Raw genomic sequence first — 72,089 nt, forward strand, 5'->3', positions numbered from 1 at the left:
AACCTGCACCACTTATTACCAACACTTTTTGAGTTTTCATTTTTTACTTTTTGTAATTTTTCATTACGATTGGATGATCGATCTGATGAACTTTTATTATCTTTTTGAACATTTTTCAAATTTTTATCTTTTTGTTTTTGTTCCACTTTCTTCTTCAAAGGTTTTTGCTTAGAGCATTCTCCCTTTTCAGTCGATTGTAGAACAGTTTTCTGAAATTTTTCTTTCAAATTTAAAAACAATTTTTGTTTTTCTATTTTTTCATTTACATCATCAGATTTCACATCGCAATCTTCAACTTTGATTTTATCAAAGTTTGTGACATTGTCACTTATTGGAACAAAATTGATCGGTTTTGGACAGGGGATATTCAAAAACTCGGATGATGTCACAAAACCTTTCAATTTCTTTTCAAGTTCCTCAATTTTGTTCCTTGAATTCTCAGCTTCACTTTCAAGCCGAGATATTCTCCCAAAATGAGTCTTGATTGTTTCTTCATTCTCATTCTTCAAATTTTCAAGAACAGACTTTTCATTTTCCAAAATTTTTATCTGTTCTTGGAATTTTGATTCATTTGCTTTCAAATTCTTGTTTTCTAGCTTAATCCAGAAATCCTCATCTTCTGAAGATTTCTTTTTGCTTTCAAGCTCTTTTTCCAACTCTTCAATTTTCTTTCTAGCACATTCACATTCTTTTTCAAGTTTAATAATTTTCTAAAGATGGGAATTAATCAATTTTTGCTTTTCAATGTTGTTTTGACTAAAAATATTTCTCCCATCTTCAAGAATTTTCATTTGATTTGAAATTCTTTTTCACTTCTTGTTTTTTCAATTTCAAAACCTTTAACTTTTTCTTCAAAAACTTTTTCTTTTTCTTTCAACTTTTTGTTTTCAAATGTCAAACTGTTCAAATTATCTAACAGTTTGTTATTTTCAGCTTTCAACTTCTCACAATTTCCTTTCAGAATAAGAATCTGCTTATCATCAGCCTGTTTCTCATCTTTCAACTTCTTGAACTCCAATGCCAAACTTTCCGCATCTTTCACGAGTTTGTCATTTTCAGTCTTAAAGTTGTTACATTTGAAACACACTGTTTCAGAACTTGAAGATTCATTCTTCACAGATTCCACATTCTTTGACATTTCCTTTATCTCTGCCTTGTATGTTCTTGCACAAACAATTTTAACAAAATCAAGAGGTTTTAAATTCTCATCAATATAACATCCTCTCTTATAATCATACTTCATGTTTTGTTTTGCACCAAAACATATACAAATTCTTTTATTAATCTCAGTAATTACATCCAAATTGATTTTATCCAGATTTCCCAGATTCAGTTCATCTAGATGCTCTTTGATTTTATTCATCAAAATCTTCTTCTTATCAAGATTTTTATAATGACGTTTTTGAAGTTTACTGATGAAATCAGATGGATGTAATTTCGAGAATTTAGGCTTTTGTTTTAACTCCTTTAAAACATCGTCCCATTCGGCAGGTAAAGCGGCTTCCAACTCTGATATCTTTTCAGTATCTGTCAAATTTATTCCAAATGATTTTAACTTGTCCATCAAGTAATCAAATCTTTTTTCCATCTCTTTCAAGCTCTCATTCTGTTGACAAGCAAAGTTTTCAAGTCGAAGAGTCCAAATATTCTTATCATCTTGATCAAACATACTCGTATGATACCTCCCAAATCTATTTAACCTTTCAACCAACTCATTCTCATTTTCATCAAACCTCGTTTCCATTTTTCAAACACACACTGTTCAAACACTTTGATTGGGCCTTTCAATTGGCTGTAGGAATGCTATAGGGCCGCAAAAAGTTAGTGGGTCGGTCACCTTTTTAAAGTCTTCAACTAACTTTTAACCGGGCCTTAATCTCTACAAATCATGGGCAGCCATTTTCTCAAGTAACCGACAACACTTGTTTCACAAATTCATTAATTGGGCCTCAAGATGTTAATGGCAGACAACCCACATGCAACTAAAAATCGTGTTCGACAACTTTGATATTGTCATTATTTGGTCAACTAACATCTTTATGAGTTCGAATTTATAATTGGGCCGTTGCTTTTAATGGGGCGGTGACTTGTTAACAATGTATTCATGTGGAACAAAATGTCAACCACCCGACAACTATAAATGATCTGAACCACGTGAAGACGATGACTCAAAAGCGAACCACCACTAATCTGACTTAAGAGCGGACCACTAAATAATTCACAATGAGCGAACCTGATTGTTGACCTATGAGCGAACCTCAATTATTACTATGAGCGGATCTAAAAAGCACTTGGAGCGGACTAGACTAACTTGCAATTTTGAGCGGACCTCACAAATGCACAATAAGCGAACCTGTTTTTTTAACCGAATGAGCGAACCTATCCACTTTCCGAATAAGCGGACCTAAGTTTGAAGCAGTTTTGACCCATTTTTAGTCCGTAATTTGGTCCGAAACTTTCAAGGGTTTGTCTATGTCCAGTAACACACAACCTGTGAGATTTTGATCCAATTTTAACCGGTAAAACTCCCTGAACTAATGAAAGAAGGTGTAGAAATCAGAATTTTGAGCGAAAATCGAGCTAAACGGTAAGAACTCTTCCTCCTGAGCTCTGATACCACTTGTAGGATCGTTTGACGACCTGACGAGTCGATCAGAAGAGTGCTTAGACAGAATCAGAGGCGGAATACATTGATTCTGTCTTCGTGTAGCTTGATTTCACTATTTAACGTCTCGTTTATTGATCTATTGACAAATTACAAGCTCTGGAGACAAAATGGCAGGGCTTCGCCGTACCTTACAAGACCATCACCTTCACTACTAGATCCGTTCATGTGTCCCCTATATATAGTCATGGTGGGTTCGCTTATATGGACATACATGTCCGTATAAGCGGACCTGACGAATAAGCGGACCTACCATGTCCGTATAAGCTGACCTGACAAAAAGCGGACCTCCTATGTCCGTATAAGCGGACCTCCTATCATATGACCATATAAGCGAACCTAGCACACTAAACACATACAATTTCCTGATTTCTCGTACAATGAACCCTAAAATAACATTCTAAGACAAAGACTTGATCCAAGATGAAATCAACAGATGAAATGCACCAACAAAGCAGAAGGATGGCGACAATGCTGCTTTAACTGCTCGCTTCAAGCAGCTGAGCATAATCTGTCCTGATCAAGTTAAGACTCCCGATGTGACGATCAAGAAGTATATCCGAGCTCTGCCGGATTGTGTCGCAGATTTTGTGCAAGCTTCAAAACCAGCAACAATCGAGGAAACTTATCTGCTTGCCGCTGAGATCAATGACAAGCGGGTCAAGTCTGGCTACTGGGATAATGCCACCAAAAATCTGCATCAAGCTACCACCGCACCAACCGCTGAAACTGCCGCCACTCCTCAGTCTTCAAAGGCCTCTCGTCGCAAGAGGAAGAACAACAACAACTCCAACAACAAGAACTGTGCTGTCACCATTGCTGTCCCGCTCCAAGCTATACCAGCTCAGCAGCAGACTCAACACCGCCAAGTCGCGGCACCGGTTACCCAAGCACCGCCTGCAAAGCGTGCTTATACTGGTCCTCACCCGGCTTGCCCGACTTGTACCTATCACCACCCAATGGGAATCGCCTGCAGATTTTGTGTGCACTGAAATATGTACGGCCACTTCACCGCCAACTGCCGTACAGGTCCACGTCCAGCAGGATGGAATCTAGAAACAAAGACAATTTATTTTTATTGTATGTATTGACCTCTATTTTTAACGTATGTGACAGGTGTTTAGGATGCTATCTGCTAGGATGCTGTGTTATACTTGCTTTTGTGGAATCAAGTAGGATGGAGTCTAGAAACAAAGACAATTTATTTTTATTTGAATCTGCGTTGTCGGAACATGTTTTGTTTTGAGAATATCTCTGTCTGTAATAATTAGATTACTTAATGGGTTATGGTATGGGACATAATGTTAACTATTTGGTAATTTAGTCGTTACGGAATTTCTCTTGACAATCTGTTTCGCTCAGTGCCGCGCCCCGATGTTTCCGCCATCGGTTGGGGTGTAACAAATACCGTTTTGTAACACTCTAATTAAAATGCCCAATATTTAAACCGACTAGATAAGAAAGGTCATAGTCATTTAAAACATTTAGTACATGAGTGTTTGAAAACTACCACTAAACTTAAAGAACACATAGGTAATTCTTTCGTTACAAAATTATCACAAATGAACTTCTAAGACAAAAGTGATGATCATCTTCTTAAGTGTGTTCGGTTCATAAGTCTTGTGTTGATCACCATCCGCTTGATTGACTTACTTGAAAGCTGAAATTTTAACAAAAGAATAATGTTAGGATCCTTCAAATTTCACATAAATAAGTGTGTGCTTAAAACGAATTCGATATACACAGTTTTGCAAAACCAAACAATTTTGGCAGGGCTCCACCGTAAATTACGGTGGTCACCATAATTTACGGTGAGCGCTGGGCGTTTGTGGTTTCACCGTAAGTCAGTAGAGAATTGCCGTAATGACTTACCCTCCACCGTAAATTACGGTGGTACCGTAATTTACGGTGGCTTCTGCATATTCTTCCTAATTGCTGTTTTGACCCGTTTGTACCAATTCCTGCACTTTTCGGCCATCAAAGCGCAGCACGGGGTATTCCTTTGCAACAAGCACGACCCATTTTGGATCCCTTGTTTCAACACACACGCTCCCATTACCGGTTTGCATGATACTAATATTCTTCCCATTATCCCACACACGGGTTTATGGTCTACGGATGAGGTACTTTCGTTACCCGGTTTGTACCCATCATTTTTAACTCGTTTGGGGTTGCCATTATGAAGTCCCTCATTTTAGACAACCAAACCAACACGATTCTAATTTGTTCAAACTAGCAACCCATTAATAAGAAAACTAATTTATCAATATTATAGTAGCGTTAACTACGTACCTTAGAGCTTTCCCTTTTGGCGAGCGTCCGCACCGGCTTGACTTCCCGACGCCTCACTCGTGTTGCCTAAAACATACAAGCCAATTATCATTAGAACCATTCGGCTCATGATTAAGCTTGTTACTTTACCAACACCACATTTGTGTTGATCAATGTCTTTTAGGCATTTTATCAAGCATCTTGTGTGCATAATTTCTTACAATTGTAACTAAATTTAACATTCGTGATTTAGCCATGGCAAACATCAATTTAAGCAATTTCGCTAAATTTTTACATCAATAATTTCTGAATCTTGTTCATAAAGCTTGAATTACTCTAGGACACATCAAAATCCTAATGTTTCATACTTTTCTACAAAAACCCACATATCACCTCTAACGGTGATCATGAACTTTACAAGAATTAAACCAAATTTCAACAAGAAATCTGCTAGGGTTCATCCTTATACACTATTTCAATTAAAATAAACATCATGCATGATCAGATTTGAACCTCATGATTTTATCTAAAATCTAAGGTAGAACCGAATCATGAAATTTTGCATACCTTACGATCCCTTAGTCAAGGTGATCACAAATCTATATTCAGATTTCAATTCGGACTCGATTTGCACCTTCAATTGATGGATTTTGTGAACTTTAGGGTTTGAGGGGAAATCCCCTTTGTTGCCTGCGTTCTGATCGATCAAACACACACTTAGGTGTGTGTTTGATGTGTTATTTTCACTAATAATAATTTAAGTTCCAGAATTGGCAAGTTTAGTCCCTCAATTATACATGGGTTATAGAACAAGGGTTTTTTAATTATATTTTGTCATATTATGTTAAGATTTCTACTAACTAGGTTATCTCTCCTAGTCTTTCATCTTAACTTACTACTAGTATTTAGTTTAAAATGCAACATTAATATTTTCGGGGTGTTACAAGTCCACCCCCCTTAAAGAGGGTTTGGTCCCCGAAACCTGTTTATGTATATGACAGAAGTTTCTTATACGTACCGAAAAGTGTAGGGTATAGTCGTTTCATTTCCTCTTCAGACTCCCAAGTGGTGTCTGATCCTTTTCGGTGTTCCCATTTGACCTTTACTTGATAGACCATCTTGTTCCTTAAGCTTTTCACCTTACGGTCTAGAATAGCAATTGGTCTCACCGCGTAGTTGAGACTATTATCTACCTCGATGTCGTCATAGTGGATATACGCGGTTTCGTCAGCTAGACATTTCCGGAGATGTGATACATGGAACGTGCTATGTATCCCACTCAACTCTGGGGGCAATTCGAGACGGTAAGCCACCCTACCGACTCGCTCGATGATTCTGAAGGGCCCGATAAACCTTGGGCTTAACTTTCCCCTTTTTCTAAACCGGATTATTCCTTTCCACGGTGATACCTTCAACATAACCTTATCACCAACTTGGAACTCAATCGGTTTTCTCCGTTTGTCCGCATACGCCTTCTGTCGATTTTGAGCCGCCCTTAGGTGAGCTCGGACTATGTCGATCTTTTGATTCGTGAGTCCGATTATATCTTTATGTTCAAGTTCACGCGGGCCAACCTCACCCCAACATACCGGAGTTCGACACTTCCTTCCGTATAGCATTTCATACGGAGCCATACCGATGCTTGCGTGGTAACTGTTATTATATGAGAATTCAACCAACGGTAGGTGAATATCCCAACTACCCCCGAAGTCAATTATGAACGCCCGTAACATATCCCCCAATGTTTGTATTGTTCTTTCACTTTGACCATCTGTTTGAGGATGGTACGCGGTGCTAATAAACAATTTAGTTCCCATTTGTTTTTGGAAATCGCACCAAAAATTTGAGGTGAACCGGGTATCCCTGTCGGACACGATGGATACCGGCACTCCGTGGCGTGCTATTATCTCATTAGTGTACACTTCTGACATCTTTTCTGACGTATAAGTTTCTCGGATAGGGATGAAATGGGCACTTTTGGTTAGTCTATCCACAATTACCCAAATGGCATCGAAACCACGACTAGTTCTGGGCAGCTTGGTTAGCAGGTCCATTGTAATTTGTTCCCACTTCCAAACCGGAATATCTAATGGTTGCAACTTGCCATAGGGTTTTTGATGCTCCGCTTTGACTTGTAAACAAGTCAAACACTTCTCCACGTATTTAGCCACATCCCTTTTCATCCCCGGCCACCAATAGTTTTGCTTCAAGTCCCTATACATCTTAGTTGCCCCGGGATGGATCGAATAACGAGACTTATGAGCCTCGTCAAGCAGAAGACTCTTAACACCACATGTGTTTGGGACCCAAATCCGATCATTCCGGCATTTCATCCCATTACTTCCTTCCGTAAGGTCTTTTACCATCCCTTTTATACGTTCTTTCTTCCAATTTTCTTTCTTTAACGCTTCCGTTTGGGCTTCTCGGATACGCTCGAGCAAACCTGAAGTTACTACCAACTGCATAGATCGTACTCGTATTGGAGCGCATTCGTCCTTTCGGCTAAGGGCATCCGCCACCACATTAGCCTTTCCGGGGTGGTAATGGATCTCGCAATCGTAGTCTTTCACCACTTCTAACCAGCGTCTCTGCCTCATGTTTAGCTCCTTTTGGTCGAAAAAGTACTTCAAACTCTTATGGTCAGTGAAAATAGTACTTTTCACACCATACAAGTAATGCCTCCAGATTTTCAAGGCAAAGACCACGGCTGCCAACTCAAGATCATGAGTTGGGTACATTGTTTCATGCGGCTTAAGTTGTCTAGAGGCATAGGCGATCACCCTTCCCCTTTGCATTAGTACGCACCCAAGGCCTAGGTGCGATGCATCCGAGTACACTACCATATCCTCCGTACCATCCGGTAAGGTCAACACCAGTGCACAGGTTAATTTTTCCTTCAATGTCTGAAATGCCTTTTCTTGATCGCTTCCCCAGACGAACTTCTCATTCTTGCGGGTCAATTTGGTCAATGGCGTTGCGATTTTGGAGAAATCCTGAATGAATCTCCGATAGTAACCTGCCAACCCCAAGAAACTTCTAATTTCGGATGGATTCTTTGGAGGGCTCCATTTTGACACCGCTTCCACCTTCGACGGATCCACCAATATTCCCTCGGCACTGATGACGTGCCCTAGGAATTGCACCTCTCGTAACCAGAAGGCGCATTTTGAGAATTTAGCATATAATCTTTCCCGCCTTAATACCTCCAATACTTCTCGTAAATGGTTAGCGTGCTCCGCCTTGTTTCTTGAATAAACGAGGATGTCGTCTATAAAAACAATCACCGATCTATCGAGCATCGGTTTGCAAACCCGGTTCATGAGGTCCATGAAAGCCGCGGGCGCATTCGTTAATCCGAAAGACATCACGAGAAATTCGAAATGTCCGTATCGTGTCCGGAATGCCGTTTTTGGTACATCATTTTCCTTTACCCTCAATTGGTGGTAACCCGATCTCAAATCGATTTTTGAAAACCAGCTAGCGCCTTGTAATTGATCGAATAAATCGTCAATTCTCGGAAGTGGGTATCGATTCTTTACCGTGAGTTTGTTTAACTCCCGGTAATCAATACACATCCGCATGCTCCCGTCCTTCTTCTTTACAAATAGCACGGGAGCTCCCCAAGGAGACACGCTAGGCCGGATGAATCCCTTCTCTAGTAAATCTTGCAACTGAGACATTAACTCTTGCAGTTCTGAAGGTGCCAATCTATACGGTGCCTTAGCAACCAGTTTAGCACCCGGGGTCAGTTCAATCCCGAACTCTATTTCGCGCTCTGGTGGCATTCCCGGAAGATCTTCGGGAAAGACATCTTTAAATTCACGCACCACAGGTACGTCTTCAATTCTTGGCGTTTCTTTTTCGACGTCACGTATATAGGTTAGATATGCCTTACACCCGTGTAGTATAAACTTGCGGGCTTCTATCATCGAGCATATCATGGGATTACAAGCCTTCTCCCCATAGATGATGACACGCCTTCCGCTCGGAGACGTTAGGTGTATCTCCCTACGTAAGCATATCACCTTAGCATGGTAGCGGGATAGCCAATCCATTCCAACGACCACTTGAAATTCACCCATGGACATGGGTATTAAATCAATGGAGTATTCCTTGCCATCGATATTCAATTTGCATTCCCGACATACATCACAAACAAGAAAACTTTTGTTATTACCTACTTCTACTTCCATTGGCATAGGTAATTTTGTTAATGTAAACATGGGGTTTTGAATAAATCTATGTGAAACAAAAGACTTATTCGCACCTGTATCAAATAAAACACGTGCAAGGATCGAATTTATAGTAAATATACCTGTAACCACGTCAGGTTCCATTTTTGCTTCAGCAGCAGTGATTTGGAACGACCTTGCCTTAGCTTTTGGGGTCTCATCCCTAGAGTCGGCACTCTCTTTCTTTCCCACCAATTCCGGACATTCTGACTTTTTATGACCCGGTTGGTAACATTTATAGCACACCGTTACCTTGTCTGGGCAATTTGCGACCCCATGCCCTATCTTGCCACATGCCACGCAAGGTTTGTTCTTGAAGTAGCATTCACCTTTATGAGTGCGTCCACATGTTTTGCAACTCGGAGATCCTCCTTTTTCACTTCCTTTCTTCGAAGATTCAGCTACCTTCGGCTTCTTTGTGGGACTCGGGTTTTCATCCAAGGCCCTCCTTTCACCTCTTTCAACTTGCCTTTTTAGTTCAATCTCGCGTTCCCGTGCCACATTGATTATATCGGTGAGGCTTTCATAATGTGAGGGAGTCATGAACTCCCTATATTCAGCCCTAAGCATGGTGTGATAATAATAAATTTTCTGTTCTTCAGTTTTGACCAAGTCATCACAAAACTTGAGCTTATCCATGAACATCCCCGTAATCTTATCAACGGTTTCACCCTTTTGCCTCAATTGCATGAATTCTTCCTTTATCTTATTTATCACTGCCTTGGGGCTATGATGTTTGAGGAATGGTACTTTGAAAGCTTCCCAAGTCATCGCCCTTATTGTTTCAGCACCCCTTTCGTTTCTGAGGTTGTCCCACCAATCCTTGGCCTGGCCTCTAAGTTGGCCAGTTCCATATGCCACAAAGTCACTTTCATCACAATGCGTTCGTTCAAAAACACCCTCAATATCGCTTATCCACCTTTGACAAGCAACTGGATCTACCTCTCCATTGAAAATCGGGGGCTTACACGCCATAAATTTGTTGTAGGAACAACCTTTCTTTTCCTTAGTCTTGCCTCTATCACTGGTAAGATCTTCTCTTAATTCACCAATTCTTTCCTCCATAGTCGAAAGTAAGGTGTTTTGCATTCTTTCCACAAATCTTGGTAGACTAACTTCGATGGCCCTACCAACTTCCTCGGCAATCTTCTCTTTCAACTCGTCGGTAGTGAGGGATAGAACATTGTTACTAGCACCTCCCGACATCTTCTTACTGAAATGTTAAAATGATCCGATAAATAATCTTGTTCAATCGCTCTCATGCTCTTACATGAGACTTCGTACTTATTATCCGGCCAAGTATATAACTTTGCCTTATCATCTATACTAAGTGTACTTCCCGGGTTCGAGTATATCACTATACTCCTCCCATACACAATAAATCGTTACCCTTTTTAATCTTTTTAAATTTAATTTGCTTTAAGTAAATTCTTACCGGATGTTGATCAAGCCTTGAACCGAACACAATTCTCTTTAACCTTAGCTCTGAATACCAACTTGTAACACTCTAATTAAAATGCCCAATATTTAAACCGACTAGATAAGAAAGGTCATAGTCATTTAAAACATTTAGTACATGAGTGTTTGAAAACTACCACTAAACTTAAAGAACACATAGGTAATTCTTTCGTTACAAAATTATCACAAATGAACTTCTAAGACAAAAGTGATGATCATCTTCTTAAGTGTGTTCGGTTCATAAGTCTTGTGTTGATCACCATCCGCTTGATTGACTTACTTGAAAGCTGAAATTTTAACAAAACAATAATGTTAGGATCCTTCAAATTTCACATAAATAAGTGTGTGCTTAAAACGAATTCGATATACACAGTTTTGCAAAACCAAACAATTTTGGCAGGGCTCCACCGTAAATTACGGTGGTCACCGTAATTTACGGTGAGCGCTGGGCGTTTGTGGTTTCACCGTAAGTCAGTAGAGAATTGCCGTAATGACTTACCCTCCACCGTAAATTACGGTGGTACCGTAATTTACGGTGGCTTCTCCATATTCTTCCTAATTGCTGTTTTGACCCGTTTGTACCAATTCCTGTACTTTTCGGCCATCAAAGCGCAGCACGGGGTATTCCTTTGCAACAAGCACGACCCATTTTGGATCCCTTGTTTCAACACACACGCTCCCATTACCGGTTTGCGTGATACTAATATTCTTCCCATTATCCCACACACGGGTTTATGGTCTACGGATGAGGTACTTCCGTTACCCGGTTTGTACCCATCATTTTTAACTCGTTTGGGGTTGCCATTATGAAGTCCCTCATTTTAGACAACCAAACCAACATGATTCTAATTTGTTCAAACTAGCAACCCATTAATAAGAAAACTAATTTATCAATATTATAGTAGCGTTAACTACGTACCTTAGAGCTTTCCCTTTTGGCGAGCGTCCGCACCGGCTTGACTTCCCGACGCCTCACTCGTGTTGCCTAAAACATACAAGCCAATTATCATTAGAACCATTCGGCTCATGATTAAGCTTGTTACTTTACCAAGTCGATCAATGTCTTTTAGGCATTTTATCAAGCATCTTGTGTGCATAATTTCTTACAATTGTAACTAAATTTAACATTCATGATTTAGCCATGGCAAACATCAATTTAAGCAATTTCGCTAAATTTTTACATCAATAATTTCTGAATCTTGTTCATAAAGCTTGAATTACTCTAGGACACATCAAAATCCTAATGTTTCATACTTTTCTACAAAAACCCACATATCACCTCTAATGGTGATCATGAACTTTACAAGAATTAAACCAAATTTCAACAAGAAATCTGCTAGGGTTCATCCTTATACACTATTTCAATTAAAACAAACATCATGCATGATCAGATTTGAACCTCATGATTTTATCTAAAATCTAAGGTAGAACTGAATCATGAAATTTTGCATACCTTACGATCCCTTAGTCAAGGTGATCACAAATCTATATTCAGATTTCAATTCGGACTCGATTTGCACCTTCAATTGATGGATTTTGTGAACTTTAGGGTTTGAGGGGAAATCCCCTTTGTTGCCTGCGTTCTGATCGATCAAACACACACTTAGGTGTGTGTTTGATGTGTTATTTTCACTAATAATAATTTAAGTTCCAGAATTGGCAAGTTTAGTCCCTCAATTATACATGGGTTATAGAACAAGGGTTTTTTAATTATATTTTGTCATATTATGTTAAGATTTCTACTAACTAGGTTATCTCTCCTAGTCTTTCATCTTAACTTACTACTAGTATTTAGTTTAAAATGCAACATTAATATTTTCGGGGTGTTACACGTTTGCCATTTCGTAGTTTAATGCCTTGTGCTGAAGTTTTCTGGCTTCCGCCTTCCCTCTGGAAGGATCCCATGTTGCAAGTATGTAATGATTGGGGACATCCAAGATGGATTCCTGACTTCTATGATGTTCACTTGTCTTAAGGGAACATATGGGTTAGATAATACCTCGATGCGGACTTCTTTCGCGAGGTGTCTGAAACTTGTAGCAGCCAGTTTGCTTAGCGCGTCTGCATGTTTGTTCTCACTTCTGTTGATGTGAACTATCTTGAAGGTTTGAAACTGGTTGATAAGGATTCTTGCTTGTTCCAAATATAGAGCCATGGCTTCCCCTTTAGCGTCTTAATGACCATTGACTTGTTCTGCTACTAATTTGGAATCGACATGCGCTTCGAGGTTCTTTGCTCCCATTTTGAGTGCCAGGCGAAGGCCCGCAAGAAATGCTTCGTACTCCGCCTCATTGTTAGTACTTTTGAAATCCAGACGAATTGCATACGTGAGCTCATGATTGTCAGGGCTAACTAGGCGAAGACCTGCGCCTGCACCATCGTCGTTTGAGGCGCCATCTGTATGTAATGTCCAAACCCTGTCATCGAAGACTGGGGTAGGATTTTGGATTGCCTCGCATTCTTGGATTTTTTCGATGGGAACTTCGGTAACAAAGTCTGCTAAGACTTGCCCCTTAATGGCTGGTCGAGGTTTGCACAAGATGTTGTATCCTCCTAACTTGATAGCCCATTTGGCCAACCGCCCCACGACATCTGGCTTAGACAAATTTGCCCTAGATGATAATTTGTAAGGACAATGATAACGTGGCCAGAAAAATATCATCGCAACCTTCATGATGCGTGAACCAGTGCAAGGACGAGTTTTCCATCATGGAATAGCGTGTCTCTGGACCAGTTAACATTTTGCTGATGTAGTATATCGGAGTTTGAACGCCATCCCTTTCTACCATCAGTACCGCGCCTACTCCCACTTCTGCTGCGAATAGATATAGGATTAATGGTTCTTCTTTCTGTGGTGCTGTTAAGGTTGGTAACTGGATTAGACATTCCTTCATTTGTTGGAAAGCTTTCTCTGCTTCTGGTGTCCATTGGAAATGACTCTTTTTGACGCAGTTGCGCAACGTGCTGATGAATGGATAAGATTTGGCAGCGTGATTTGCCAGAAATCTGTTGAGTGCTGCTAATCGACCAGCGAGACATTGCATCTCTTTGACTGATGCTGGTGATGGCATTAGTTGAATGGCTTCTACTTTCTCTGGGTTGACCTTGAAGCTGTCTCTGGTTACTATGAACCCTAGGAATTTTCCCCCTTCCATTCCGAACGACCATTTTATTGGATTCAGGTTTAGGTTAACTCTGCGCAGGGAGTCAAAGGTGTGCTGAATGTTTGCAAGCATAGATTCTTCCTCTTGGCTCATGATAACAAGATCGTCCATGTAAATTTCTGCTGTTACGCTAATATCGTCTCTGAAGACTCTATCCATCAGACGCTGATAAGTGGCTCCCTCATTGCGTAGGCCAAAAGGCATTTTTGTGTAGCAAAAAATACCTTTATCTGTGCGGAAGGCCGTTTTGTCTTTGTCTTCCTCCTTCATTTGCACTTGATGGTATCCTTTATAGTAGTCTAAGAAACACTTCCAGCGGAAGGATGCTAAGGAATCTACTTTCTTGTCTATTTCTGGGAGGGCGTAACAGTCCTTTGGGCAGGCTTTGTTGAGATCTTTGAAATCGACACACATGCGCCACCCACCGTTGTGCTTCTGCACCATTACTGGGTTGGCTACCCGAGTTTGATATTGTACTTCGCGCAGGATCCCCGCTTGAAGTAATTTGGCTAGTTGTTCGTTCATTGTGTTTGCTTTTTCTACGCTGAGACTGCGCTTCCCTTGCGCGACTGGTTCCACGGAAGGTCGGATATTTAAGTAGTGCTGTGTTATTTCTCTTGGTACTCCAAGCGAAGATATCCATGTTGTTAGATAGGAGTTCTTTTAACTTTGTACGAATTACCGGTGAGATGGTGTGTCCTAACAAAATGGCTTGTTCAGGATATTCCTCGTCGAGGACCCACTTTTCTGGCTCGTTTGACGTTGAAGGTTTGGAAACTTTTGCTGCTGGCTCGTCGTCCACATACATCACTTCTTTGCCGGAATATAAAATTTCTACCCCGGTTTTCGTCGGAAAACCACAAGCGGCGTGTGGTATGGAGGTAATCATGCTGAACTCTCTCTGTGATCGTCTCCCCAGTAATACATCATGGCGCGATGTTGCTGGCATAACCATAAAATTGACTGTGACAGTGCGCGAATGCTCACCGTCTGAGAGGGTTACAGGGAAGGCGATTTGACCCAACGGAAAGACGGCTTCATTGCAAAAACCAGTGAGAGGAAAATCGACTGGTTTTAAGCGGGCCTTATCCTCTGGGTCTAGTTTCTTAAAGCATTGCTCATAAATTATATCCATGGAACTTCCTGGATCTATAAGCATATAATTAGTGCGATAGTGGCCAAATATACCAGTGATAATTACCGGGCGTTCTTCTTGAGAACCTCCTGGAACGGCGGGGAAGACTACTTGCTGCTCTCGCAAGTGCTGATTGTGGTTCCGTTTATGTGGTCTTCGTGAAGGTCCTCCTTGTACCATACTTATCTGTTGCACCTTGATTTCCCGGTGGTCGTTATCTTCCAGATTTTTTTATATATCTGAGTGACTTCATATGTCCTTGGTTACTAGGTTGGATGTCCCACTGATGTGCTGATTGTGGGTCCAACGTTGTAGTGCCGGATCTTCTCTCGAACACGTATTCTTCTTGATCGTTAGATCTGTTATGAAACGACTCAGATCTGGAATTTGGTGCAAAAATTTTGTTCATGGTGTTCTGGAATCTGGTGAACTAGTACTCTAGAGTTTCCTCCGGAAGCAGATCTGGGCGATTTTGAGCTCCTGATTGCATTTATGAGACAACAGAGCTTTTTTCCTCAAAATAATTTCTGCTGCTATCTGTTTTTCCCATGATTCCTTCGATCTGAATAACCTAGGTTGGATTACCCTTGTTCTCAGACCGAGGACTTGATGGGTGAATTGACGAATTCTCTATCATGGAAAACAGATATTGAAGGGAAATGAATCAAAACGAGAAGATGTGAATAAAAACTGAGAAATCGGTGGGTGCCTGTAACACCCCGAAAACGGGTTTGGTAATTAAGCTACGTTAGTACTAAAAGACGGGTAAATTACCGTTAGGGGTAAAAGTAACCCGGTGAATATTAGGATTTTTAAATAAATAAGCCTAATATTAAATAAAAGATGAACGAAAGCTTTTGAGAAAATAAAGTTTATAGAAGCTCGAGTTAACGGGACTTCAAATAAACTTAGTTATGAATTCCCCGAACCCACTAATTTAACTAGGCATGTTTAACCTATATAATGAGTGGAATATCGTTAGAAATTAAGTGGGTTGTGGCTTACTTAATAAACTAACCAAACATGAGGGGCCAAATCTGGATAAAAGGAAAGTTATGTTATAAAAACAAGAGTTTAATTAAAACACACACTTAGTGTGTTTTGAGGGTGTTCTGTTCGAACACAGAGAGCTACACAGGAGCCAAACCCTAACTCTCAACATAATCATCAAATTTAAGGCTCAAACGAGGTCTAAATTCACAATTGAACGTGAATTAATGATCACCCAAGCTAGGGGATCATAAGGTATGTCAATTTTTGATGATTTGTGAAGTTGTGAAATTTGGATAATCATCATAATCGCGAATTATGAATGAATTATTGAAGCTATGATTGAATTAATGATGTATACATGCTTAGGAACCAAACCCTAAGTGAAAATTATACATATGATGTTATAATTTGAATGATTTGATGAATTACCACACTAGGATAAATGGGTATTAATCATATGATGAAAATGATGATATAATTATGATTAGAATCATCATACATGCTAGTAATCAGGAAATACTTGAACAAATTGTGTGTTTGAGTATATAATCATACTTACTATGAAATAAGTTTAGTATGATATGATAAAATTTGATGATAGGTTCATGTTAAATGATGTCTATTATCATCAAGTAATAATTCGGTAACTTATGGTTATAAGAATTTGATAAATAAGTGACTAAACGGTAGCATAATAAGGATGCTTACCGTATAGTGGCAAAGTAATAAAACGAGTAGTTAAGCTATATCGTGTAATTACTTTTGTCAATAGGCAGTTTGACTTTAAAAGTCAAACTGACCAATGATATGATCGAATGATAATTTCAACATAAAGATGGTAGGATAGAGTAGTCGTGAATGATTATGACTAATCTAACCATCTTACCACTTACAATGATAGTTTGAAGCTTGACAAGCTAGGTGAAAGCTTGGGAAGGAAGCGGGTCAAACGAATTAAGAATGACGGAAAAGCATAATCTGGATGCTAGGTAAGTACAACTTACACTCTTTGTATTAAATACCTATTGGTATTATAGGTTACTAATAATATAAAGTCTTGTTTGAGTTATGATGTTCCGACACGATATGTGCGGTTCGGAACAAGAGACAATGAAAATAAACCATGTTTAATGGTTAAAATGAGCTAATACGATTATTTAGTCATGAAATGACTAAAAGATAACGAGTTTTGAATGACTACCTTATAAGGTAAACCAATGCAAATGATAAGGGTAAAACGGTAATTCGGTCACTCGTTGACGATAACCGTTAGTTTTGAAAGACACTTTATGGCATAAGACATAAAGGGGTCAAAATAATCAAGAAATGGGTTATGGGTAAAATGAACGTACGGTGTAAACCGGAGCGAGTCATGTAGACGAGATGATACTAAATAACATCTCGCAAAGATAAACGGTCATTTAGACCAAACGGGTCGAATGGTGAAAATATCACCATTTGAAAATATCGACTAATGAATATTGTCGAGTTGTGTGTTCACAGGAGTAAATAAAGAAAGGATAATTGCATCGTTATTAATCAGCGATTATTAAAGCAAGGTATTAAAACGAGTCAATACATTGATCCGAGTCAGGTATGTATAATGGTTCAACTCATCATTTAGAACTTGAGGTTCTATCAGAGTTAGACAATGTCAAAAATGGATATTCGGTTATCTTTTAGGTAAACCGAATAATTTAATTTATAATCATGGTGTTTTAGAAACATAAGGGTTTCTAAACAAGATTATAGTTAAAAGGTTGGATTTTTGGGTCAAACAAGTATTTAAAAGTCATTCGTCGTAAAAGAAGGACTAAAATTGACCAAAATGCCCTTATAAGCTAAATTGAGCAAACGACCCTTAAAGGTTGTTTGCAAACGAGTTTTATAAGCAAATAGATACTTAGAATAAGTATAAAAATCAAAAGGTGTGAATCCTTGGGTAAATTGACCTTATATGAGTCCTTACCGTAAAAAGCATATCCGAGGGGTAAAACTCAGAATATTTAGATCACCACATTAAAAACCACCGCAAGTGTAGTTGTGGAGGAAGATCATTTGATAAATAATGTGGAAATACGATGCTAGAAATAAATGAGCATGAATTATGCGGAAAAATGCATAGATACCCTTAACGGGTCAAAATTTGGTAAAAAGATAATAAGCCGAAGGCTTAAAAGTCTCAAATTTATTTAATCTGGATGTCGGATTTTAACTCCATGTGATGGAGGATTAATTTATGATCACGTAGGAAGAAACGTGACGTAAATCGGATAAAAAACGAGCAAGTTATGCTCGTTAACGTAAAACTTGGTTTGGCAGAAAATATGCAGCAGCTATTAACAAGCAGTCTGTCGAAATCATGGCCTCGCGTCGCGCGACGGCCTAAGCATATCGTCGTCGCGACACGCGACAGTGAGTTCTAATCCTGTCGGGGCACGCGACGGGTGTAAGTTGTTGCATTTTGTTGCTGTTTCATTATTTGACATAACGAACTTATCTAAACTAGTTTCAATTGTCAATATAACTAAAACATTTCGTGTTTTATGAAATGTAGGTTTAATGTATGGTACCGAAAGACGATCAAGCTAAGCGAAGAACCGAATACGATCAAGAATCAAGCTTCCGCGGATAGTTTCGTCGTCATGTTTTAAACGGCGAATTTACATACAAAACGTTAGAATATTTTACTTATTAAAATGTTTTTACAAATTCATATTTAAAAGTGTATGTTTAACTGTAACTACACTATTATAGTTGGAATTTATATGATAATCGTATAAAATGGACTAAGGATCCTACAAGTTGGTAATCAGAGCTCCAGGTTAAGGAATAAAGTGTTCGGTTCGAGACTTGATCGCAAAATCCGGTAAGTTATTCTGTATATTAACGGTCTAGCATGTAAAGTGTTGAAAACAACACATAGGGTTATCGTGTAAAACACGTTACCCCAAAGAAAGCGATAAAAGACCGATATAGTTAAACGAATTACGTGTGTTAACACGTGTCGTAGAAAGCCTTGTATTATAATATGGGCGATTGTTAATGTCAACGTTACTAACATTTGTATACGTTTTAGTTGAAGGACCCTCGTATCTGAAGATGGCGAGAGTCTAAAGAGTTATCAATACGATAAAGAAATGGTCTGAAGTATGACAAGTAAGTCATACACGCTAAAGACTGGAATGGAGAAACGATCTTGAATCAGAGATTGAACAATAAGGAAAGTTTATCAGGGCAAGTATCTACAAGGTACACGCTTAAACGTATAGCATAAACAGAAATATGCAACAAATACATAGTGAATAACAGTTGCATATAGAATACAAAACTTGGAAAACATGTATAGGTCACCTATCCAGGATGACGTTTCCAAGAGAAATTCAGTAGAGATACGTATTATTCACAGTTGTGAATAATAAGACAATAACTGAATTTAGTTTGAATATAAACTTGGAAACGAAAGTAATCATCCAAGTACGTATTCTCAATAAAGATTCAGTTGAGAAAAGTAATGATCACATCGACGAATGTGATTGTATAAATGGTTATAAAAAAGAACATTTTAAATGTTTAAGGTTAAAATGGGTAAAATTGGTAATTGTTAATTGGCAATTAAATAAAGTTTTACCAATTGAAATAAATTGAGAGATTACTTACATGGGACGTGATGTGGTAATTATAACAAGGTTATGCGTACCATGTGTTGATTGCTTACTCTGGCCAAGTAAGTAGTGAACACATGATACCATGAGCTTATTATAATGAGCACAGTTATGTCCAATGTGGTAAGGTCGAGACGAATGAAAAAGTTAAAAGAACCTTGGGATCAAGAAATCTTATGGGCATACTCGTATAAATGGTTTTCGAGGGAATCATAAAAACGAAGTATGGCGCGCATAGAAATAACCGACCCAAGGGAATTTGTGAAATAGGTCGTTTTGGACAAAAGAGCCATGGTTGACAAAAAGGGCATGTAAAACCAAATTGTAAATGACCCGCGAGGTTATACAAATGAAGGTATTGCCCATACGCAAAAATGATCGAAGTCATTGACTTTGGTCGTTGTAAAGAAAGGATGATGATGTTAATCATCATTCAGAATTCATAAGACCATCAAGCATGGTCACATAAAGAATAAAGTTTGGTTAAATAAAGCGATGAATTTCGCTAAGACAACCAAACAAATCAAAACGAAGTCTTACTGCATACCTAAAGGGGTGCATTAATAATGACTTCAGTAAATCACCCGGTTAATGGGTAGGAAATTAAACACATGCGTAAACTAAAAGACGGGAACGCGGATTGAAAGACAAAGGACTCGGATTATGAGTTATGACTAAAAGACTATAAAATTTCGTAAATAGAAATTTTGACTAAATATGTTCAACTATTTTGAGGTTGAACGGGTTGAATAAAGAATAAAGTTTGATTGTTTATAAGTGATGGATTTCACATTAACAAGTCAAACGGGTTAAATACAATATAATGCCGGATGGCATAAGTAAGCGCAAGCCGGATAATGGTAGCATTAAACGCAAAAGAATAATGAGCCCGGTAGTGGGACATAATCAAATACGAATATATGCAAACCAGATAACGGTAAGCATAAGATAAACTGACGCATAAATGAGATGAGTAAGAAATGATCTACGGGATCAACATAACCTTCGGGTTATAAATAATGAAAAGGTCTACAGGACCAAAATGACCCTTGGGGTCATAAATAAATAGAAATGAACTATAAGGCCCTGCCTTAACAAGGTGAAAGCCTAAAGAAATAGCCCATGAGGCAAAGTGAAAGAACCTACAGGTTACTTAGACAAAGCGAGGGGACCAGTTGAGAATCCCGCATAAAATAAAGACTGTAAAAAGAATAAATTCTTAACTGTCAATATCCTGGTATGGTTAATTGACAAAAGTTAAAGAAAAGATGCTAAATTAAAACTCGTTTTAGTAAGAAATAATGCTTTTACCAATATGAATTCCGATAGGAATTGAAATTGTAAATATTAAAGATACAGGTCTTGACACTGATAAGTGCAAGACAATACATTCGAAAATGAAAGGTTGACATAAACTTAAATATAACGTGACACGATCACGGTCAAGAAAAGTAATGTGAAGTATAATCACATTAGAGCCCGAACAATGGGTATAAAATAACTGGACTAATAAGTCTAGTTAGTGAGACCGGTTAAGATCGAAATTCAAATTAATAATTTGGATAATACGCTATTTATTATGAGAATAGCGTGGAATAAATAAAATCAATAGATTTACATGATCAAGTTGCCAAACTGGCGACTCGATCAAGTAAACAACGAAGGTCCATGAAACCTCAATAACAGAAAATATTGATCACCTATTTTGAGGGATCATAAGGCTATTAGTTCACATATAAAGGAGTTTGTTGGTTAAAAGTGAAAGATTTCACTAAAGACCTGTAAACGGGTCAAAATAACGGATTCATAAAGAATTCGCTAGTATGAAAGCGATGGATTTCGCTAAATTAACCAAACTAGTGGAAATAACGAGATTATGTTATTTCGAGTTGTATTATGTCGTATGAGATACGTATATGCTTTGTAACTAAAAAGATATTACCATACTTTTCTAGTAATACTAACAATTGGTTAAAATATGAGCAATGCTCAATTGATTATCGAGATCAAATGCATTGAGTTTAAACTCATTGAATTATGTAAGAAAAGGTTTCGAGGACGAAACCTCTTTACGGGGGGTAGACTCGTAACACCCCGAAAACGGGTTTGGTAATTAAACTACGTTAGTACTAAAAGACGGGTAAATTACCATTAGGGGTAAAAGTGACCCGGTGAATATTAGGATTTTTAAATAAATAAGCCTAATATTAAATAAAAGCTGAACGGAAGCTTTTGAGAAAATAAAGTTTATAGAAGCCCGAGTTAACGGGAATTAAAATAAACTTAGTTATGAATTCCCCGAACCCACTAGATTAACTAGAAATGTTTAATCTAGATAATGAGTGGAATATCGTTAGAAATTAAGTGGGTTGTGGCTTACTTAATAAACTAACCAAACAAGAGGGGCCAAATCTGGATAAAAGGAAAGTTATGTTATAAAAACAAGAGTTTAATTAAAACACGCACTTAGTACGTTTTGAGGGTGTTATGTTCGAACACAGAGAGCTCCCCAGGAGCTAAACCCCAACTCTCAACATAATCATCAAATTGAAGGCTCAAACGAGGTCTAAATTCACAATTGAACGTGAATTAATGATCACCCAAGCTAGGGGATCATAAGGTATGTCAATTTTTGATGATTTGTGAAGTTGAGAAATTTGGATAATCATCATAATCACGAATTATGAATGAATTATTGAAGCTATGATTGAATTAATGATATATACATGCATAGGAACCAAACCCTAAGTGAAAATTATACATATGATGTTATAATTTGAGTGATTTGATGAATTACCACACTAGGATAAGTGGGTATTAATCATATGATGAAAATGATGATATAATTATGATTAGAATCATCATACATGCTAGTAATCCGGAAATACTTGAACAAATTGTATGTTTGAGTATATAATCATACTTACTATGAAATAAGTTTAGTATGATATGATAAAATTTGATGATAGGTTCATGTTAAATGATGTCTAATATTATCAAGTAATATTTCAGTAACTTATGGTTATAAGAAATTGATAAATAAGTGATTAAACGGTAGCATAATAAGGATGCTTACCGTATAGTGGCAAAGTAATAAAACGAGTAGTTAAGCTATATCGTGTAATTACTTTTGTCAATAGGCAGTTTGACTTTAAAAAGTCAAATTGACCAATGATATGATCGAATGATAATTTCGACATAAAGATCGTAGGATGGAGTAGTCGTGAATGATTATGACTAATCTAACCATCTTACCACTTACAATGATAGTTTGAAGCTTGACAAGCTAGGTGAAAGCTTCGGAAGGAAGCAGGTCAAACGAATCAAGAATGACGGAAAAGCATAATCTGGATGCTAGGTAAGTACAACTTACACTCTTTGTATTAAATACCTATTGGTTTTATAGGTTACTAATAATATAAAGTCTTGTTTGAGTTATGATGTTCCGACACGACATGTGCGGTACGGAACAATAGACAATGAAAATAAAGGTCGGATAAACGATTATTTAGTCATGAAATGACTAAAAGATAACGAGTTATGAATGATTACCTTATAAGGTAAACCAATGAAAATGATAAGGGTAAAACGGTAATTCGGTCACTCGTTGACGACAACCGTTAGTTTTGAAAGACACTTTATGGTATAAGACATAAAGGGGTCAAAATAATCAAGAAATGGGTTTTGGGTAAAATGACCGTATGGTGTAAACCGGAGCGAGTCATGTAGACGAGATGATACTAAATAACATCTCGCAAAGATAAACGGTCACTTAGACCAAACGGGTCGAATGGTGAAAATATCACCATTTGAAAATATCGACTAATGAATATTGTCGAGTTGTGTGTTCACAGGAGTGAATACAGAAAGGATAATTGCATCGCTATTAATCAGCGATTATTAAAGCAAGGTATTAAAACGGGTCAATACATTGATCCAAGTCAGGTATGTATAATGGTTCAACTCATCATTTAGAACTTGAGGTTCTATAAGAGTTAGACAATGTCAAAAATGGATATTCGGTTATCTTTTAGGTAAACCGAATAATTTAATTTATAATCATGGTGTTTTACAAACATAAGGGTTTCTAAACAAGATTATAGTTAAAAGGTCGGATTTTTGGGTCAAACAAGTATTTAAAAGTCCTTCGTCGTAAAAGAAGGGCTAAAATTGACCAAAATGCCCTTATAAGCTAAATTGAGCAAACGACCCTTAAAGGTTGTTTGCAAACGAGTTTTATAAGCAAATAGATACTTAGAATAAGTATAAAAATCAAAAGGTGTGAATCCTTGGGTAAATTGACCTTATATGAGTCCTTACCGTAAAAAGCATATCCGAGGGGTAAAACTCAGAATATTTAGATCACCACATTAAAAACAACCGCAAGTGTAGTTGTGGAGGAAGATCATTTGATAAATAAAGTGGAAATAAGATGCTAGAAATAAATGAGCATGAATTATGCTGCAAAATGCATAGATACCCTTAACGTGTCAAAATTTGGTAAAAAGATAATAAGCAGAAGGCTTAAAAGTCTCAAATTTATTTAATCCGGATGTCAGATTTTAACTCCATGTGATGGAGGAATAATTTATGATCACTTAGGAAGAAACGTGACATAAATCGGATAAAAAACGAGCAAGTTATGCTCGTTAACGTAAAACTTGGTTTGGCAGAAAATATGCAGCAGCTATTAACAAGCAGTCTGTCGAAATCATGGCCTCGCGTCACGCGACGGCCTAAGCATATCGTCGTCACGGAATGCGACGGGTGTCGCGGCACGCGACAGTGAGTTCTAATCCGGCGCGGCACGCGACGGGTGTAAGTTGCTACATTTTGTTGCTGTTTCATTATTTGACATAACGAACTTGTCTAAACTAGTTTCAATTGTCAATATAACTAAAACATTTCGTGTTTTATGAAATGCAGGTTTAATGTATGGTACCGAAAGACGATCAAGCTCAGCGAAGAACCGAACACGATCAAGAATCAAGCTTCCGCGAATAGTTTCGTCGTCATGTTTTAAACGGCGAATTTACATACAAAACGTTAGAATGTTTTATTTATTAAAATGTTTTAATAAATTCATATTTAAAAGTGTATGTTTAACTGTAACTACACTATTATAGTTGGAATTTATATGATAATCGTATAAAATGGACTAAGGATCTTACAGCGCCAATGAAGAAACACTGGTTCAATAGATCGGAATCAGTTGAACCAGGGGGTTTGGATCTGCATAAAAGGGTGAGTCATCCCGTTTGATTCGGGGTTTTGGCTTATCTTCTTCTTTGGACGATAAGTGCAAAACAAACAGTCGTTAGACTCGCCAAGGGGAGAATGGAGGTTCTCTCCGTGACTACCCTCCGGCGTGAGAATAAGTACAGGTTTCAATTAAGAAGAAGAAGTAATAGTGAAAGTGAAGTGAATGTAACTTGAGAAATTGTACCTGAATTATCCTTATTTATAACCGAATTTTGGGCGGGAAAGTTAGTTGACGGAGGATGTAACGGAAAGTAATTTCTGTGAGCGGTTATTTTCTCCTCCGTTAATCACTAACGTGATGTGTATGCACACGGATTGTGGGCATGATCAATGGCTGGGGAGATGCCACGTGGAAAGTGGGCAAGTGTGGATCTTTTCACAATTCAGTGCCATCATCATGACTTTGAGGGGAGCTCAGGATGATGCCACGTGGCCATTCGGTTATAACCGAATGGTGGTGCATGATAAAGCCTTCTAGAAGATTTACAGTTGTAATCATATGTGGCTGTGCCTTGTGCAAATTCTGTTGTAACAGAAAAGTTCTTTTATGTTCAAGTCTGGGAGATATCCGCGCGGAGATATTATTTAACTTATCTTGGCATATGGACTTGCGCAAGGATGTGTTAGTTCCATCTCTGTGCGCAGATGTTGAAAACTGCTTTCTTTTAAGTTCTCTTCTTTAGAACCAGTGCACTGTCGTCCAAGGTTCTTTGAAAGAGGTTTTATCGGTGGTGGAGTTGTGGTATGGTCCCGAGCACCTGCGCAAGGTTTTTGGGACCTTACCCCTTCACACATACATCACCAACTTAGTAAATCCATAGGATCAAACAACCTCGGAATACGATGATAACTTCAAATTAATGCTTCAGTTGAAGATCAAGTCCTACGAACATCCGAACACGAACCAAGATATATGCTTCCGTTTTGTTAATCTTGTTTAACTTATGAGGAACTCAGTCTTTTGTTTTAAGACTCTAATGTATTTTAATCAAGTTTTAAATATTTCTATTTTGGGTTATTGCAACTTTTATAAATTATGAAACTTTGAACGTTTTATTGGTACGAGTCTTACAACACACCTTTACTCTTTCTACATATCTTCTGATTAAATGTAAATTGCAAAACGAATCATCAATTTCCAGAATTCTTCGTGTTCCCTGGAGAATCAAAACTCGCTGGTACACACCATCACAACCCTTAGTAATCTTCATTTCACCCAATTTAAACACCAAACGCTTGATTAAGGGTTCGTAATCAGAAAATCGGATTGAGTGTGAGAAGTATCTTACCGGTGTCATTGGGAAGTTGATCGGAACACCATCTTCTTCATAACCCAATAAAACTTGCCGAAACACCATCTTCGTCATAACCCACTAAAACATCAACATAAACCATCCAAACTCACTGAATGTGCCAAAAAAACATTAAACATTACAGATCTAAGCAAAACAAAAACATCTGAATCGAATCACTCATCGGAGTTTGGTCGGAGCTCCTCTGCCGCTGGATCTGAACATGTGTTGTTTATCATTGGGAAAAAAGACCACTTTGGTCAGAGATGTTGTTTATCGTCGAAAAAACATGAGAAAGATAAAGGGAGATCAGACACCATCACCATCGTCGCTATCTCCACCCGTCGTACCCATCTTCGTCGGTCACCACCACACCACCGTTGAAGGTCCGATCACGTTTAGAGTTCCTGTGAAGTTTTTGATGACAACCGGTATGTTATACATATACTGTCACACCCCAACCGATGGCGAAATCATCGGGGCGCGACACTAGGCGAATCAGATTGCTCAAGAGAATCCATAACAACTAAATTGCGACAATATTTAATGTACAATCACATGAGCTGTCACGAATTTCATGTTCTCTCAAACAATACAAATCCGACAACCTAGATTTTAGGTGTGTTTCTAGACTTCCTAGCTTGATTTGATGTAGACTGCGACTAAACCTGCAACATACGTTAAAACAACGTCAATACAAAAGTATTGGCGAGTATACATGTTTTGGATAGAAAAGCATAGTAGATAAAAGTGCTGCGAATTACCACATACATAAACGAGATACAATCAACATATATACATGAAAGATACTACCAGCTAAGTCACTCGAGCTGCGATTCCGATTGCTATTCATCCTAACTAGACCCCGTTGGGTTCAATAGTACTATACTAGTTAAGGCGGGACGTCGCGAGTAAAAGTCCTAGCACATATGTAACTAGCATCATGTATTAATATGTAATTCAGTCATTCGCAAGTGATAAATAGTTTAAGTATTCGATTAGTTTGATTTGATAGAAACGTATGTTACACCCAAAAATGCGATAAAAAGGGTTCGAGTATACTCACAGTTCGTGATCACCAAGTAAACACAAATCTTGGATTGAAGGGAGCACGTATGAGACTAGCCTGATCACATAATTGTAGCATAAGCGATGTATGGTGCGTTTAAACGGTGTGAAAAGAACCAAGTGACGAATGGTAATCCGATCGGATGGTCATCCGATCAGATGTCAATCCGTTCGGATGGTCATCCGATCGGATGGCCATTCGGTCGGATTGACATTCGTTTGGGATGGTTGTGTTTGTGCATGATGGCTTCGAAGTTTTCGTTGTAGCATTTTAAAAACAGAGAAGTATCTCTACCCTTCATGTCGTTCGATCGAACGGTCGTTCGATCGGATAACGATCCGATTGGCAAGATATTTCAGTTGAGAACAAGTTCGCAGCAGGATGGTCATTCGATCGGATGGAAATTCGATTGGATGGCCATTCTATGGAACTGATATGTATTTTTGAGAAGTTGAAAAATGTTAAGTGTTGAAGACTCAAGTACAATCCGGTCGGATGGCTGTTCGATCGGATGGCAATCCGATCGGACGACAATCCATCCGAGCGGTCTGATCGTCTTGGCACTTGATTATTTTGAAAGTTTTTGCGGTTTGCTCGAGTCGATATGACAACGTACTAAACAACGGAAACTCGTCGAGTCCCAAGTCGTCCGATCGAACAGGAATCACCCAAATTCGACCAGTTAACTGTTCTTGATGGTTGTTCATGTTTAATCTGAAATTGGTTTCTCTTTGATAGAAATCAGATCTTGAACTGACACATCAATAAGAATGAGTAGAAGATCAGAACGAGCTCCGATTCTATCGGTTTTGAGTGCATTGAGTGTAAAAGAGTTGAAAGAAAGCTAGAAAACCATCTTTTAATCCTTCTAACTTTGAAAATGTTTAGATCTATGCGGGATCGTTGTGAAATCATGTGGAAATCCTTCAGATCTGAGTTATTCTTGGTGGAATGAGGTCAAAACTTGAAGTTCATAAGAACTCCATGATGACATCACCCTAGAACACCTCAAATCCGTTGATTTCACGGTTAAAAGTTGAGATTCAAAGGTGAAAATGATGAAGAAATGTGTGTAGCTCATAGAAGTACAAGATTTGAGTTGAAAACTTACAAGAATCGCGAGGAATCGAGAGAAAATAGCCCAAAAGCGTGCTGGTCGAGTGAGAGCTGTCACACCCCCAAACATGCGGAGTATCACCGCTTGGAGGCGTGACGTGACCAGGATCGAGCCACCAATCATATTGAACAACGTAATTTAAGTAAATAAAATCAACCACAATACAATTGGTGACCAAAGCTAGTTAACTAAGTTTAGTTTAAACAGCGGAAGCATAAACGTAAATCCAAAAACATAAGTCCATAGTTTATAAGTTTAAAGTTCAAAACGCAAGTTTAATAAGTTCATAAGGATTTTAAATATTAAGCACGGAACATAACAGTCCGTACACCACAACGACTCCTTCCTCATGCAAGCTCCAAGCATTTAGCGACCTGTAAGGCATGTAACAACGAGTCAACAACAAAGTTGAGTGAGTCACGATTGGTTGATTTGTTTTAAGTTGTTTCTGAAAACGTGGTTTGTCTTTCATTGGCGTAATTGTCGTGGGGGTTACCCCGTAGTTGAAAGAAAATTTAACCAGTTCATTCTTTATTGCCCAGACCATATCCATGATTAGTGGGGGCTTCCCCATGTGAACTACTAGACGGTATGATATCGACTACTAACGAAAGTAAGTTGTGCCCTAAGTCAATGTCTATCAGCATTGACCCTTTGCCTTAGTCCATTAGTACACTCCCGTTCGGACGACACGGTGTAAGGTTTGTTAAACCTAATAGCGCTATTAACTAATGACCCGCTCGCCATCGGCCTCGGCGATTAAGTTGATATAAAATGAGGGACTTATGATAGAGTTTTGTCTAGTAAGTTTTAAGGTTGTTGTCCTACCCAAGGAGGACGAATGTACGTAGTTCTCCCAAAGAGAATACGCAGGATTAATATTGGCATCCTACCCAAGGAGGATGGCCGTACATATCCTACCTAAGTAAGATATTTAGATTCCGTTTTAATTCTTTAACCCATTCCCAAACCACCGGGAATCCCATGCCTTAGAAAGTGTGTGAACTCACCTCGGTTTTGCTCGGTTAGATTCTCAAATATAGCTAATAGTCAAAGTCGGTCAATCACGTCCTAGTAGGATTACCACTTAGTTTATTAGTGACTTCAAATAAGCACAAAAATTCCTACACGCATCTAGCACATAACATGCATCACTTTAACGGTTTATGCCCATATAAACTTCCCATCTATTCCCGTTCCTAAGCAAGCACACGACATTGCACATAACGCTTTTATTGACATATAACATGTCAGATCATTCACAGATAACATACTCGACATTTAGACACACAATTTACTACTTATGTCATTTCAACTTAAATATCCGAAACTGGGCTGTTTTCGAGCATTTTAATAAAATAGTTAACTTGTTCCAAAAATTCCCAACTTTTTACAGAAGATGCTAAATGATCCAGATATTATTATGTAAAAATCTCGGGATCTAATTCACCACTAATATTTTATTAAAAATCATTTTCCGGACTGCACTCAGATTTATCTTTTTCTGACTGCAGTCCACGGAATAATTCATTAAAAATTCATTGTAAGTCGGATTGACGAAATTCCAGTGGGACAATAACTACGACATCAGTATCCATCTACAGTACCAGTTTCATGATCTAACTCTACACAGAACTCAAGATATGACAGAAAACAGAATGCATATTTTCAGCAGTAAAATGCAGCTCTAGCTGCTGTTATAAAATGACACTTTAAAAATAGCAAACGAAGTCCAAAAATTACGATTCCAGTGCTATTAGAACCGTATTTCATAATACATAAATCTAGACTTTAGAAAATACATTTTTCGTTAAGTTACAGTCCTGTTACAGCCAACTGAAGTTGGCTGTAATTACCAAACAGCCTACTGTTTCAGCTTTTATCTTTCTAACTTGTGTTCGATTGATTCCGTTAAAATGTTTAGTGATCACAACAACATCAAACATCAATATTAACAAGTAGATCAACAAGTAATCAGCAACATAATCAAGACAACTTCATATTATCATCACTTCATTATATTTCAACAATATTTCATTACAAAGCTAGTTTATATGCAAGACTTTGTTCATGGTTCTTTAGTGTTCATGGATTCTCATCATCAAATAACTATTAACCACTCTAATAACATGAAAAATGAACGGATCTAAGTTCTTACCACTAGTTCAAGACTAGGGGAGTTCGAGAGTAGAAAAGCGGTGGATAAAAGAAGATGAGAGTGGTCCTTCAACTTCCGAGCACACCAAGCTTGCTTGTATGATCACTTACACCTTTGGATGACTAGAGATTGCATGAAGGAGTTTGAATGATGGTGGTGGTGATGATGGTGGTTGGCGGCCGAGATAGAGGAGAGGAGGAGAGTGTTTGAAGTTTGTTGTTGATGGTGAATGATGAAAGTGTGGGACTTGTGGTTAATATAGAAAAAAATCAAGTGGGTGTCCTCTTGTCTCCTAACCGGTTTTGGGGGGGGGGGTATGGTTGGGGTGTAATGATCTAGTTAGGAGTTGGTTGAAATCTAATGATATAGTTTGTGTGTTATTATGTGTTATATAATATTAGGTGTGTTAAGGTGTTCGGGGACCCTAACTAGCTCAGAAAGTAAAAACAATGTGCTTGGCAATATTTTTATGTTCCGGGTAAAGTCCGGTTTTTCGGTTCGGTGTTGTTCCGTTAAAGTGCTTAATTAATCCGTAAAGTGTCATACATATATATTTTTGTAACGTTTTTAAATTTCAAGACTCAGGAAAGTATAACGGACTGTTTAATGACTTTTCTGTACACTATTAGTATGTTAACAAGTACATGTAAGTATAACACAGTAATCAGAGAGCAGTTAAGTAATTCCACACAGTTGTCAAGCACTTTAATTATCATTAATAAATTGTACGGAATACATGGAATTTTGAGGGTTGTCACATTCTCCCACTGTTAAGAAAATTTCGTCCCGAAATTTAGCTCGTGGTTACTGAGGAAGCTAGTTGTGTTGCATTGGTTTCCTGGTTTTCCTGGGGTGTCACATCATCCCCCCGTTGATTTGGAATTTCGTCCGAAATTCTGCAGTAGCTTCAGCCTCAGTAGTGGTTGCATTCTTCTTAAACAGCTGGGGATACTTGAGTTTCATTTGGTCTTTTCGTTCCCAGGTATACTCTGGGCCACGACGGGAATCCCAACGAACTCGGACAAGAGGTATCCTGGTACGCTTGAGAACCTTAACGTCTCGATCCGTAATCTCTATTGGTTCTTCGATGAATCGCAGCTGGTCGTCGATAGTGAGCTCCTTTAAGGGAACTATGAGGGTCTCGTCTGATAGACACTTCTTCAGATTTGACACGTGGAATACATTGTGAACTCCGCTGAGTTCTTCAGGTAGATTCAACCTGTAGGCCACCTTGCCAATCTTCTCAATGATTTCAAAGGGTCCAACGTATCGCGGGTTGAGTTTGCCTCGTTTGCCAAAACGGACTACACCTTTCCAATGTGAGACTTTGAGTAGCACTCGATCCCCAACCTGGAACTCGAGTGACTTTCTTCGCTTATCAGCATAGCTTTTCTGACGGTCACGGGCTGCCGCCATTCGTTGTCGTATCTGAGCAATCTTCTCGGTTGTATCCACTACAAGTTCTGGACCCGTGATTTGACTGTCACCAACTTCTGCCAAGCAAAGAGGTGATCGGCACTTCCGTCCATACAATGCCTCGAATGGAGCGGCCTGGATGCTGGTGTGGTAACTGTTGTTATATGAGAACTCCACTAACGGGAGATGCTTTTCCCAGCCATTTCCAAAGTCGATTACACATGCCCTAAGCATGTCTTCAAGGGTTTGGATGGTGCGTTCAGATTGCCCATCCGTCTGTGGATGATAAGCGGTGCTCATATCTAAACGTAAGCCAAAAGACTTGTGCATGGCTTGCCACAGTTCCGAGGTAAAATGAGCGTCACGATCAGAAATGATGGAGGTTGGCACTCCGTGCCATGATACCACTTCTTTTAGGTAGATGTCTGCTAGAAAATGTGCAGACTTAGTCAGTCGATCCACGATCATCCAAATGGTATCATTCCCGCGTTGAGATCTGGGCAGGCCAGTAACGAAATCCATGGAAATTTGCTCCCATTTCCATTTAGGTATCTCTGGTTGTTGGAGTGGGCCTGATAGTTTCTGGTATTCGACCTTGACCCTAGCACAAGTCAAGCATTTACTGACGTAGGTTGCTATGCTGGCTTTCATACCAGGCTACCAGTATGTAGTCTTTAGGTCGTGGTACATCTTATCCGAACCCAGATGTACTGAATAACGAGACTTATGTGCTTCATCCATCACAAGCTTGCGTAAATCTCCATAAAGTGGAACCCAGATACGTCCGTTAACATAGTAGGCGCCATTTTTCTTTCGTTCTAGCCGCTGCCTCTATCCTCGTAAGGACTCAGCCCTGATGTTTTCTGCTTTCAATGCTTCAACCTGGGCATCGCGAATCTGAGCGGGGAGGTTAGATTGGATGGTAAGCTGTAACGCGCGTACACACTCAGGTATAGTATCCTTTCGACTGAGGGCGTCGGCCACAACATTGGCTTTGCCCGGATGATACTTGATCGCACATTCGTAATCATTCAAGAGTTCCACCCATCGGCGTTGTCGCATATTTAATTCCTTTTTTCTTGAAGATATGCTCGAGACTCCTGTGATCGGTGTAAATGGTGCACTTGGTACTGTACAGGTAATGTCTCCATATCTTAAGCGTAAAAACAACCCAAATGCTGTCGTGACCTGATGACGTGGGCGGAAGCTTTGTTATGAAATCCATAGCTATACTCTCCCACTTCCATATAGGAATTGGCGGTTGTTCGAGTAAGCCAGAGGGTCTTTGATGTTCGGCCTTGACCGTTGCACAAGTCAGGCATCTTCCGACATAGAGAGCGATATCCCTTTTCATACCCGGCCACCAGTACTTGTAACGAAGATCCTGGTACATTTTATCGGCACCGAGATGAATAGAATACCGAGATTTGTGGGCTTCGTTCATTAAAATCTTTCGCAATTCGGTCCGCTTAGGGATCCAAATTCAGTCCAGAAAATAGAAGATTCCATTCGATTTGCTTACAAGTTGAGCTCCATCGTGATAGATTCTCTCCTTCTTCAAAGTGCGTTCATTAAAGCAAGCATGTTGGGCTTCGCGGATGAGCGTTTCGAGATCGTGTTGGGCTTGGGTATTACGAATGCTGAGCAAATAACTCCGTCTGCTGAGCGCATCGGCAACGACATTTGCCTTGCCTGGGTGATAACGAATCTCACAGTCGTAATCGCTGAGGAGTTCTACCCATCGGCGTTGACGCATATTGAGTTCTTTCTGATCAAAGATGTGTTGTAAACTCCTGTGATTGGTGAAGATCGTACACTTGGTACCATACAGGTAGTGTCGCCAAATCTTTAATGCAAAAACAACCGCGCCTAGCTCGAGATCATGGGTTGTATAGTTCTTCTCGTGGATTTTGAGCTGTCGAGAAGCGTAAGCTATAACCTTGTCTCGTTGCATGAGAACACAACCAAGACCAAGGTTAGAAGCATCACAGTAGACAATGAATCCGTTGTTCCCATCAGGCAATGTGAGAACAGGAGCATTGCAAAGCTTATGCTTAAGGGTTTGGAAAGCAGACTCTTGTTCAGTTCCCCAAACAAAAGACCTGTTGTCACACCCCGATATTTCCACATATTACCGGTGGGCCCGGCGGGGAGCATCGTGACGTAGTTGATATCATCATTGTCAATACACACAACAATATAGCACAGCGGAAGGTTGGGTAAATAACTATTACAAACCACACTGTCTGATGTTCGAGTACATGAGTAACACAGACGGGAATGTAATAAGATCCACAGGCGGATCATAATGTACAAAGAAACAGAAACTACAGACTTCAGGTATCTTACAGATTTGCAAGATCCTCTAAGACACCCTATAGCTCCAGCTTATTTCGGGAAGTACCTGTCAATCAATCTTTAGGAAAAATATGTCAGTTTACACTGGTAAATACAATTTAACTGACTCGTTTTGAAGACATTTAAGAAAATTGATTTAGGTGCACATGGCACAAATCATTTATAACTTGGGACAATTTTAATAAAATCTCGTATACAGTTTTACATGTTTGTCATACATGTGGGGCCGGTTTGTAAGCCGGACATGATTAACTGACTCACCACTTATAGAACCCACAAAGGAGTTAATCCCCAACTTGTGGGTAATTTAATATTTAGCATTTGCATCTATCGGGTGCATGCCTGCACCCCGTGCTTAGGTCGTGGCCATTAATAACTTAAATGAGCCAAGGATATCCAGGACACGGTCGTTAACCCCCAAATGTTTATGTTATCAAACAATACGGATTAAAACGGGTTATGCGGATTTATTAAATCACAATCCGACTAAATAATCCCATACCCGACCAAGCGGTATTAATATACCGTATCCCAAGCCCGTATAGGGAAAATAAGTTAAAAGTATTTACCTGGTGATAGCAGTAAAATTCCTAAGGTTCTTGAAGGCACTTTTTACTGGAAGCTATTTAATATGTATAAAAGGTTTAATTAACCTATTAGGATGCTAACGGATCTTTAATTAAGTCAAGGACTTAGACCGGTTAGCTAGAAGGAAACCTTACGGTTCTAAACGCTAGATTAAGCGGAGACCGGGATAGAATGTGATTTAGACCCGCAAGCTTGGATACTTGTATAATTTGGGTAAACTAAACACATTCTGGAAAATGAGAAATTAATGATAAGGTTAAACCCGTTTCGGCTATTTTACGTAAACTAATCACGTAAACCGATCCGAACGCATAATTGCGTAACGGTTAACCAAATAAATTATATACAGGTCTTAATCATTATTATGCTCAAAGTATGTTAATATATTAGTAATATATTAACATATATGCCCAAAAAGTGATTCAAACCAAATAAGTCCCATAAGGGCATTTTGGTAATTTTAACGCCCATAAAAGAGTTTAATTACTAAACTGAGTTCCAGGTCTGATTTAATTAGCAAAAAAATGTATTTTTATAAGTTATATTAGTAGGGTAATTTATATGTGAGAAATATATCTTTTATAACTAATTATGCACCGTAGGGGCATTTTGGTAATTTCACATAGGCTTTTAAAGATCAAATCAGGCTACTGAATTTAAAAACTTTGGCTTACTGTATAATTATATAATTAAGCTTAAAACATCAGTAGGTCATGAGTTTTATATGTCAAATATAGTTTTGACCCATACTAGGTGCTAAAAATGCTTAAAAGTCGATTTAAAGGGGTATTAGGGTAAAAATGGGAAATCTGAGTTTTTGATCAGTTTATAAGGTTCAAAATACTCTATTTATCATATAGGATCTGTAGCAAAAATTTTGATACTAAAATGTTATGTAAAACTCATTTTATGTACAAAAAGGGTAAAACTGACAATTACCGAAATCATGCTATAATCCTATGTTATGCTCAGCCTAAAAATAAATAAAAATCTTCAAAAATCCAAAAATATTATTTTACATGAGTAAGTAAACAATTTGGTGTTAAAAAATCGGGTTTAGATAGGCTTTATGCTAATTACGCCTTTTAAATAATAAGAAGTTCCTTAATTACGCTATTGAGCATAACTCCTATTCTAGACCTCACATTGATGTCAAATTTTCGGGACATGTCTAAATATCAGTAGCAAAAGTGTTAGTCCATTCACATTGCTAAAAATCTCAGTTGTATGAACAAAAGGCGTTTATGGCATTATTAAGCATAATTACGATCAAGTGCATATAATTCAAACCACTAGGCACCATGCAATATAACTCCAGAGGGTTATACTACTAAGTAATGTGGTCATAATGGAAGTTTAAAACATGGAAGAATCAAGCTTGAACATGTCAGAACTGAAAGTCAAAGCAAAAGTTAATCTTTTGCGACTTTCGGTTATAAACTGACCTTAGACTACTAATTGCCGGGTTAGGACAGATAAAACATGTTTTAATATCAATTACTAAGTCATTTGAATGTTAAAATATAATTTAGAACCTCTGGTTTATTAATTTTAATCATTTTTGCAATTTCTGTCCAGTTTGACTTTTTGTCAAACAACTTTGACCCGACAACTAACTGGTCAAACGAGATAATTAGGAGATGCCCTTTTAAGGGTTAATCACCTATACTAATGTGGTCTTGTAACTACTTTCAATTTGATCAGTAGTTAAACCATATGAGATTAATACGAAAGTCAAACTAAATTTACGCTAAGTTTGACTCTAGAGTATTTAAGCTAATTATAACGACTAAACAAGTAATTAGAGGCTTACTAAAGGTCCCAGCAGTCTTTTCTACACTTGAGAGTCTTCTCCTTGTCCTTAGCAAGCTCCAGGTGATGTTGATTAGTAAATGTTGCAAGTGAGCAAATGAACCTCAAGACTAAGTCCCTTTATATAGTGAATTGTGAGTTCAAGGATTACTTCCAGGTGTTAAGGGAGGCCCTAGGATCACCCCAGGTGTCCTAGCAATTGAATTTTGACCGACTTACAGCCCTCAAGGTCGATACAATCGAAGTTAAGGCGGTGGAACAGCTTAACCCGCACCTGGCAGCCAAATTCTGATACTGGCAGTCTCTCGCGGCCCGCGTAAGAGTTCCTTATGGGCTTACGCGGCCCGCCTGGTCCCTGTGAACTGGTAAAACAAGTTTCCAAGTTGGCAGATTCAGTCCCTGGCACTTTTGAACCCTTTTCAACATGATTGTTGACATATAAGGCCCTTGTAGTTAGTTTGATGAAGCTCAAGGATGAATAAACAAACTTCGTTAGACTCGGGTTCGTTAAATATCTCTATGAAAGTAAGTTTCGTCAAGTTGACACTTATAGCCCAAAGTTTGGAAAACATGCTTAACGATTTCGGAGTCACGTGAAATTTTTACCACTTATTCTTGGGAGTATATTTGAATATTTAGAAGCCTTGGTTTCGTTAAAAGGTCACTCAGAGGTTAGAATTTACATGTTGACACTTTTAACCCTTGTAGTTTTATAATCTTTCGATTATTTTCACAAACGGCTGCTTATATCCAATTGATCACCTGTTTAAGAATATTTTCTTCACGTATGGTCATTCAGAGGCTCAAGTTTGGCATGTTGACACTTTTAGTCCTTCTGTAAGCATAGTTTCACTGTTTGTCAACTTTAGTCCTTCAAACTCAATCTTTCTCACAATTAAAGTTTAGGACACGTGTCTATACATAATTGGACACGTTTTTACATGGTGTTACATCCTCACCCCCTTAAAAGAAATCTCGACACCGAGATTTACTGGAACAAGTGAGGGTACTTCTGTTTCATAATGGACTCGACTTCCCACGTAAATTTGGGACCTCTGCGAGCGTCCCATTTGACCTTTACTATAGGCACATGATTTCTTCGGAGCTTTTTAACCTGTCGATCCTCGATCAATATAGGTCTTTCAATAAATCTCAAGCTTTCATCGATTTGAACGTCTTTATGAGACATAGCTAGCGATTCATCAGCTAGGCATTTCTTGAGATTACAAATGTGGAACACATTATGGATTCCACTCAGCTCCTCAGGCAAGTTCAACTTATAAGCTACATTGCCTACACATTCGATAATCTCGAATGGTCCAATATATCTAGGGCTCAACTTTCCCTTTTTACCAAATCGCATCACACCTCTCAAGGGTGACACTTTCAATAGAACTTTATCGCCTACCTCAAATTTTAAAGGTTTTCGCCTCTTATCAGCATAACTTTTCTGCCTATCCCTGGCAGCTTTCAGGCGATCACGAATCTGAACAATCTTGTCCGTTGTTTCAAGGACTATATCAGGTCCTGATAACTGAGCTTCTCCTACTTCCGCCCAACAAACAGGCGTTCTGCATTTCCTACCAAACAGTGCCTTAAAAGGCGCAGCCTGAATGCTAGTATGGTAGCTATTATTATAGGAGAACTCAATCAAGGGTAGGTGGTCATCCCAACTACCACCTAAATCAATGACACATGCTCGAAGCATGTCTTCCAAAGTCTGAATTGGGCGCTCACTCTGTCCATCCGACTGAGGGTGGTAAGCAGTACTAAAATTCAAACGCGTGCCCAAAGATTGTTGGAAACTTTTCCAAAAATGTGAGGTGTATCTAGTATCTCTATCAGAGATAATAGTCACCGGTACGCCATGACGAGCTACAATCTTATCTACATACAACTGGGCTAATTTTTCGGAGCTGTGAGTCTCCTTAATGGGCAAGAAATGTGCTGACTTTGTTAGTCTATCAACAATAACCCATATAGTATCATTTCCATGCCTTGTTTTAGGTAACTTGGTTATGAAACCCATGGTTACCATCTCCCATTTCCATGTAGGAAGTTCTGGCTGTTGTAGAAGACCTGATGGCTTTTGATGTTTAGTTTTAATCTGAGCACATGTCAGGCACTTAGCTACGTGGGTGGCAATAGATATCTTCAAACCTATCCACCAATAATTAACCTTCAAATCTTGGTACATCTTGTCACCTCCAGGGTGAACTGAGTTTGTGGGCCTCCTGAAGGATCACATCTCGAAGTCCTCCTTGAATAGGAACACAAATTCTACCATTCATCCTGAGGATTCCATCCTTCCCAGGTGTTAACTGTTCAGCGGTTACACCTAACTTTTCATTTGGAAGATTAACTTCCAAAACAACATCTTTCTGTGTAGTTAATAGTCTTTCATTCAGGCTATTTTTCAACTCAATGCTCTTGGCATTGATCCTAATTGGCTTAACCCTTTCCTTACGGCTTAGAGCATCAGCAACCACGTTCGCCTTACCCGAATGGTAGTGAATTTCGCAATCATAATCATTCAGAGTTTCCATCCAACGGCGTTGTCTCATATTGAGCTCTTTTTGATTGAACAGATGTTGAATAATTTTGTGATCCGAATAGATCACACATTTAGTTCCATATAAGTAATGTCTCCACAACTTTAGTGCGAAAACAACAGCGCCCAATTCTAAATCATGGGTGGTGTAATTCTTTTCATGCACTTTTAACTGTCGCGATGCATAGGCGATTACATTGCCCCGCTGCATAAGTACACACCCTATGCCGGTGTGTGAAGCATCGCAGTATACAATAAAATCTTCAATTCCTTCCGGTAAAGATAATACCGGAGCATTGCTCAATCTTTGCTTTAGAATCTCAAAGGATTTCTGCTGCTTCGGACCCCAGTCAAACTTCATATTCTTACGTGTCAAAGAAGTTAATGGTGCGGTTATTCTTGAGAAGTTCTCAATGAATCTTCTATAATATCCTGCTAAACCCAAAAAGCTATGAATTTCCGTAGGTGTCTTAGGCGCTTCCCAATTCATAACAGCTTCTACCTTGGCAGGATCTACTTGGATGCCGTGTTCACTGACAACATGTCCAAGGAACTGGACTTTGCGAAGCCAAAACTCACACTTGGAGAATTTGGCGTACAATTTTTCCTGTCGAAGCAGTCCTAAGATACACCTAAGGTGCTTTTCATGCTCCACTTGGCTACGAGAGTAAATAAGTATATCGTCTAAAAAGACAATGACAAACTTATCTAGATATGGCTTGCAGACTCTATTCATGAGGTCCATGAATGCTGCAGGCGCATTAGTGAGCCCAAAAGGCATCACTAAGAACTCGAAATTTCCATACCTCGTTCTGAATGCCGTCTTCGGAACATCTTTAGTTCGAACCTTGAGTTGATGATACCCAGATCTCAAATCAATCTTTGGGAAATAACCCGCTCCTTGAAGTTGATCGAACAAATAATCGATCTTGGGTAAAGGATAACGATTCTTGATCGTTACCTTATTTAGTTCACGGTAATCAAGGCATAAGCGCATTGATCCGTCCTTCTTTTTCACGAACAGAATTGGAGCTCCCCAAGGTGAAGAGCTAGGCTGAATGAAACCCTTTTCCAGTAAATCATCTAACTGAGTTCTGAGCTCTTTCATTTCAGTAGGTGCCAGACGATACGGAACTCGTGCTATAGGCGCAGATCCTGGAAGGATATCTATCCTGAACTCTACTTGCCTCTCAGGAGGTAATCCAGGTAACTCGTCAGGAAAGACATCAGGATACTCTGAGATGGTTGGGATGTCTTCAATCTTCGGCTTTGGATCATTTACAGTCACCTGTGCCATGTAAATGACACATCCACTTTTCAAGCACTGGGATACCTTGAGAATAGACACATTGTTGGGCAACCCATATTGTGTATCTCCTTGAATGGTGACTATTTCACCAGAGGGGGTTTTGATAATGACAAGCTTTTTATCGCAGGCAATTTGGGCTTGGTTATGCGACAACCAATCCATGCCTAAAACTATATCAAAACCAGCCAATTTCATTGGCAAGAGGGATAGCGGGATAGAATGATTCTTAATGGATATGGAACATCCATCAAGAAGAGTTGAAGTTGTTTCTAAGGTACGATCGGCAAGCTCTACCTCATATTTTATGTCTAGAGTCTTAACAGGCAAATTTAGTACCTTACAGAACTTATGATCTATAAAAGACTTATCAGCACCGGAATCAAATAAGACTCTAGCATAGTTATTATTGATGAGGAAGGTACCCGTTATGACGTTCTCGTCATTCATCGCCTCCCTTACTTGCATCTGGAACACTCTGGCATTGTTCTTCTTTGCCTCCTCAGGCTTCTTTGCATTCTTGGGGCAATTGGTTTTAATGTGCCCCTTCTCATTGCAACCATAGCAGGTTGCATCCTTGATATTCCGGCACTCAACAGACTTGTGCCCCTTCTTTTTACAGATCCCACATGGTTTGGTCGGTGGGTCTCGATTGCACTTTCCAAAGTGCCTTTTGTGACAAGTCTTGCACCTGGGCTTATCGCCTGATTGCCCCTTTTTGGAACCAGAGTTCCCTTTGCCCTTTTTGTTTGATTGAGAAGACTGGTCATCCTCTCTTTTCCTCTGTCCCTCTTCAGTAGTCTTCTTCGCCCTGACTCCTCACTGCATCCAAAGTGAGGGACAATGATAGATCCACAGCGGATCTATAAGTGGCTGGCTTAGAGGCTTTAACATTTCCTTTAACTTCAGGGGCCAGACCACCAATGAAACGCGCAATGTGTTTGGGCTCAGGAGTGACTAGATACGGTACCAGCCTTGACATGGAATTGAAACTAGTCACATAGGATCTACAATCTAGATCCTTCATTATAAGGGTGAGGAAATCAGTCTCTATCCTCTCTACTTCGTGCTGAGGACAGTAAGTGTCCTTCACCAAGTCAACAAACTTCTCCCACGAGAGATTGTACAAATGAACTTTCCCAGTGGACTGTACTAGCGCCTTCCACCAAGTGAGGGCATCGCCCTTAAACGATTGGAATACAAACATGACCACATCCTCCTTAGCGCATCCGCTAATATCTATCACAGTCTCCATCTCATCTAACCACTTCATACAATCAATCGCCCCCTTTTTCTCCTGTAAAGTCTCTCGGCTTACAGGAGACAAAGTACTTGTAAGTACAACCTTTGGTGTGCCTAGGGGTTGTCTCGAGAACTATCTGCTTCTTGGGTTCACTACCCTGGTTAGATGAGTGCTGAGACTCACTCTTCTTATGAGTGTGTGGCTGAGAATGGGTTTGTGAATGAGTTTGAGACCGAACAACACTCGGCTCTTTAAACTTGGCATCTACCGCTTGAGAAACTGCCGCGGTGATCATTGCTTGAAGTTCGGCACCAGTGATATTAATCCTGGTGTTGCCTTCTGCAGGATGACTGTTTGCTTCATCTGAGCCAGCCATTTCTGAATACTATAACCAAACAATAATAATTTTTTAAATTATATATAGATACATCGCATTGATGATCAGATGGTCATGGTATTATTTAAACCATTTAGACCATTTTAAATAGTAATTTAAAATCAAATGGAATACACTATACTTTATGCTATTAGGCAGGGGAAGATGGAATTTTCACACTGCCAATGTCTTAAAAGACATTTTATTTATCATTAAGCTCGTCCTCAAAGGACCTTTAAAGAGCTTAGGAAGCTTGTCACAGACACGACTTAAGATTTAACCACCGATCTCTTGGCTCAGTGATCTTTTAAGGGTCGAACAAAGTTCATCGCCTTTTTGACAAGAAGTTTATAAATTAAACTTTCGTTGTCATTATTACATCTTTGCTTATAAGCATACATCTCTAAGGAATGTCTTGGTGTACACATCGTATTGATGTTTGTTAGCCATGATTTGCATTGATCATATAGGCTATATATAAGTGACTTGGAAAATCCAAGTACATTTTGGAAGCTTGTGTGGTTTCTCGTACCGCACAGCTAGGAATGTCAACATGTTTTCAGATGTTGACAGAGATTTGCTATCTTAAAAAGGTTATACCATCATAGACAATTAATACTTTGGCTAGGTTATACCTCTAAGAGTTTTCTTTGGCGGATCAATTATAAATTGAAAAGATATAACATGATGTAATAAAATACTTAATTAAAAACCAAAGATAAAACTCCATTAAACTTGAAACAAGTACAGGTGCCCAAAACGGGACTTAGAAGAGACAAACTGCCCACGCAGGGGCTTACAGAAATAAGAAAATAAGTCCTCGCAGGGACTTTGATACTGAAATTAAACAAATGTCCTCACAGGGACATGATTACAAACAACCAAGAAAAACTTAATAATCCTCTACTTCTTCTTCCCTTTGATAAGGTTTGCAAGGCCCTTCATGAAGCTATTATGCTTCTCCTTGTTTTTCCTAGCCTTGTGCTCAACCCTATCTAACCTCTCCAGGATTTCCTGAGTCTGTTGCTGCTGCTGCGGAGGAGGAGGTTGTTGGTACGGTGGGTACTGATAACCCTATACCGGGTATCCAGTTGGAAGAACCGAAGGGTAAGAAGAAGAGTAAAGGTGATGATACAGCGCAACCGTAAGGTACGGGTCTTGAGTTCCATAGTCCGATGGGTACCCCGATGGATTTTCAAAAGGATTATACCCAGAAGAACCCGGGTAGGTCGGGATTGGGTTATCAAAACCCATAGGTGACTGAGGTGGTGCATAAGAAGCTGGCGGAGGTTCAATCTCCGGCGCCGCGTTCGAGGGCCCACCCATCTGGGGGTCCTCCGGAATAGGGGATAAGAACTCGAACCCTGGGGAGAACTGAAATGAGGTCCTCCCCGCACGGACATACGTGCGTTCCTCCTTTGCCTCAGAGGCTCGGGAGGTGGCTGTGGTGGCTCCTCTACAGGAAGTGGCGGTGGTGAAACAACTTGGAGTTGGGGTTCAACCAAAGGTGGTTGGGCTGGAGAGCTATGGTATGATGGGGTAAAGAACTAATCATATGTGGCCATTTTCTCTTGGAACGCGTCGGGCCCATGATAAGGTGATCCCTAAAATGGAGATCCACTTGATATGCTTATTGGGTGGCCCGGCGTTCCGGTCTGCATCTCCGGATCTGGATCATCGTCGTTTCCATCTCCTGAGAAAAATGGTCCTCAGGGCCCAAAGGGTTGTAACCCAGAAAATCGTTAACATAATCGCTCGGGTTAAACTGCCCCGAGGAGTAGAGGGAATCAGAATGGTGAAATGAATGGGATTGCAAAGAGTGGTGCGACTGGCAAGATTCGTGAGAATGATGAGATTGCTGAGAGTGGTGTGAGTGTTGGGGCTCGTTTGGAACTAGCGGCCCAAAAGATGGGTGGAAAGAAGGCGAAGAGCTTAGCGAGACAGAATGTCTTGCTGGCTCAAAAGGTTGACCCGACAGATCGTGAGAGTCAGAGGTAGAAAAGGACGCCGATGGAGTGCGTCTATGAGATGGTCCTGCTGTCGACGGTCCCCCACGCATGGGACCTTTGCCTCTTCCCCTTACTCTTGGAGGCATGTTGATGATCTACATGTTAAAACAAGAAAACAAAAAATAAAATAAAATAAAATAACAGCAAAGGAAAAAAAATTAAAGGTACATCCTAGGTCATTTGCCTAGACTCGAGAGTCTAAGGAATGTGCTTATTGTGTCATTGAGATTAAACACAAAAGGTTAGTGTTTAATTCACTCAATGTTGGCTCTGATACCAACCTGTCACACCCCGATATTTCCACATATTACCGGTGGGCCCGACGGGGAGTATCGTGACGTAGTTGATATCATCATTGTCAATACACACAACAATATAGCACAGCGAAAGGCTGGGTAAATAACTATTACAAACCACACTGTCTGATGTTCGAGTACATGAGTAACACAGACGGGAATGTAATAAGATCCACAGGCGGATCATAATGTACAAAGAAACAGAAACTACAGACTTCAGGTATCTTATAGATTTGCAAGATCCTCTAAGACACCCTATAGCTCCAGCTTATTTCGGGAAGTACCTGTCAATCAATCTTTAGGAAAAATACGTCAGTTTACACTGGTAAATACAATTTAACTGACTCGTTTTGAAGACATTTAAGAAAATTGATTTAGGTGCACATGGCACAAATCATTTATAACTTGGGACAATTTTAATAAAATATTGTATACAGTTTTACATGTTTGTCATACATGTGGGGCCGGTTTGTAAGCCGGGCATGATTAACTGACTCACCACTTATAGAACCCACAAAGGAGTTAATCCCCAACTTGTGGGTAATTTAACATTTAGCATTTGCATCTGTCGGGTGCATGCCTGCACCCCGTGCATAGGTCGTGGCCATTAATAACTTAAATGAGCCAAGGATATCCAGGACACGGTCGTTAACCCCCAAATGTTTATGTTATCAAACAATACGGATTAAAACGGGTTATGCGGATTTATTAAATCACAATCTGACTAAATAATCCCATACCCGACCAAACAGTATTAATATACCGTATCCCAATCCCGTATAGGGAAAATAAGTTAAAAGTATTTACCTGGTGATAGCAGTAAAATTCCTAAGGTTCTTGAAGCACTTTTTACTGGACGCTATTTAATATGTATAAAAGGTTTAATTAACCTATTAGGATGCTAACGGATCTTTAATTAAGTCAAGGACTTAGACCGGTTAGCTAGAAGGAAACCTTATGGTTCTAAACGCTAGATTAAGCGGAGATCGGGATAGAATGTGATTTAGACCTGACAAGCTTGGATACTTGTATAATTTGGGTAAACTAAACACATTCTGGAAAATGAGAAATTAATGATAAGGTTAAACAAGTTTCGGCTATTTTACGTAAACCGATCCGAACGCATAATTGCGTAACGGTTAACCAAATAAATTATATACAAGTCTTAATCATTATTATGCTCAAAGTATGCTAATATATCAGTAATATATTAACATATATGCCCAAAAAGTGATTCAAACCAAAATAAGTCCCATAAGGGCATTTTGGTAATTTTAACGCCCATAAAAGAGTTTAATTACAAAATTGAGTTCCAGCTCTGATTTAATTAGCAAAAACATGTATTTTTATAAGTTATATCAGTAGGGTAATTTATATGTGAGAAATATATCTTTTAAAACTAATTATTCACCGTAGGGGCATTTTGGTAATTTACATAGGCTTTTAAAGATAAATCAGGCTACTGAATTTAAAAACTTTGGCTTACTGTATAATTATATAATTTAGCTTAAAACATCAGTAGGTAATGAGTTTTATATGCCAAATATAGTTTTGACCCATACTAGGTGCTAAAAATGCTTAAAAGTCGATTTAAAGGGGTATTCGGGTAAAAATGGGAAACTGAGTTTTTGATCAGTTTATAAGGTTCAAAATATTCTATTTATCATATAGGATCAGTAGCAAAAAGTTTGGTACTAAAATGCTATGTAAAACTCATTTTATGTACAAAAAGGGTAAAACCGACAATTACCGAAATCATGCTATAATCCTATGTTATGCTCAGCCTAAAAATAAATAAAAATCTTCAAAAATCCCAAAATATTATTTTACATTAGTAAGTAAAAAGTTTGGTGTTAAAAAATCGGGTTTAGATAGGCTTTATGCTAATTACGCCTTTTAAATAATAAGAAGTTCCTTAATTACGCTATTGAGCATAACTCCTATTTTAGACTTCACATTGATGTCAAATTTTCGGGACATGTCTAAATATCAGTAGCAAAAGTGTTAGTCCATTCACATTGCTAAAAATCTCAGTTGTTTGAAAAAAAGGCGTTTATGGCATTATTAAGCATAATTACGATCAAGTGCATATAATTCAAACCACTAGGCACCATGCAATATAACTCCAGAGGGTTATACTACTAAGTAATGTGGTTCTAATGGAAGCTTAAAACATGGAAGAATCAAGCTTGAACAGGTCAGAACTGAAAGTCAAAGCAAAAGTTAAGCTTTTGCGACTTTCGGTTATAAACTGACCTTAGACTACTAATTGTCGGGTTAGGACAGATAAAACATGTTTTAATATCAATTACTAAGTCATTAGAATGTTAAAACATAATTTAGAACCTCTGGTTTATTAATTTTAATCATTTTTGCAATTTCTGTCCAGTTTGACTTTTTGTCAAACAACTTTGACCCGACAATTAACTGGTCAAACGAGATAATTAGGAGATGCCCTTTTAAGGGTTAATCACCTATACTAATGTGGTCTTGTAACTACTTTCAATTTGATCAGTAGTTAAACCATATGAGATTAATACGAAAGTCAAACTAAATTTACGCTAAGTTTGACTCTAGAGTAATTAAGCTAATTATAACGACTAAACAAGTAATTAGAGGCTTACTAAAGGTCCAAGCAGTCTTTTCTACACTTGAGAGTCTTCTCCTTGTCCTTAGCAAGCTCCAGGTGATGTTGATTAGTAAATGTTGCAAATGAGCAAATGAACCTCAAGACTAAGTCCCTTTATATAGTGAATTGTGAGTTCAAGGATTACTTCCAGGTGTTAAGGGAGGCCCTCGGATCACCCCAGGTGTCCTAGCAATTGAATTTAACCGACTTACAGCCCTCAAGGTCGATACAATCGAAGTTAAGGCGGTGGAACAGCTTAACCCGCACCTGGCAGCCAAATTCTGATACTGGCAGTCTCTCGCGGCCCGCGTAAGAGTTCCTTATGGGCTTACGCGGCCCGCCTGGTCCCTGTGAACTGGTAAAACAATTTTTCAAGTTGGCAGATTCAGTCCCTGGCACTTTTGAACCCTTTTCAACATGATTGTTGACACATAAGGCCCTTGTAGTTAGTTTGATGAAGCTCAAGGATGAATAAACATACTTCGTTAGGCTCGGGTTCGTTAAATATCTCTATGAAAGTAAGTTTCGTCAAGTTGACACTTATAGCCCAAAGTTTGGAAAACATGCTTAACGATTTCGGAGTCACGTGAAATTTTTACCACTTATTCTTGGGGGTATATTTGAATATTTAGAAGCCTTGGTTTCGTTAAAAGGTCACTTAGAGGTTAGAATTGACATGTTGACACTTTTAACCCTATATCCAATTGATCACCCGTTTAAGAATATTTTCTTCACGTATGGTCATTCAGAGGCTCAAGTTTGGCATGTTGACACTTTTAGTCCTTCTGTAAGCATAGTTTCACTGTTTGTCAACTTTAGTCCTTCAAACTCAATCTTTCTCACAATTAAAGTTTAGGTCACGTGTCTATACATAATTGGACACGTTTTTACGTGGTGTTACACCTGTCTTTATGCGTAAGAGCGGTAAGCGGCACAACGATCTTAGAGAATCCTTCGATAAATCGCCGATAATAGCCTGCTAATCCGAGGAAAGAACGAACTTCAGACGGGTCGACATGAACACCTTGACTATTCACGATGTGACCCAGAAACCGAACCTCTTCTAACCAGAATTCGCACTTGGAGAACTTGGCCTGAAGTTGGTTCCCCTAGAGTAACTCGAGAACCAAACGTAGATATTGCGCGTGTTCGGCTTTCGATTTGGAATAAATCAAGACATCATCGATGAATACGATGACGAAACGGTCGAGATAAAGCTTACACACGCGATTCATCGGATCCATAAAAACCGCGGGCACGTTGGTTAAACCAAAAGGCATAACAACGAACTCATAGTGGCTGTAGCAAGTGCGAAAAGCGGTTTTGGGTATATCTTCTTCCTGAATACGCAATTGATGATAGCCTGAGCGTAGATCGATCTTCGAGAAACATGTAGCACCTTGTAGCTGATCAAACAAATCGTCGATGCGAGGTAGAGGGTAACGGTTCTTGATGGTCAACTTATTCAATTCCCGGTAGTCGATACACATCCTGAACGACCCATCCTTCTTTTTGACGAAAAGGACTAGTGCGCCCCAAGGAGAGGTGCTCGGGCAAATAAAGACTTTTTCAAGTAACTCCTGGAGTTGGTTCGAGAGTTCCCGCATTTCGGATGGCGCGAGTCGATATGGGGCTTTGGCTACGGGGTTAGCTCCAGGAATGAGGTCGATGCGGAAGTCGATACCACGACTGGGCGGTAATCCGGGAAGATCGTCAGGGAATACCTGAGGAAATTCACGGACCGCTGGGACGTCTCTGATCTCGGTCTTCCTTTTCTTTTCCTTCTCCGCTACTACGATGTTGGCCAAGAAAGCTCTGTATTCCTTGCGGAGATACTTGCTAGGTTGGACACATGACATGAGCTTGAGACCTTTCGAAGCAGTTTCACCGTACACACATAATAAATCACCATTCGCGAGTGAGAATCGAATCATTTTGTCGAAGCACACAACTTCAGCATGGTTTTCGCGTAGAAAGTCCATGCCTACTATGATGTCAAAACTTCCGAGCTGCATTGGAATAAGGTCGATTGGAAAGATGTGATTGTTAAGCTCGAGAGTACAATCACGAAGAACAGAATTAACGGCGACAGTTCTTCCAGTAGCGACTTCAACTTCGAATGACGAGGGAAGATAAGAACGCTTACGACTAAGGAGCTTCTCGAATTCAAATGACACAAAGTTGTTATCGGCTCCAGTATCAAACAAACACGATGCATAAATACCATTCACAAGGAACGTACCATTAACCACGTTGTTGTCAGCCTGGGCTTGACGAGCATTGATGTTGAAGGTTCTGGCGCGTGCTGCTTGTTGCTGCTGCTGAGGCTGTTGCTGCTGCTGCTAGGGTTCTTGCTTCACAACCCTGTTCGGGCACATGTTTGCAAAGTGGTTAGGGTCACCACATGTAAAGCAGACTCGAGCATTAATCGCGGGGGCTTGAGCTGCGTGTTGGCCTTGCGGGGCTGGAAGTGGAGCTTGATGAGCAGTGGCTTGAACTGGGGCTTGATGAGGACCATAGCGACAATTAGCAGTAAAATGGTCGTACAAATTGCAATGAGCGCAGAAACGACAGGCAAGACCCAATGCTTCTTCCACCCCCGTCATTTCATCAATAGCCTCTCTTAGGGCGTAAACATAGTTTACAAGAGAGTCTTCCGCCGTTGATGATCTCCTCCCCTGTTGGTTATTTCTTGATGAAGACGTTCCGATTGTCCTGCTTGCCATTTCTGGGGAAAAATGACCGAAAAGGGCTCAATTTTCACAAAACAGTACCTTGGACACGGCCCCGTGCTCGCTGAGCACGGCCCCGTGTCCAGTTGTCTGCAGGTTTTTAGATCAACGAATCTTGGAGTTTTAAATTATTTTCATGGGTTTTTAGTCAAGTTTTAAGCACAGATAATTTAAAACAAAGTTACACAACTTACTTTGAGTAAGATCCCTTGGATAATAACCTTACAAACTTCACACTAAAAGTTGGAATCATGGAGTTTCCAAGCTTTAATGGAGGAAATGTTTGAAAAATTGAAAGAGAAGGCAATGAATGAAAGTGGAAAAGACAAGAGGGTTCTTTGGAACCTTCTTTTAGAACTTACCTAGGATAGTATGAGTGAAGATCCCAGGAATCTCTGTCTTTTGAAGTGGTCAAAAATGAGCAGGAATCAGGCTGCATTTAAAGAAAACGACAGCGCGTTGGACACGGCCCCGTGTTGGTTGGACACGGCCCCGTGTGCAGTTAAAATCCTGACACATTTTGTCCGTATTCTGACAAAAATCAGAAGAGAATCTTTTAGGTGGACACGGGGGCGTGCTGACCTGGACACGGCCCCGTGTCTGGAAGCTGTCTTAGGGAGTTTTTCCATTTTCTAAGGAACTTATTTGTATCGGGTGGTTCCTTACTGGTTGGAACAACCCCAAAGTGCCTAAGATACCTTTATTGCTCTAGACTAAGACGAGAACGCAAGAGGTTGTCGGTGAGGGTAATTCCTATGTTTATTAAGGACTCCAAAGCCAACAGGACTTTGGATGGAGTCTCAACAGTGTCTGGTATGGATGCAGTGTGATGGACAGTGGTTAACTCAGGGGTTTGGACAGTTTTAGTACTGTTTCTTGCTAACCACTGTTGAGGTCTTGCCCTATCACCTGCTGATATCCAAAAGGATGCCTATTCACTCTGGGTTTAGAGGGCTTTTTGTAGACCTCATAAACGTGTGGAATCCTTTGGTAAGACTGTTTTTCCTTGCCTTTTCTGAACTGATTGGCAGGAGGTGCATCAGTAACCTGAACATCTCTTTTGACAGATGTTTGGTTCAGCTGTTTTGTGACAGTTGTTTGAACTGGTACAAACAGTGGTTGCTTTTTGGTGAATTTAACCGATGGTGATGCAACTTTCAGCTGAAACTATGACACTTGTTTTGTTTATATCATAAGCTTTTAAGTGGAAACAATCTTTTGTTAGATGGTTCCTTTTCTCACAGAATTCACAAAACAAGTTATCAATTTTCTCTTTCTTCTTTCTCTTTTCAGACTCCTTTGTAGCAGAGGCTTTAACCACTGCTGGGATGTCCTTGAGAGGTATAACTTTAGCTTTTGGAGCTTTAACACCATCAGTTGATGTAAAGTCCATTGGCTTGAAATTTTCAAGAATATCACACTCATCAGACCATTTTGGTTTAAATTGATGATTTTCAATCTCCTCAAAAACAGAGGGGCCCATTGGTCTGTCAAGTGTGATTTTGTTACCAAGTTTGTCAGTGATTTTCACTTCTTGGCCATTCTTGTTTGTGGGGATGAACTCAGCAGTTACATCAGTGGTTGAAACAGATTTTCCAAAAGCAGTGTTTTCATCATCATGTTTTCTATAACCAACCCCAAATTTCACATTGCTTTTTATCTGTTTCTCAAGCATAACCTCATACCCTTTGCATGATTCCACCCATCTCTCACATGTGATCTGGGTGGATTCTAACTCCTTTTTGCAACCTTGGTATTTTTCTACCAAGGTTTGAAGTTGGGTTTTGGTTATGCTTTGCTCTTCTTTCATGCTGCAAATCTCTTTCTCTTTTTCAGCCAATTTGTTTTTAAGTTCTTTTAGAGACCTTTCAAATATGACTTCATCAGATAAGATTTTATCACGAAGGTTTTCATTCACCTCTTTGATGTTAGCAAAAGCAATAATGCAATTGTCAGAACACAGTTTTTCAAGAACTTGAGGTGATACCTTTGCAGCAGCCATCATTGCACAATCACATTTAGGATTTTCCTCATCTTCAGCTCTCTCTTCTATCTCACCTGTCTTTTCTTCTTCGGACCATGGATCTGTCAGTGGTTCAATCAGGGTGCCTGAACTTTCTTCCAACAGTACTTCATTAGCCACAGTAGTAACCACTTCTTCAATCACCTCATCCACTGTTTCAGATACCAGCTGTTCCTCTTCAGGTTCAACACCCTCCTGTATTGACTCTAATGCCATCAAACAGAATTCATCATGAGAAGAAACATTAGAAGCATAGAGTGCAAAATTTTCATCACTGAGGTCTTCAGGCATACTGCTCCAGTCAACAAATTCTTGAGTAAAGAAACTTTGTTGATCTGGTTGTGTTGCTACTGGAGCAGTGGTTTGTGGTGCAGGTTGCACTTGTGCCTGGGGAGCAGGGTTTGAACATATTGGATCTGTGGAGCAGCTGTTTGGACATAATGCACTGGCACAGGAGCAACAGCATAGTGAGCAGTGTTCACATGTGCTGCTGGGGCATATTGGGCATAGTGCACAGTGTTTTGATTTTGAGGTCTAGAATTTGAACTAGGGTGAGTGATTATGGGACCAGTTGTTTGACTCCTACACTCTCTAGCAAAATGTCCTAACCTGTTACACTTATAACACTTGATTTTCGATTTATCCAACCCAACCCTTAGATTCCCATGCAACCCTGGGAATTTTCGCCCTGTTCTTTTATAAAACTTGCTAGTTCTAACACTTAGCAAGGCCAGTTGGTGCAGGATGTCCATTTCCTCTAGATCAGTGGGGTCGAAATGCTGTAGATCATTGAGTTCAAAGCTTAAATTGTCTGACATCTGGTTTTCATTTGCAGTGAATGCATAACCTGTAGAGTGAGGATCAGGGTTGTTAAAATTTGCACCAGCAGTTATGTCAATGAAGTGATCATAACCCTGATCCTTACCACTACCACCAGATTCTTCTTGACCCAGAAGAGCAGTGTTACCGAATGAATAATCATCAACGGTTTTCCCTGACTCTTGTAACTTCCTTTTCTGGTTGAACTCCCTTTCGTAGGTCAGGAGTCGACCATGGAGTTGGGTCAAGGTCAGATCCTTGAACTCAGGTGAATTTCGGGTGACAAAAGCTATGGTGTCCCATTTTTCTGGTAGTGACCTGAGGAACCTGCTATTTTGAGTTGAGTTTGTAAAAGTGGTTTTAACAAGCCTCAGTTCACTGATGAGACAACTGAAACGCTCAAATTGTTGCGTCAGTGATTCACCTTTAACATGACAAAATGTTTCATACTGTTGGTTCAGGATTTCCCTATTGTTTTCTATGACTTCTTCGGTACCTCTAAACTGTTCCTTAAGCGCGTCCCACAACTCTTTGGCACTGTCACAATGTAACAGTCCAGCATATATTTCGTTGGGCAGCGCTGATGCTATGATACTAAACGCTTTAGCATCTAGTTCAAATTTTTGATAATCTGTTTCAGTATAATTTTCAACAGGTTTTGGAACTTGTTTTTTAGCATCTTCAGCGCTTGGCACTGTAGGAACATGAGGACCAAAGATGACAGACTTCCAACAACCTGTGCTTTGTTGAGCGAGGATGTGACCCATCCTCCTCTGCCAGATGTTGTACTCATTTCTTTTTAGCATAGGTGGTTTAAAAAGCGAACCAATGTTGTTTTTATCGTCCTGAGATTGTGACGTCATTCTTGTTGTTTTACAGGTACTGAGAAATCAACTTTAATGGTGATTAATCCTTACTCTGTTTTTCAACGACGAACAAACGATCAGTATCAACTGCTTTGAGCTGAACTATTTACGTTAAAATGATTGTTAAATCAAATTTGACTGTTCTAGCTCTGATACCAATTGTTGGATCTGAGTTTGTTTTTGATTGTATTTTATGTTTGTAAATAAGATGAAGATGGACGAGTGTGCAGCGGAAATTAAGATGAAAACAAACTTTGCATACAATCAAACGAGAGTAATACTTTTATCAAACATCTTTACACAATGAACCGAAAGATTGAATTTATTTCAAACACGATTACAATGATTGATGAATGATTGCAAACTCCCCCTCAGCCAGAGCTCAGTAGTTTGTTCGTGCAAAGAAAACGAATGATGCAAAGAGCTAATAGAACAGTACAAAGTAATGAACTATTTATAGGCACTTGCAAACTATTGAGCATCTTAGCTGACGTCACCATGAAAGTGACATCTAACCTCCTAACAAACTCTAACCTCTGATCTATACAGACACTGCTTGTGTTAACTACTGCTAATACAGTCTATTACAAAACAGACTTTAGAACAGCTGCTGCAACCTTCTCCTGCTGTGAACCCAGCAGCACTTGTCCGGATCAGCAGTGCTTGACTCAAGGCAGTAGATTGAATCAGCAGGACTTTAGTCTTCCATCAGATCTTTAGTTGAGCAGCAGTTATGGGTCAGCAGTTTAGCAGGATCAGCAGATAGGAGGTCTTCAGTAGTTGTAATCACTTTCAAGGGGAGAGATTTGTATATCAACATCTGCTTATTCAGGATCCAGTGCTCTGATCCAGTTTTGGCTTTAATTATCTGTTCCTCTGATAGGGTTCAATCCCAACAAGAACTCTTACGATCAATCTTGGATCCCGAGACGACTCACACACTCTATGATGGACAATGGATGATAGTGGTGGATGATGGTGTTATGGTGGTGGTGGGTGGTGGGTGAAGTGTGAGAGAGGTGGTGTGCCAAGGGATGAGTTGAAATGGCTCCAACACTCCTATTTATAGGCTGAACAGAGGCGTGGGCACAGCCCCGTGCCCGCTGGGCATGGCCCCGTAGCCGTCTGACACTCTCTCTCTTCATTAATTGTAATTCGCAATTACAATAAATACGCCTGCAGTACTCTGACCACGCCCCCGTGTCCACTGGGCACGGCCCCGTGGTGGGCAATAGAAGCTTCTATTAGTTTGTCTTTTCTGCTGCTTCTTGGGCACGGCCCCGTGCTCGCTGAGCACGGGGCGTGTTCAGTCTTCTGCCTTCTCTGTTTTGCTTGGGAGGATGTTGTCGAGGGGTCGGGCAATCCACTTTTATCCTTTTTCTTGTATATGTTAGATTTTGCTGTCTTTTTGCTTCTTTTGTTAATTTGAGCTCATTTAATCCTGAAAATACAAAAGGAAGACAAAAACACACTTTTTCCAACATTAGTACTAAAAAATGGTTAGTTTTATGCCACAATTGATATAATTTATATGTTGCATTTTGCGCGTATAAATTATTCATCAAAATATGGATTTCACTCCTGATTTGGTATAATTCTCCTCGTTAAACAAGCGTTCGTTATTGAGAAGAACGAAGGAATTCTTGATAAAACGACATCGACCCAGCAACTTAGTCGAGAGTTTGCGGTTTTCACACCTAATCCCGACTGAGTCACTTGTCGTTGTCTGAAAATTCGAGTGCGGTGATGATGAGAATTAGCAGGATATATAGCACATAAGCATGGTTTGTTGGTTCCTAACTATAGTCTTGGTCTCTAAGACTTCGACCCGGACTAGGTCGAGTCTAGCCTAATTCCCTATAGTTATGGCTCTGATACCAATCTGTCACACCCCAACCGATGGCGGAATCATCGGGCCATGGCACTGAGCGAAACAGATTGTCCAGAAGTTTCCATAACAATTATTATTACTATTCAATTTATATAATACGTCCCATACCGTACCTTAAATAGCAAACAAATTATTACAGATAACATCAAGTCAAATATTCTGTTCCGGCAACTCAGATTTAAATATAAAAATTGTTCAAATGCTTCTAGAGACTCGATCTGCAAGATCTACAGACAACTATGCTCTAGACGCTTATTCTAAGCTCGCCTTCCTAGCAGATAAGCATCCTAATTGCCTGTCACATACGTTAAAATAAATTCAATACATAAAATGTAAAGGTGAGCATACAAGTTTAATAATAGCATAATAGAGTTCGAAATAGTTTACGCATAACCAGCATGTACACAGAGGAAAACGAAGCATGTTAATTATCGACATAGATCTATCGATACCAATGACTGCGGGTTGACTGCCCGAGGCAGTTCGCAATACATGATTACCACCGTAATCCATGCAAGTAATTGTCCTTAACAACCCCCGTGTGAACGGGTGCTGAGTCCAAACTATAGTATTATCGTCGTTAAGGCAGGTAGACAGCATTCCACGTGTAAACATAACAACAAGCATTCATTTAGTCACGTAATACATGCGGTAACGGTTAGTGCTCGAAATAATTGAGTAGTGTGTTCGATTGTGATTTAGAATAAGGAACGTATGTAACACCCAAAAGTGCTAAAGCAAAAAGGGTTCGAGTATACTCACAGTGATTGATGGATTGAAGGGAGCACTTGAGAGTAGGGTTAGCCTGAATAGTTTGATAGCATAACGATAAGCAACACGTAAAATGAAAACAAGTGTCGGAGGGTTGGAAAGCCTGGTCGATCGGACGGTAGGTCCGATCGGACGGCTTGATCGTTCGGTTAACCAGTCCGTTCGGACAGTCTGTCCGGTCGGTCAGTAGGCCGATCGGATGGACTGTTCGAGTGGCTTGTTTCTTCCTTTGAGAAGGATGTGTTTGTGTATGATGGTTTGACCTTTTGAGGTTTTCGTTGTAGTATTTGAAAACATTGGAGTATCCTTACCTTTCAGGTCGATCGATCGAACAGACCGTTCGATCGGCCGGCTTAACCGATCAGTTAGGTACTTCAACAACAAGTTCTTATCAGGGCGTCACCTGGTCGGATGGCTCGACCGATCGGGTGGCACTCCAACGTGTTGAACAAGTTGAAAATCGATTAAGTGTTGAAGCATAGTATCTCATGATCCGAAGAGTAATTCAAATCAGGCCGTAGTCCGATCGAACAGCACTTCGTTCAATACTAGACTTCATGAATTTGTTAAAGTGTGGGGCCATGTGCTAGCCGATCGGCTGGCCTGGTCGATCGGCTGGCTTATCCGATCGGCTGGGTTGTCCGTTCGGATAGCCAGCCCGATCGGTCAGCTTCCTGACCTGGTCGGCCGGTTCGTCTAACACTTGGCTGTTTCGATTGTTTGACGTTATATCGAGGTACTTTGACAACGAGTTGAACTATAGAACCCTCGTTCTTACTTGTTTCTCCTGCTCGGACAGGAATCACCCAAATCCAGCCGATGAACTATTCGGAATGGAGTTTAACGTTTAAACCGAAGTCGGTGAACCTCGTGGATAGAACCCGGATCTTGAGTGGTGCAACCACCGAGATGATTAGCAAGTCGGCACAAGCTCCGTTCCTATCGGTTTGAAGGCATTGAGTGTAAAAGAGTTGAAAGAAAGTTGGAAAATCCATTTTTCAATCCTTTACATCGTGTAAATGTTTAGATCTATGATAGATCTTTGTTTGTTAATGTAGAAATCGGCTAGATCCAAGTGATTCTTGGTGGATTGAAGCCAAAACATGAAGTTCTTCAAGAACGCCATGATGACATCATCCTAGAACACTCGAATCTTGATGATTTCACGGTTAAAAAGTAAGATTTGAAAGATAGAAAGGTGTAGGAGTGTGTATAGATCAAGAAAGTACAAGATTTAGGATGAAATCTTACCGGAATCGGAAGGAATCTGAGAAAAGAAGGGGAGCACGAGCTGGTCGGTTAGAGCTTTCCAAAAGTGGTAAGCATGACAATGACATGGGTATTTATAGGTTTCCAAAAGAGGAAAGGGTTGGCCGATCGGTCAGGCACCCCGATCGGACAGCATGTCCGATCGGACAGCAGTCCGATCGGCTAGGCTGTTCGATCGGTTGGGAGCCTGATCGTTCAGCTACCTGATTCGAGCATTCGGTACGACGATTTTCGATATTTCGATTTCGATTGCGATTGATGAGAATACGATAGAGTTTCCTATTCAAATTACTTTTAATCCCAACCACTATATCTAACCTACAATAACCTATGTCTCGCGTTGTCTTTTCGCCACCAATTATCATAATTCGATTTTGATTGAGTTCGATTGAGTTTCGAGTTTCGATTCGAGTTTTGATTGATCACCACACATAACATAAAGTAAACACGCACAAGTAACACATAAGGCACACACACACACACACGTATACTAACACCAGAATTCGCGTAATTCGAGTTTCGAGTTCGATGATGATTAGATTAGCTCGATTATCGATTAATTGACTTTATCGCATTGTTACTTCCTATTATTCACAGTCGTTTAGCGTTTCGCATTGATTTGAACATTCGATTACTTTGATTAATAACACTTACTCCACATAATACAACTAACGTAATCGCAAACATAAAATAGACTAACTATGGTCAAAGGAGTCAATCTTGACTTTGACTTTGACATTCGGTAACACGGGGTGTTACACAAATCATCCATCTTCCTCTCCCCTCCCTCTCTTGTAAAACATGCAAACAGAACCGTTGAACAGTGACCTCTCTCTCGCGCCCTCTCTCCTCCTATTGGACTACACTTCCTATACATGTCTTTTGAATTATATGTTTGTACAAAAAATTAATTAAAATACATGTATATTAAAACGAGATAGCTTGGGATGAGCTCGATATGCAAATTATAGTTGAGAATGTGGCTAGAAATAATAAAACCCGTCTAAAACCTAAACCAAGTTGTCAAATATTGGATTTTCTTATTTTTAAATTTTATAATGATACATAATAATAGTATAATACATCCAAAGTTTTACATAACACACGTTTATCTTATCATTAAATATTAATTAAATCGATTTACTTGTTTTAATAGCTTGCATAAATGATAAATTCAACATAATAATTGTAGATACGATACCAACATAATGTTAATGTAACACCAACCCAAATATATTTTAGATTTTTTTAGATCAGTGACTGACTTTTTTGTTTTGTTTGATGCTGATGTTTACTATTGTTTAGTTGATCAAATACCATAACATGCTTTTCTTACTTGAAATATTGAATTAGTTATTATTATTATTATCATTATTATTACACAAACATTTATAACGAAACAAAATTAATTATTGATAGTGATGTATTTGTTATTATATATTGTTATTATTGTTAATTATTGATAAAGAATTAGAACTTCCAACGTGTATCTCGTTCCAAAAGCCATCTACCATGACAACCTTGAAACGTGGAAAGATGCTATATTAATTAAATTAAATTAAACAAGGTTAGTCCCCTTAAGATTCTTTAAAGAAGAAAACATATTTGGTTTCCCTAAACGTTCAACTTTTTTAATAAATTTATTACACCCACCATTTTTAATAATATGTGGAATACATTTGGTATTTAATATTATGATATTCGGTATTATTTATAATATTATTTTTTTACAATGTGGAACACATTTGGTATATAATATTATGATATTTAGTATTATTTATAATATTTAATTTTAATCTAAAACTATATCTAACCCACAATATATAATCTTGCAATTGAAAAGGAGTTCATAAACTCTTCACTACAAAGGTGATGCTTTTTTTACAAAATAATAGATAGTTTAAACGGGTTGACATGTTGACTTGTTTAATTAAAATGGTTAAATAGGTCAATCGAAACATGACCTAATAAAACGGATTAAACATATCCCGCTTATTCATTGAATGGGCTATATATTTAGACATGACAACCCAAAACCTGATCATTTAAAACGGATATAGATTGTTGTGGGTGCTGGTGCTTGATCAGACGATTGAGGCTGAGAGTATTGATAGCTAAAAGTGGTGCACCATTTATTTGTGTTGTTAAGTCTAGCGGAGTGGTGGTCCTATTGGCTTGACTTTTGCTAAAGAACACGTGAAGAAAGATTCTTTCTATTTTATGGGTCGGGTATTCGGGTCAATGTGATGCCATTGCCCAAGTCATTTTGGAGACCAAGATCCAGGATACTTTCTAGATCTTGGTCAAAGTCAAAGTCAATTTGGTAGTTAATTAAATTTTCCCATCCCTTAGTATCTGTAATCTAAGTCCAATAAACATTTCAAATATTTTTCCAAATGTATACAACAATTGCTGACAATTATGAAATTGGAAATATAGTTCTCGACCTGAAATGTCACACCAATAATTACTTTTGGTTAAGGTTAAAGAATATTCATTCATTTGTGGGTTGCTACTTGCTAAGGTATGGACACTATGGTAACAGCTGCAAAACCAAATAATCGAAGGAGTAATGAAGAGACACATGTGGTGGCGGTGAGGAGCGGTGGGGAGGTGGTGGTGACCGGTGTGGGAGGTCGTGAAGGGGGAGAATGTTACTGTGGTGGTATCAAGTGGAAAACAAGTAAAGCATGGTTTGCATGTAACTCTTAAGTTTGCAACAAGTAATGGTTGATGCTGCTAGAATTATTCAAAATTAAATGGCAAAAATAGTTTAATTTTTTTTAGAACGACGACTTTGTTGTATTAGGCTACCGAACTCCTCAAATTGGAGAGTTTCGTTGCCCCACTCCGGCCAGACTATGTTGTCTTAACCGGGCCCACGCTAACTTCAGAGTTTAGCTTGGGTGTTTCCCTGGAAAATCATACCGTCGGCTGCCACTGATAGTCATTGTGCCACTACAAGAGCAGAACTCTCTGCCGTGACACACGATGGGACGAAAACCCGGGTGAGCTCAGGATAAAGTCTGACACCTCTGCAAAGAGGTTAGATTCTATTCATTATTGCCTAATCCACCAAAATACATAAATGGAAATTGAACTTGAATCTCCATTGAAAAACCCAGGTCTCCCTAGTCCCTACCACTAAACCATAAGTAATGGATTGACAAAAATAGTTGAGAACTTGAGATTGATTAAATGACAACAATAGTCAAAAAGAAAAAAAAAAGTTATGGCTGATTCTTCTAGAAGTATTGAAATTTTTTTTGAACGTTCAACATAAAAATCGTCGGGTACTCCGTACGCGTCATCCATTGGCCGAAAGGTAGCCCGCGACAACCCAACCTGCACTCCATAAGCACCCATTGGCCGAAGGGTAGCCCGCGGCAGCCAAACCTGCACGCACAGAGCCCCTAGCCCACCATGCCATCAGTTCCAGGGAAAATCCGACCCTACACCCGCCCAAGGGCACGACAATGCAGAGCTGATAAAACCCGGGTGGATCAGGAATCGAACTTGAGACCATTTAGTCAGGAGTCTTTCCTTCATTTTCATAACCACTGAGGTATAATTGATTGAATGACAAAAATAGTTGACAGATTAAATGGCAAAAATCTTTGATAAGTAACTAAATGACAAAATAGTGAAAAAAAATTAACAGTTATGACGCTAGAAGGAGGGGTTGAACCTCCGACCTTGTGGTTAACAGCCACACGCTCTAACCAACTGAGCTATTCCAGCTTTTTGTTTTGGTTGTTAAACTTAATTTATTTGATATATATTTGATTTTGGAGAAGTAATCGTGTAATTTCCCACAGATAAATAGATAATTATCAATTTATCTGATGATAATATTAATATATTTTAAGTATTTAAAAATAACAACAATGTCATTAGAATAGAAGGAAAAGTTATTTAAGCGTGTAAACATGTTTGGAACTACATCTAACATGTCATTGATACACATTGTTACACACGATAAAATGACATATATACGAAATATTAATGTCGATAATTATTTTAAAAAACTGAAAAACCTTTTAGTCGTGTATATCATTGCTCTAAGTCAAGCTCACATATGAATCACTTAGTTTTATCACAAATAAACTTACATGGTAGTGATTTTTTTTTGTTTATCTTCATTATTATTAATCACATATGTGATGTTGGCCTTAAGCAGTGACGTATGTTGAAAAATTCAAGGATATCCTATTTTTTTTACCGTATATTCATCCAACGAAGATTTTCTTTTAACCTACATTCAGGTACAACGTTGGTCATCAGGATTCTGGGCCCTGGACGAGCCTAAAAAGGGCTCTTAGGTTCTAACGAATTAAATCATATAAACTAGTTTTTTTAATATTGTTATTACTTATTAGTTAATGGATCAAAGACATTTCACATTTGGTCTAGACTTTATGGATCAATATTACCAATAAGTTTTTAAGTATTGAGCGAACAAGTTTTTAGGTTTTATATTGAGCTAGCTTTATTTTTAGTTTTTAAGTATTAGGCCGATTGACTATGTGAAGGATGAAGATTGCGTGTCGGAGCAAGAAGATTGCGGATCGAATACTCATAGCAACGCTCAGGGAATTTTACTAATTCTTTATAATACAATGAAACCGGCCCAGGCCTTTTAACTGATAATCTGCCCAATTAATCCTTTGCAAAACTATCAGCCCAGCTTGTCAAAATTTATAAACAGCCCATTCTTGCATCAGCCTGTTAGAAATCCCATTTAAAGCAATCAACACACTGTTTATTCTAAATCAAAAACGACCCAAATTCCTTAAAACCCTGGCCCACATAACAAATTATATAACCTAGGTCTATTTTTGTCTGAATAGAGGATGCAGACTTCATCTTTCTTCTTTCTTTTACATAAAACAAAGAAAAAAAAAAATAATTTTGCACTTCGTCAAGAAAGTTGAGGGGTATCTCGTCCATCCCCAGTCATACACATAGAACCGCCCTTGGTTTAAGATAGTACGATGACTTATAATCACTACATAAAGAGGGCAATTATTTTAGAACGAGTAAGACGTTGATAACTTCAAAAATCGTAATATGCGTTTTTATTGTATATAGAGAGGAATTGAGAAAGTTATGTAAATGTCTTATCTATTATATTTAAAAAATTGTAACAAGTTGCTTTATTTATAATCATTCTGATGTTAGTTCTATCCATTTACGCACCTAGTAAATTAGTAACCACTACTTCTTCCTCCTTCCTTATCCACATCATAATATAATCCCAACTTGTTAAGTATGATCTCCTCTTTTTTACTACTACTTTAGTGGATTGTCGGTATGAACCCATTGTTTTATTTTTTGCTTTCCAAACGTTTAAAATGATAAAAGTGATGTATAAGTAAAATTACTAGCTAATAAGACCCGCACGTGTTGCGGCGCGGGTACTTCGCAAATATCGAACGGATTAGTCCAAACGTTATGTGATGTGTTAACCATATGAAAACGCATGTTTTGATGTATCCGATTGAACTCAATGTATCCTATAGTTGCATTGCGATTGGATCAAAACGTAACGTAAATCGAATTTATATCGTACAATCATAACGTATTATACGCGACCCGACTAACTCAAATTTATATCGTCACAAGCCAAAAACTCTCAAGGGGTCAAAGTAGCATTTACAAAGTTCATAAAAAGTTAAGTGGTTAAAAATTGCATTTCCTAAAGTTAAGGGCTAAGAAGGGGTAAATATAAATTTTGATAAAGTTTTGGGGTAAGAAGAGAACTATAACAAAGTTGGGTCTGAAAAGGAAACTACCACAAAGTTGGGGTGTCAAAAGCAAACTATTAGTAAAATGGAGTAGTAGTTTAGAGACTGGGACTAAATTTGACATTTTATGAAATTTTGAAGGTACAAAGTTAAGGAGCAAATTGCAACATCATGAAAATATGGGGGGAGAGAGAGGCAAAGCCGGTGGGGTTTTCACCGACTTTGTCTTTTAAGTTATAGTATAATATAAGAATAATTGCATATACTAAAAAAATTAAAGATAAATATAAAAGCTAAACTATTTTTTTGAACGGCCAACTAAATCACCGGATAAGCATCCTGAAATACCCTCAATCGAGCAAATGCATCCTCTCCTCCATAACGGTCAGAGTTGGATGCATACCCGAGCCACCAAGCTACCAGTTTTGGAGAAAACCTGCAGCCCGAAGGCCCACTACGGTAAATCCTCGGTTTCGAACTGGCGAAACTTTATTGCCACCACCAATGTCCTTCAAAGTGATGCTAGTGGGAGTTGAACTTGAGGCCTCAAGAAACCAAGTGACTAACTACTAGACCACTTGTCAGGACATAACAGCTAAACTATTGGTTTCAAGTTTCAAACTTTTTATCATATCAGTAAACCGTTAAACGTCCAAACCGTCCAATACAAAACTCAAGCCTGACTACTTGCTTCGGTTTAGACGGTTCAGTTGTTTTAATGGCTTATTTACACCATTAGTTACCAATCATATGAAACAGGGGCGCAACTTCTAGTGGGTGGGAGGGGGCGGCTGACCCCCGAACTTTTCGTTCAGTAATGGAGAGAATTTAGTTTTTGTATAGAAATTTTTGCGTATATAAATTTTCGACCCCCCGATTTTACAAATTTTTTTTTTTGGATATATACGTTTTTGACCCAATGGTCGGAAATCTCAAATTTCTCCACTTAGATGAAACATTCGAAAATCGAAAGAGAGAGGCTATGTTGGAGGATAATGATGCGGTATTGAATGGTGCAAATGCTTGGAAACATGGCTGCATTTAAAGAGCCATAATGTCTCAATTGACCGATTCAAATAAATAAATAAATAAAACCATGAGAAGTTATATCAGCTTACCCTACCCGGTATTAATTATAAAAAAATCTTTCAGGAACAAAATATATTGTAATTAAAGGTCAATGCATTTGGTGATTAATAATGATGTTTAAGCTTTTTAAACTTATGTTGGTTTGGTGAACTTGTTATATGCGTGTAAAGCCGCCTCTATCCTGTTGGAGTAGGTGATTGATTATATATATACTAAATAAATTATGGCCAATGACACTTTAATCCTTATACTTTGGTTTTTGATTTTGTATTCTTTTTTAATATGGGTAAGTTAGAATGTTTAATCGCTAAGCTAAACATCCAAAGTTGTCTAAACTACATATTTTATCCAAAAAAGTTTCATAGAATAATGAAAAATTTGCATGTATCTATATTATTGAGCAAGTATAGAATAATGAAAAAGTCTACATGGTTTTGATCTTGTATGATACGGTATCACTAAAAGTCGTACACTAGTACTGTACCGCATAATATCGATAGCAAAACTGAGCTAAACTCAAAACCAAATACCATATTGTACATGTTCGGTCAGTAGTGGTATTCGATTCGAAAATTTTCATCCCTATATATCGATTAGACGTTTAGGCAAGGAAAGGAAATAAGGCAAGCAATGATATCATAGGTTACAACTAATGGTTGGGCAAGAATGACAACAAACACGTCGATAAAAAGACCAACGCCGTTAGGGTTGTGGAGATAAGAGGGGACAACACCTCGTGGTCAGAGGCGAAGCTTGACCCGAATGATGGGGGAGGGGGGGTCGAAAACGTATATACCCAAAAATTTCTATAGAACTGGGGGGTCGAAAACGTATATACCAAAAAATTTCTGTACGAAAATACATATATAACACTACTGAGCGAAAAGTTCGGGGGGTCCGCCCCCCTCTATACTTCGCCCCTGCTCGTGGTGCAATGACAAGAGGTGCAAAAAAAAAAAAAAATCTATATACATGTACCAATGTGTCTCGAGGTATTAAAAGAGGCACTGTTATAATTCTATTGGTGACCTCTATGTAATGTCTGTCGGTAAATTTTTTATCCACGCCATGTTTTCCGACAACTACCACTTTCACCTGGGAATTATGTCAATCGTTGAAACTCCCATGTCTTGTTGGAGGTAAGAAGAAAAGAAAAGAAAAAAAACTACCACACAAGACCGACAGTGATATATAAAGAATCTTCATAGCAGGACCATGGTTGATAAGAATCAACAACAATAGATTAGTGGGAACAGGAGTTATTTTACACGTTTGTAGCTTAGAAGATAATACCTTATATCAAAACATTTTTTAAATGAGCGTTGTAATACATTGGCCATCATCTTCTAGTATAAACGCATTTTACACTAGCTGGATTGCATTTTTGACTAACTATAGGTTTGAGTTGTAACTATAGATAAGTGATAACGACTACTTTTAACTTTACCAAATACCACTTTGCTAGCAATTTGGCTGGTGGTATCATTATCATCACCATGGTTAAGAATGGTCATGTTTGGCTTCCTTTAATCCTTGGATTACTTATTACCAAAACACCCTTCATTACACTAGCTATCTCATTACACCTCTACTAATACCTTACCAACCATAATCAACATGTCTATAAATGCACCCTATGTTAGAATTCATAACTTTTCAAACATTTTTTTTAATTATTGTTGTTGTTGTTTGATTAGGAACGAGATCGATACCAAAATTAAGCTAAATTCAAAATCGAATACCGTACTCAATACTGATATGATAATGATATTAGATAAGAAATTTATCATCCATAATCTTGACTAATTTTGTCTTGTTTTCCAATAAAAATTAAATTGTAAATTTGCCCCATCAAGAAGGGTAGAAGAGTCAATGACCTTCAAATTTCCTCAAACACACTCTTTGGTACCTCTATTTTCAACTTATGTGTCCCCACAAATCACAATCCTCATATATATAACCTAATGTCACCCCTACAAACCATTCATTCATTCTAACAAATCAACACAAACAAAGATCATTAAACTTTAGATCTTCATTTGTCACAAAAACCATTTACTATTCTTCAAAAATCTATCCAACAATGGAAGGATTAATCCCATTTCTGTTGCATGCCATAAAGAAACCAAGGCCACACAACAACTATAGGTCCGTCTCCGCAGGCTCAACCCCGAGCTACCATGTCCTCGGCGGAGCCGATGCTAACGTCGAAAGATCTTCTCACCGACGCACCCGATCGGAGTTTCCCTCATCGACGACTGATTTCCCAGAACAAAGGTCAGGATTTGGTTGTATGCCCCATTCAAGAAGTTCAAAGAGTTACAAGAGAAATTATTCAGTTTCAACTCCAAACTCATATAGAGTTTCGAAAAACAAATATTAGTGAATTCCTTGGATGATTTGAAATGTTTTGATCAATTGTATGTAATATTATTGTGTGATTATGTATGTATGTGTGTAATATTGTAGTTGGTTAGATTATAAACATATGATCGTTGAATCTATGAACAGAATCAATTGTTTATCGTGTTTTGTTTAGTCAACATACTAAAATCTTTGGTTAAATGATAAGAAGATCGTGCAATTGAAGCCCTTTAGTGTGTGATCATGTTGAAAACATGAAAAGTGGATAACACCCAAACATTATTTGAGTGGTTGAACCACTCACGGATCAAAGTATCCGGAATCTTTTCTTTACACGCATCCTTATTATTATTTTCATTAGGTTATACACCATCTAGAAGAAATCCAAAATTAGACACTTAAAAATAGATCGACAAACTTGGATCTTTTCCTTTTAAGTATTATTTTAATGGCACTAGCCTCTACTCCATCTAGAAGAAATCCAAATTTAGACACTTCAAAATACAACAAAAATTAAACGAATAAAAAAAGTCCCTGAAAACATGAAAAAAAATAAAAACAACCGTTGGACAACCCCACTACGTACAAATTTCCTGTGTGCGTTCTAATAGAATCGGTTTGTATTGTTTGGTGGCATTTTCACGCGGTTTCCCTATAACTTGTAAATCCTTATTCTTCTCTATTTCCTCCAAGTGTTTTATATACTTGTCATCTCCTCCAAGTGTTTTATGTACGCAGGGCCGGCCAGGGGCCCCACCCCCACCCCCCTCCAACGAACTTTTCGTTAAGTAGTGTTACATATGTACGTTTTGTATAGAATTTTTTAGGTATATACGTTTTCGACCCCTCAGTTTTATAAAAATAAAAAAATTTAGGTATATACTTTTAGGTCCGGTGACTTCCGACCCCCCGGTGAAAATTTTCAAGCTTGCCCAAACCCACATATTTTGAGGCTTGAGCTTTAGGCCTCCAAATCAACAGGGCCTCCAACTTAAAAAAAAATTATATATGATATTTGGGTTGGGCTGAACTTATTTTTACACATACAAAAATATATAAAAATACAAAAAAAAAAAAATTAAACTAGCTTTGCCAACAATAAACCTTTTCGTTTATTTTGTCGGTTTCAAGCCCGGTAAAGGAGGGTTTTTTTTTTCTCAAATCGTGCATTATTTTTGGGAAAAAGGCCTCGAGTTAGGATGTTTTTATTCGTTTTTGGGAATCAGCACAACTACCTGTTGGGCCATCAAGATCCATCACTGGAACCGAAATCCATTTGGTATTATTTCTCGCAATCTCCCATGCCGCCAATTGAAAAAATCCTTTCGTTGTGTAGAGTTTTGCGTAGTCGTTTAAGGCATCCTTGATGATATCCGTCTCATTCAATCCACTTGGCCAAACAAGATGAAAAAGGCCTCGAGTTAGGATGTTTTTATTTGTTTTTGGGAATCAGCACAACTACCTGTTGGGCCATCAAGATCCATCAATGGAACTGAAATCCATTTGGTATTATTTCTTGCAATCTCCCATGCCGCCAATTGACAAAACCCTTTCGTTGTGTAGAGTTTTGTGTAGTCGTCTAAGGCATCCTTGATGATATCCGTCTCATTCAATCCACTTGGCCAAACACGAAACATATATATAGTAAAAAATGTAACAAACTAATTTAAGTAAAAAATAAAGGATTAATAATATACCTTTTGTACGTAGCACACATTGAATTGATTGGTTTTGTATTTAATTCCGTCCACTTCTTAGTGAGTTGATCCATGTTTCGGCTAGATCCATCGAGTAATATTCCAAAATGTGTGATAACTCGTTTCCAAAAGTGCTTTTTGTTTGTTGATTTTCGATTGTTTTATCCTCGGAAAAATGTAAGTAAGATTTAACCAAGGCTACCTCCTCATCTTACGTCCAACTCTGCCCCTCCCTTTGCTTTTTGTTTGTTTTTCCCCATTTCCACGAGTAGTTTGCACTTGTACTTCTTCGTCTTGTTCTTCATCTTCTTGTGGCTCTTCTTCTTCTTCCCATTCCTAAGGGAGGCTTGCAAAGTTAAGGAGCATATAGAACACAAGAATGAGTATAGCATGTAATAACAAGAACATAACAAGTATCATGTCTTTGACGGATAGAGTATGTATGTAAACAAGTTTAATCGTGAGTAAGTGAATTTGTAATATAATGTACATGTTGCACCCAAAGTGTGTAAAACGGAAAAATGGGATCGGGTATACTCACAATTTTGCGTATAAATCTCATGTACATGAGTGATGCGTTGAGAGTCGAGAACACCGAAGTTACCCGACACTAGGGAAACGGAGGTGTTTTGGTAGAGAGTTCGGATTCAGAATTTGAGTATCAAAAGTATAAGTACACGGAACATATATCTTGTCTAAATACTCGTTTTGACACTAAGTTTTTAAGTGATTTCATGGGTCCTAATTTGCCTATTATAATCAAAACCGAGGAGTTTAGAACGAAGATAAAGTAACCTATGTTCATGACATATAACCATAATCCGGTTAACATCAAGAATTCGACTAGTATATATTTTAATATATAATATAAGATAAGTCCATCATGTATAATCATATAAGTCATGTAATGTCAAGCATGAAGGTAGGATGATAATCGTCCATTAAACCCCTTTGTATGAATTCACCAAAGCACAAGGTTATCGACATAGTTGATAACCCGGTTGGTCATGAATGAACATAAAATAAACTAACTAGTTTTGCCAAGTAGCCAAGTAAAATCAACCCGGGTGTTCCATACCCATCATCGTAAATGTTGGGGGTGTGGCGGGGTTGTGTTACTTTGAGTTTTGGAAGCTACTTGGATGAACATAAACAAGGTAACAAGTGAGGTAGTGGAACTAGTTTGGAAAGCCAAGGCTCCCACGGTTCACACTTCTACCAAAACATAAGTTCATCCATATTGAAGATGGTGAATCTTGGATCGTTTCAACAATTGGAACATGTATGTGTATTATTTAAAAGAGTTTTTGAACTTGTTTCTTGGTGGAAATCAACCACAACACAAACCCACAACTATGAACTTAGTTGGGAGCTTGGTGGGTACAAGATTTCACAAAGTTTTTGTGAAGAAAAGAAAGTTATAAAGACATAAACAAAAGCATAATTTTATCTCTACTTTGGACCTCAAATATGGTGAGGTTTCACCTTAGTTTGCCATGGCAAACTTGTGAAAACCTTCCTTGAGGTTGTCCAAGTAGAATGGTAGAAGAAAACATGAAGAAATAAGAAGAGAAGCGAGCTAAAACTCACTTAGAAGGCTTGCAACTTTCTGCCAAGTCTTGTAATTTAGAGAGAAAGTATGAAGATTTGAGAGTGATTTAAGTGTTTGGAAAGTGTTTAGGAGTGTATAGAGGCTCCTATTTATAAGATAGGATTAGGATTTAAGTCATTAATGAAGTACTTGGTGGTTGGTAAAAGGTGAACAATTGGTAAAAACGCGACTGTTTACGTTTTCTGCCTGAAATCCCATCGCCAGCTCTGTTCGTGCAGATGAGTGGTTCGTACGGAGGTAACATGCTCGTGCGAAGGTAAGTCTTTCGTGCGAAGGTAAGTCCTTCGTGCAAAGGATAGTTCGTGCAAAGGTAAGTTCGTGCATAGGATGGTAAATATTCAAAATTTTCAAAACGTTTTGACGGTGAATGAGTCGACCAGTTGATGTTTGCGTGTAATATAGAATGAAAGATAGTTTAGAAAGAATTTGACTGAACCAAGCTGGTGAGAATGTTTGCTAAAATGGATTGGGCGTTTTATACCGAGTTACTATAGATGAGCTTAATACGGAACATTGAGTGAATATTTGAGGATGATTCTGGCATAGGTGTGAATAAGCGATGTAATAGTTATACGTGAGAGGCAAAATAGAAAGCAAAAGTACAGGATGAAATGTGAACGTAAAGCATTGGGGGATGTTAGTGATAGTTGTAGTCGTTACGGCTAGCGATTTTGGGAATGAGATTTTGTTATGGACAACTGAGTATCAAGCGTTTAGAAGCGAGTTGGGTGCAACCGAGGAAAAGGGTCGTAAGTGTAACACCCCGTGTTTTCGAATGCCAAAGTCAAGTCAAAGTCCAAGTCAACTTTGACTTCTTTGACTATTACTGTTTCTTTTTACTTTTTGTATTATGTGGAGTAAGTGTTGTCTAATGAAATGATCGAATGTTTAATCAATGCGACCGATTTACGACTGTGAATAGTAGGAAGTAACAATGCGATAAAGTTAATCAATCAATAATCAAATTAATCGACTCATCAAACGAACTCGAGACTCGAACTATGCGAAACTGGTGTGGTAATATTTACGTGTGTGTGTGCCTTATGTGTTACTTGTGCGTGTTTACTTTATGTTTGTGTGGTATTCAATTGAATCGATCGAAAATCGAATCGAAACTCGAAAAGCAATCAAACTCAATCGAAACCGACATCGAAACGTGAATTATAGATGATTGTATGTTAGATATAGTAGTTGGGACTGAAAGTAATTTGACTAGGAACTCTACCGTATTCGTATCATGGTCCATCAAAATCGAAATGTCGAAAACCGTCGCGAAATACTCGAAAAGGGGTTCCTAATCGAACAGGAATCACTGATCGAACAGGCTAGCCGATCGAACATGCTGTTCGATCGAGCAGCCCAGCCGATCGGAGATCCTGGCCGACCGGCTACCACTTTCCTCTTTTGGAGCCTATAAATAGCCCTGTCATTGTTACTCTTTCTACTTTTGGAAAGCTCTGACCGAACCAGCCCTTATTCTTCACCTTTTCTCAGATTTCTCTCAACTCCGGTAAGTTTTCACTCTAATTCTTGTACGTTTTTGATCATTACACGATTCTACACCTTTCTATCTTTCAAAACTTGATTTCTAACCGTGAAATCATCAAGATCTAAGTGTTCTTGAAGAACATCATACTTTGGCCTCATTCAACCGTGAATAGCTTGGATCTGACCGATTTCCACGTAAACAAACAAAGATCTTCCATAGATCTAAACATTTTCACATAAATCCAAACCTTTTAAGAGGATAAAAGAGTTGAAAGAAATAACTACAAGTTTTTCTCAATCTTTTACACTCAAAAACCTTAAAATCGATAGAAACGGAGCTCGAACCAACTAACTAATCATTCTAACAGTCAAGAGGTTCAAGATTCGGATTCTATCTACGAGGTTCACTGATTTCGGGTAAACATCAAACTATCGTTCCGAACAGTTCACCGGCCGGACTTGGGTGATTCCTGTCCGAACCGGTGAAGCAAGTAAGAACCCACGTTCTACGGTTTAACTCGCTGTCAAAATACCTTAAAATCATGACAAATAATCAAACAACCAAGTGTTAGACGAAAGGCCGACCAGGTCAGAATTGCTGGCCGAGCGGCTAGGCTGTTCGAATGAACAGCCCAGCCGATTGAACATACCAGCCG

General features: G+C 38.8%; 1 long non-coding RNA gene and 1 other non-coding gene across 3 annotated transcripts; both read right to left on the bottom strand.

The window, feature by feature from the left end:
- Positions 1 to 4,265: 4,265 nt before the first annotated feature.
- On the bottom strand, positions 4,266 to 12,200 carry LOC110929201. Of its 2 annotated transcripts, XR_004888482.1 has the most exons (4): positions 12,080 to 12,200; positions 11,546 to 11,611; positions 4,958 to 5,023; positions 4,266 to 4,325 (listed from the first exon to the last, which is right to left on the bottom strand). It is a non-coding gene; the product is annotated as an uncharacterized LOC110929201 (long non-coding RNA). The 2 variants fall into 2 exon arrangements; XR_002586910.2 differs by lacking the exons at positions 11,546 to 11,611; positions 12,080 to 12,200 and adding an exon at positions 5,504 to 5,624.
- A 48,903-nt stretch (positions 12,201 to 61,103) lies between these two features.
- On the bottom strand, positions 61,104 to 61,177 carry TRNAN-GUU. Its single transcript has one exon. It is a non-coding gene; the product is annotated as a tRNA-Asn (tRNA).
- Between the last annotated feature and the right edge of the window lie 10,912 nt (positions 61,178 to 72,089).

Source organism: Helianthus annuus, chromosome 3 (genome assembly GCF_002127325.2).
Source record: "Helianthus annuus cultivar XRQ/B chromosome 3, HanXRQr2.0-SUNRISE, whole genome shotgun sequence".
NCBI lineage: Eukaryota > Viridiplantae > Streptophyta > Magnoliopsida > Asterales > Asteraceae > Helianthus > Helianthus annuus.